At 40.0% G+C, this 72089-nt stretch overlaps 3 protein-coding genes and 1 pseudogene across 7 annotated transcripts; 2 read left to right on the forward strand and 2 right to left on the reverse strand.

Moving 5' to 3' along the window:
- The first annotated feature begins 6115 nt into the window (after window positions 1-6115).
- Window positions 6116-11392, forward strand: tbpl1 (TBP-like 1). Of its 2 annotated transcripts, none has more exons than XM_075459244.1 (7): window positions 6116-6168; window positions 7031-7276; window positions 7403-7485; window positions 8293-8356; window positions 8911-9014; window positions 9497-9591; window positions 9966-11392. In XM_075459244.1, exons 2-7 carry the CDS (start codon window positions 7142-7144, stop codon window positions 10046-10048), a joined length of 564 nt encoding a protein of 187 aa, XP_075315359.1. In that variant the 5' UTR covers window positions 6116-6168; window positions 7031-7141; the 3' UTR covers window positions 10049-11392. The 2 variants fall into 2 exon arrangements, with proteins under 2 accessions (XP_075315359.1, XP_075315358.1); XM_075459243.1 differs by having other exon boundaries at window positions 6141-6231.
- slc2a12 (solute carrier family 2 member 12) lies at window positions 10796-18962 on the reverse strand. The gene is made up of 6 exons (XM_075459242.1): window positions 18854-18962; window positions 17536-17653; window positions 13610-14905; window positions 13031-13153; window positions 12445-12577; window positions 10796-12348 (listed from the first exon to the last, which is right to left on the reverse strand). Exons 2-6 carry the CDS (start codon window positions 17627-17629, stop codon window positions 12255-12257), a joined length of 1740 nt encoding a protein of 579 aa, XP_075315357.1. The 5' UTR covers window positions 17630-17653; window positions 18854-18962; the 3' UTR covers window positions 10796-12254.
- Window positions 18963-27113: 8151 nt separating this feature from the next.
- On the reverse strand, window positions 27114-58508 carry sgk1 (serum/glucocorticoid regulated kinase 1). 4 transcript variants are annotated; one of them, XM_075459592.1, is made up of 13 exons: window positions 58436-58508; window positions 54994-55233; window positions 42402-42617; window positions 39979-40042; window positions 31377-31452; window positions 31098-31173; window positions 30745-30933; window positions 30496-30627; window positions 29461-29697; window positions 29275-29370; window positions 28964-29119; window positions 28783-28872; window positions 27114-28585 (listed from the first exon to the last, which is right to left on the reverse strand). In XM_075459592.1, exons 2-13 carry the CDS (start codon window positions 55219-55221, stop codon window positions 28418-28420), a joined length of 1728 nt encoding a protein of 575 aa, XP_075315707.1. In that variant the 5' UTR covers window positions 55222-55233; window positions 58436-58508; the 3' UTR covers window positions 27114-28417. The 4 variants fall into 4 exon arrangements, with proteins under 4 accessions (XP_075315707.1, XP_075315706.1, XP_075315709.1 ...); XM_075459591.1 differs by lacking the exon at window positions 58436-58508 and adding an exon at window positions 55580-55592; XM_075459594.1 differs by lacking the exons at window positions 39979-40042; window positions 42402-42617; window positions 54994-55233; window positions 58436-58508 and adding an exon at window positions 33249-33471.
- Window positions 58509-66526: 8018 nt separating this feature from the next.
- Window positions 66527-66649, forward strand: LOC142375732 (U2 spliceosomal RNA; annotated as a pseudogene).
- Window positions 66650-72089: the final 5440 nt, after the last annotated feature.

Raw genomic sequence — 72089 nt, forward strand, 5'->3', positions numbered from 1 at the left:
GCAAATCGGTTAGTAAGTGCGTGCATGTCTGCGAACACGCCAACAATACGGCACACTGTACAAACAATACTCCCCAGCCTCTGCTGCTAAAACACAACATCCCCTTATCATGTATCCCTCCTTCTCCTGACATCAGTCTACACCTTTACCCCAACTCGCACCCCAAATGCCACCCCAAAACATCCTTCTGTGTCAACACCTCCCACCCCCATTCCGCCCAAATTACCAGCTCAGCGAGAGGAGAGTCCTCACACACATTCGTGCATGTGCAAATACACAAAGAAACAAGAAAAGTTTCAAAATTAGGACTGGATTTTTTGCATCTGCTTCTTTTTTTAGCCTATATGATACTCAATATACATCTAGACAGTGACAGTGATGGATTTCATTCCTGATTGGTTGCACACACACACATAATCTCAGAAGGCAACCAGGTGTGTAATTGAAGTGAGCTCCGATGACCCCCCCACCCACCCCTAAACTCCTGCAGTTACCAGCACGTGTGTTTGTGTGGTTTTCAGCTGTGAGTGTTAGGTGCCGTTCCGACCGCACTCCTCCGTGTTCTTACAGCAGTTTGTTTTCAGAGAGCTCTGTTTTCTAAAGCAAGAGGAAGAATCCACTCCACAAGACTTACAGCAAATCCTTCCCTATACAAACATTGTCTGTGTGTCTGTCCCAAGTGCTGACAAAACGGATCACAGGCCCCAGCTCTACAGCAAAAATGTATTGTTTTGCCATTTTTGTCATCGAAGAACTACAAAATAGGTTTCCCAATTCTTATGTCTCTTTCTTTCTTGTAATGCCAAAAGTTTTTATAGAGTTCTACCGCTGAGTTAAAACAAATGTGCATTATGTGCATAATGTCTGTGTGTACATAAACTTTTATTCCTTGAATTGTCTTGAACTTGATTCATGTCTCCACAAAGCAAAGATCAGATGTTGGCGTGTTTTGTAAAAGTATAAGAAATTAAGACTTGAATTTCCCATCAACCCCGAGTACCCAGACCTTTCACTTTGTACTTAGCAAAAACATATTTAGCACCAATGGCAGCTTCCAGTCCTCTTGAAAATGATCCAACAAGCAATGCAAAATTCTTTCCTTTTTCTTGTCAGAAACCTTAAAGCTTAACCAGGTAACACGAGGACTGTTAGTGCAGAGCCATTTTTTTTTTTTATGTCTCTCCAGAGATGTTCTATTGGATTCAGGTACAGCTTCAGACTGGTCGACTCCAGGAATTTCACGGTTTTTCTGATGCGCTGCGGAAATTTCTTGGCGTTGCACTCTGGGTTGATCTTCATCCCAGCAAGAGATCCTGAAAACATCGGACCTTTTCCCCTCAGGATTGCTCTGTAGTTTTCTGCATCCATCTTTCCTCTGACTCGTCTCTCAGCCCTTGTTAAAGAAAAGCATCACTACAAAATGATTCCGCCGTCACCATCTTTGACTGGGGTATGATATTAAAGAAGTGATGCCCATGCAACTGAGAGATGTGACCAAATATGTCAATCTCTGTTTTTTTATCAGATTAGAGACGTTTGCTTCTCAGGGTCCGTGAGGCAAATCCCCAGGGTTTTTTTTATTCAGTCAGGAAAATCCTCTGTCTGGGCACCTTGGTAAAAGCCTGAATGGTTGAGAGTTGCATTAATGGTCATTATGTAAGGTTTCCATATTTTCCTGTGGAACCTTAAATCTCATGCTTTTTGGTTACTTGTCTAACAAGACTCTTCAATTTAGATTACTCACAGTCTTCCTTAGCCTGGCGACGCCATCCTACGTACTTCCGCCCAAAGATTTTGGCTCCGCACATAGTCTGGCCAAATCCCCCTACCTCGGTTCGCTCAGTGTTTTGCCAATCAGCAAACAGTTGCGAGTGGTGACGCAGAACTCACGCGCGGAGTCCATTGTGGTCCATATAATTGTAGTTCAACCGCAGCGGAAATAAACATGGCGACGGAAGAACGCTAGAAGCTATCCATGAAGTTGTCTCAACTCTGGAGATCATTACACAATTAAAACAAGAGCAAGAGGAATGCCTCGTCAATTTTGTTAGTGGCAAGGATGTCGTAGCTCTCCTTCCAACTGTCTTTGGGAAAAGTTTGATTTATCAAATGGTACCGGTATAATGAAAGTGGATGTGGGAAGCGTGATTCGCGAGCTAGAGCCTCACGAGAGTAAGCATGAACCTCGGCGCATTACCTACGTCCTTTCTAAACATTACTGATTGGTTAAGGGAACTCCAATGAATTTAAGTTGCTGAGTAAGGTCCCACCCTCCATGGAAACGGATTCCTCTTGGGTTTTTCCAGACTGTTTGACGGAGTCAACAGTCGGCTTTCGCCCAGGCTAAGTCTCCCTAGCCAAAATAAGCAAACTGGGTAATTTAGGAGTCTGTTGGTAGTTCCAAATTTACTTAACTTTAGAATTAGGAATTAAGAGTAAGTAAGCTACTTTGCTTTTGGCCACTTTCAGTGCTGCAGACAGTTTTCTTTTTCTTTGCAAACTCTTTGCCTCGACACAACCTGTTTCACAGGTCTTTGGACGGTTCAGTTATCAATTCTGCAATTGCAGAATAGCTTTGAAAAACAGTTTGTGTTTTGCTTGATTTAGATTTTAAAAAAAGTGTAGGAACATGATCACTGTACAGCTTGGTTGTGATTGTTGGTAAATAAATAAACAGTGGTGGGATTTCGCTCTTATGTTAATCTACTGTACAAGAGAATTGGATTTCTGACCCAGCTAAAGCATTTTCCCCCCTCTGTCTAAATAGCAGGTGCTTTTTCCGCAGAGGATAGTTGCATCAGATAAAGCTCATGACCGTGTCATCATTTCCGATACTAGTCTAAACAAGACTTCGTAGGGAACTCTAACAATTTTGCAGGTGTTAGGGCAATAAATTCGCATGATGAGTGTTGGAGTGATTATCTGTTTGTCTGAGCTCAGTCACACCTCTGGAGCTGGAATGGAATTTTTCATTGTACAAACTTGTTTTTTCTCTGATTGACAGTTTTTTTCTTTTACCTTGATTGTCCGATTCCACCACGAGTCTCCTATACATTGAGTTGGGAAAACAGACAGCTAGGCCAGCTCTACCGCCACATCTTGTGTGTTTGGAATAATGTCATCCCTATATGAACTCAGTTTAACAGAAAAAAAGAAGATAACAGACTGTGATATTTCGACTTCTAAAATTCAAATAACATGTAGATCAAAGACTGATATATTTGCTCAGTATAAGCCAAAAATGGACAAACAGACTGTTACAAATATCACAATTGTATATCTTTATCTGTATTTATACATATGCCTGTAAGATGGTGTCTACAAATTAGTGTGTGCACATGAGACCAGTGTTGCCCCAGATGCCTGGTGGACTGGTCCCAGTAAGAATGAAGCTCATATAAACAGGCTTGGTCGTTCCCACGTCTCTGTTTACACTGGGAGACCCTGGAGCAGCTTTACCAGAGCACTGGATTCCCTGCATACAGCAAACTCACACACCATTCATCACCATTTCATACAGAAAACACTTACACGTAATTTATAGCATACAGATACACTGTGTGTGTTGAAGTCGGGATTTGCCTATGCACACGATAAATTACAGATATGTACAAACCACTTCCCCTCACTTTTATCATTTAGACCTCTCTCTTGTAGTATTTTCTGTCATTTCCAGCCAGTTGCAGCCTATCTGATCAACATCAGGTGGGATGATCGTCATCCTTTTAGTTTCTGTTAAGAAAAAAAAAAGAACTGATAAACATTTGACTCGCAGCCATCAAATACTGATCTCAGCTTTGCAACACTGCCACAAAGACTCTCAAAAGCTTTAACTTTTGCTCTCTAAGTCCTTTTGAAATGGGTCTGTGATGTAGGCCCAACATAAACAGAACACTGGGGTCCTAACAAACACACCCAGTTTACAGGCAAAAGTGAGCTATCCCTAACAGCAAATCTCTGTTTTTTTCCTTTTCTCTAGAAATGTTGCATGTTCTTGGTAAACATCGATGACATTTAAAGGCAGGAAGAACCCTTCAATAGAGGCCATAAAGAAGTTCATCTGGGAGCTTGGAATAAACTAGATGACTTTTATGTGACATTTTCTATCCATGAGAATTCATGGATAGGAAACCTCAACACCTCAATAATGTTCCAATTTAGAGAAAATATTCAACATTTCCTCATGAGTCATTATATGAGTCATGTTTGATAAGTAGCAACATGAGAGGTAAACCGTACACTTTGTATGGCCACTTAAAAAAAGAAAGAATTTAGTTGTATACAACTAAGTTAGTTTTTTTTATGATTTCTGTTTTGTTTTTGTGAAAGGTTTTGTCTTTTTATTTTTTTGGTTTATTTTATGGGTTTTCAAGTCTTGGTGGCTTTTTTAAGCCCTTTTTTTGTCTGTTTGCTATAGTTTGTTGTGTTCTCTAAGATTGTGTCCAACTGGTTTTTAATTTTTTTGCACTTTTTCCAGTGCTGTTGTGTTTCTGACATTGGAGCTGCTGCACATACAGACACAAACACCGATTTTCCCATGGGTATAAATATATTATTCATTTTTTCACTTTCTCTGTCTCGTTAACACACTCTCACAAAGTAATGGACTATCAATTTACTCAGGGACATATTTGCATCTCGTAAGTCATAAGTGCTTGCATCTGTGGGTTTATATGTTGTATCTTATGACGTAATGAGAATAGGAGCATTGTTCCCCTGGGAATAGTCTGCCCCAGTGATATGCAGCCAAACAAACTGTAAACATACTCCTGAGGCTTGAGTCAGTCATCTCACAACACACACAAACACATGCACACCATTAATGCGAGTGGTCTGACTTTCCTAACTTGCTCTAAATCTAAACCTTTATCGTAAACAACTTGGGACAACTGAACAAGGCTCTTGAGCGGGATGGATGTGGATTACAAGGCTATATTTCACCAAGAGAAGCCCAGGAGGATTTAATGAGAGGAGGAGAGAGACAGTTTGGTAACCAGGGAGGGAGAACAATAACAACAAGGATGAATCATAAAGAAGTTATTTTGCTGTTTTGTTTGGGAGAAGGCCAGGCGGGAGAAGTGTTTGTAGTGGTCTGAGATGAAGAGTGAGTTGCAGCACACAATGCACAAATGTTCATAAGCAAGCAATAAGTCATGGACATCGTCACATACAAACTAGAACATAAATCACGCACACACACACACACACACACACACACACAAACCTGTGCTTGCTTTAAGCCACCTTATTTTGTAAAGGTGTCATTCTTTTCAGTTAAATGTTCATGTAGTGCTGTGCAAAAGCATGACAAGCACAGAAAAACCCAAAAACTGTCATAAAGGCATTATAAGTGTCCCTAAAGGTCACGAGTATTATACCACATATTACTAGGACGGCATTCATTGACTGAATTTATTTGTGGGCCCCAAAAGCAGCTGCAAATGATCTATTTGATAACACAAACACTGATAACACTTAAAACGTTACTCCTTCTGTTTTTTTGTAGTCTATCCAAACTTCCCCGTGGAGCATTTTTATAAGCAGATGTGATGAGTTTCCTTGGAATATTCACTATTCCTCAAAGTTTAAAAGTCATCACTTCATAAATAATGTAAAAGTTTACACATTGTTGTCTGGAAATTATGTTAACAAATGCCTGTTAATTCTAATATTGGCAGACATAGAGAAATGAGTCAAGATAGGGATTTCTTTTTTTGTCAGTTCCAAATTTATGATTGAAAATCTTTACTTTGTAATATCAAACTTTGTCCAGATCAAGATTAACAATGATCTTGTTTGCTCGTACAGGACTGGACTTTTCCGTCCCTTACCTGTGTCAAAATTATGCAAGCCTCCACATTGCTTATTTTTCGTGTCCCATTCATTTCAGCTGTTTTTTTAATAATTTTTTTTTACCAGGTTTGACGCAGCAACTGTTTTTCCATTTTATCTTATTTTCTTTAAAAGATACATGTCGTGTAGTAAGTCACAAAAGCTGTTTGTGTTATGTTACTGGAAACGACTTTCTTTAATGTTTTTTTGTTGTATTTTGAAAATTGTAAGCCGGAAGTTAGTGTTCCTTTGAAGTCATCGCAAGGTCAACTGGGATTATTTTGAAAGGACAAAGCGGAAAGTGGCATATGTTGCTGGGGAGCTGCAAAGGAAGAGGTTTGGCAACAATTATTTCCAATTGACTGACTTATTAATAACTGCACCAGGGTAGCTAAAAAGGTACCTCAAGACTTAAAGCAAACATTGCATATGCCCATATGTCTCCGTTTGTACTCGAAGCTTCTTGAAAATGGTGGAGTTCGTCCTCAGTTTATCATTAGAAAGCTAGGCTGCTAGCTACCAATGCTAACAACTTTTCATTCATTACTACCTGTGTATTCCTCTTTGTTGCTAGCTAACGGCTAGCTTTCCTAACAACAATTAGCTAGCGGGGCAATAGTGAGATGTCGCCAACTATTATTCTTTGTTTATTTCCAGCTACAAAAGCAAGTTAGTACATGCATTTGTGCTGAACTAGTGTGCGTTTTAGTCGTACTTGAAAGCTGGTTTTATTAGCCTGGCGAAATTAGCTAGCATCATTTCCCCAAACGAGTTGATCAGTTGCGACTCAAAACTGGATAAACTGTTATGCAGTAACGTTTTATCTCGTTGATTTATAAAGTATGCGTACACCCGTGTATGAAATGGTGGACCTTGGATTTTGCCTTCGAGGTATCACTCTCATTTCAATTCGCTTTGCAAGGCTAGAGTCAGTTTGTTACCAGATGAAACTTGGGTCACAAGTCCTCCTGTAACACGTTAAGCTTATTCAGGTTAGAGCAGAGGCTTGATGTGACATATGGTATATCTACAGTAACCGTAGGAACCGCCTTAAAACTGTAAAAAGAAATAGGATATTGCATATCTTTGCATTTGTCTCTAATTGGTCTGAAAACTTTTCCATTACAGTTAGATTGTTTAACTTTTAAAAATGCTGATTAAAACCGGGTTTTTTTTCTTTTTTATCAAAATTCTCCAGCTAGTCTTGCCTCCCTGACCATGAAGTGATGATGATGATGATGGTGATGCTGGTGATGAATGTGTAAGAAGAACGCCCCTGTGGTCCCTTTGCTGCACCGCACACTTCCTCATGGATTCCAGCAATGATGAGGCCCTCGACATCATTGTCACCAACGTGGTGGCGACATTCAGGACCAGATGTCACCTTAACCTGCGCACCATTGCCTTAGAGGGAATCAACGTCGTCTACAAGCCTGAAGTAGGGGTAAGGAAACCGAGGTTTGGGGCTGTAAGAGAACCATTCTTGTTGAAACCTGGGTGTTAAATTGAAAGAGGAAGCTAAACGGAGTGTTTTGGAGGTTTGAAAGTTTGTCATTTTCCTTGTTTTCAGAAGGTGCTGATGAAACTACGTAAACCCAAGATAACAGCCTCAATCTGGTCCTCAGGGAAAATAATCTGCACTGGAGCAACAAGGTAGACAGACATTGCACAGAATGATTCTACATCGATGCACTAATCAGTATCTGACTAGATTTTATAGGAAAAAAAAGCTTCTCAAAATAATAGTTTACTATTTGAAGCGGGCCATTAATTTTTTGTGGCTACCGACATGTTTGTTCAGCTCCTTTATTGTTGACATGGTACCTATCAACCTCTAGTAATGCGGTGTCTCACCTATCACGGATATCTTTGGGATAATGCCCAGCGAGATGTCCACAGCTCAGAGGACGCTTGTACCTTTTGGATGTTACGGTCGCCATCTTGTGGTGTTCAAAAGATAAATTGATATAGTCAGTGTTGTGTCTGATTTATTTATTTATTTTTCTCATATCATTTATTTGTAACGTCGAGTTTTTCGCATCCATCACAGTCGTCATAGTCTCCAAATAGGTGTCTGTATCTAATTTGATGTTAGCTTGTTAACATAATACACTAACTTGTATGTAGAGGCTTTGTGTGCATCGCTGTTGCTACGGTTACCTGCTTTTGACGCAGGCTGTACTGCCACATTCATGTAGAGCTGTGAGAGTTTCATTGTAACTACGTAGTAGTTATTGTCAGAAAGAAATGGATGACCTGCAGTCAATCACAAGTGAGTAATTACACTTTTTTTTTTAGAAAGAAAAAGGACATTAACAGTAAAGGCAAATCCAGCACCAATATTAAAACAGTGTTCAGACTGATGGCAGGAGTTTTAAATGGTTTCAAGCTTGCTGTCTGTGTTCCTAAAGTATAACAGTGTGATTTGCAGTCACTCATTCCTCTTCTTCTCTTTTTCAGTGAGGATGACGCAAAGATTGGTGCTCGCAGGTTAGCACGTTGTCTGCAAAAACTGGGTTTCAAGGTGAGAATAACCACATACAGTAGCTGCTTTCCAACACCTTTCGTTCAGGTACCATTTTGTTCTTTTAGAGCTGAAGTGCAGTCATAAACGGCGAGATGCAGCAACTTATGGTGTCGAGTTGCCAAGTTGATTTTAAAGTCTAGGATGGAAATGCAAACTTAAACCCGACCTGAACTAACAGTAAAGCTGTCTATGTGGGCAAATCATCTTGCTTAGAGAGGTCAGTGTGTAATTGCTTTGTAATGTAAGAGTTGGCTGTGTAATAGTCTAATCTGAACACATGTCGCACAAATATTGTTTTATCCAGTTTGAGTTCAAGTTTCTAACAAAAGTATTTTCCTCATAGTCCATAAACTTGTTCATATATCACAGAGAATTCACACATTATAACCCAAAATGTTTTTTAAAAAGTAGACTAAAAAGCAAAACTAACTAAATTCATGACAACGGTTGTTGGTATAGGCACAAATTAAGCTTTCGTGTGATATGTGGTACCTGCTCTCGCTTGTCAAAATGTCCTTGTGGATGCATTGATGTGTATGTCGTCTTTTCAGGTGAGGTTCTCAGCTTTCAGAGTCGTCAATGTGCTGGCAGTGTGCTCCATGCCATTTGCAATCCACCTTGTAGACTTCACGAAGAACAACCGGCCCATTGCCAGGTAATGCAGTGGTGTCGATCACAATGAATGTTTTTGACCCCACCTTTTCTCCTCGGAAAACCGCTGGGCAACATTTAGATGTCATCTGTTGCACTGGCTGTGGTTTCTCTCTGTGCTCTTGCTTGGAAGGTCGATTATCTTCCACGTTTACTTTGGTTCACCAGGTTTAACATGCGCATTGTGACCAAATAGTGAAAAATGTCAAGATTATTTGTCATTTGCGAAGTTGATAGGCCCCCTGACACTGTCACACTTTGTTTTTACTATGCATAGGATGACCTCTAGTGGTTGAATGCATTTGCCAATGCCGTTGAGAAGGCAGGCTGAAGATGTTGGTGTGGTCAGTGGTTCAGCCTCTGAAACTGTTCTGTATGAAGAACTAGAATGTGTAACGTTTGTCACGAGTGTAATTTTATTGTATGTTTACTGCAAACTGTACTGGAAAGCTGGTGTGTTCAACCATCTTTTTGTTTGTATTTCAGTTATGAACCCGAGCTCCATCCTGCTGCTACGTATAGGATCAAAAATCTAAAGGCCACCATACAAGTGTTTTCTACAGGCAGCGTCACAGTTACAGGTATGTCGCTCTCACACAAACACGCTTGCCCTACTTTTATATACAGCTAGAGGGCACACCAGCTTAAAGAGATCAAGGCCATAATTCTCTTTTATAGTCTGTTTCCAGGAGAGCAGTTTGTAAACAGCCGGAATTCCTTAAATAATATTTTCTAGAGTGAAGTTTGTGCCCCGTTTGTATGTGTGGGGAAAAAAAGTTAAGCATAGGACTAAGCTTCATCCAAACTATGGAAGTTCTGATGTTTTTGCTTTTGTGATGCTAATGATCACCCAGATGTGGTTTCATTGTTTAAGCACAGCATTATTTTTTTTCTTTATTATCATATTCTCATTCTCACACAGTCTCTCACTCGCCCCTTTCACATGTTTATTTAGGACCAAATGTGCAGAATGTGGCGACAGCAGTGGAGCAGGCCTACCCACTTCTGTTTGAGTGTCGGAAGCCCCTCTGCAAGTGAAGGAAAAGAAAGCACAAGAGGACATAGGATATCATTTAAAGTGAACTTGAGACCGATGGGGCAGCATCTCATCTTTGGACTGATTTGCTGTTTTTATCACTATGTGGAAACGGCCACAAAAGTCTAAACTAACTGACTAACAGACCGGACTTGGATCTACTACGTTTTAATGGCCCTACCTGGAGTTTGGGAAAATGATCTGCTCTTTCTCATAATTTGCTTTGGGTGTTTATGCATGGACACGCCAAAAACGTTTTTATATATATATATATATATATATATATATAAAGACAGAGAAGCCCCTTCCCTTACTTTGTATACAAGTTGTTCTTTTATCTTTTCTCTGAAAGAATCTCCGTCCATGATCTGTTTTTAAAGGTGAACACTGTTCAAACACATCCACTCCATGTTGCAGTTCAAGCAGACAGCAAGCTACCGAAGCCGTCAGACTGTTACACGTGTCCAGAAATATAAACCCAGTTCTGATGCAGACTCACGGAACCCTTCATTCAGAGCGTGCATCCACCTCCGACTTGTTTATTTTATTTCCGTTTTCGGTGAGCTGTCTTTTCACCGTCTGTGGCATTGGTTCAGAATGCTGTTTTTAAATTTTTATCCTTTCCAAATATTTTTATCCACTTGGTTATATTTGTTCTCGTTGGCTTGAAAAAAAAACAAAAGAAAAGAAAAAAAAAATGCATAAAATACAATTAATGTCCTAATTGATTTTAAATGTGAAATACTTCCAAGAGTTCATGGAATATTTTATTTTTTAAAACCTCATTCACTTCCATTTAATACAATCACTGTTTAGTTACACATTGAAAACAAACTTTTTATTGTTTAGAATTTAAACAAAAACAAAAACATAACAACAAGTTATTGATATACCGTCCAGCCTTGGCTATTTTTGCAGTAAACCGAGTTCCAGAAACTTAAAAGCGAGACTGTACAGCATTCATAAGTACATGCATCCTTTGGAGTCGTACACAGTTGTATGGCAGCAGTAACACTTGTTGAAATTTGCTTGAATACATTCATGTGAGATTTTAGAGCAGCGTAAAATATTCGGCATTGGAGCATAGTGTGAAAATGGAAAAAAAAAAAACGTCTTCAACGGAAAGCAGTGTTTTATCGGGCGCATATCTGCCGCCTACTCTATTAAGCTTTGCATCTGTGCATGTGCGGCAGACCCTGTACGTATGTATATAATGTATGCGTCCGGTATGAAAGGTGTTGACAAAAACTTTGATATGTCGTCTGTGGGATGGAGCACTTTTTGTCAACCTCAGATTTGTGACTCTTGAATTTTTGTATTTTGTAGAAAAATAAAACAATTTAAAAAGCCCAAAGTCGCGCAGTTCTTTCTTTTCCAATCAACGTGCAGCAGCGCAAGGCTGTCCTGGTCGCAGGTGGACCGCAGCCGCTTCCAGTTGTTCATGGAACGTCTGAGAGAGTTTTCATTTCGAATGACTGTGCAATTACATTTCTACACCTTGCAACATGAAAATAAGCGTATGCATAGTTATCAAAGTGCAAATTAAAAAAAAAATAATAATAATAATTATCTACAAAATGATTTTCTCTTTCAAAGGTTCCACTCATTCACTTGTTGGGTACAATTTTTCGCATCAACGTGCACGACTTCACGCTTCATCGTGCTGTAATGTTTTTAGATGTTAAATTATCCAACCGACACTCGCACTTGATCCTAAAAAGAGTACTTTGTTGTTGTTTATTTAACATTCAGCAGCCAGCAACACGCAATGGCTCAAAATGCATGATCCCATAATATGTAAACGAGGAGACGAAGAGCTTCACTTTTATAAGAATATGGCTGGTTTGATCTAGGTTTGTGTTATTCCCCAACTTATGGGAGGGAAAACAACATTTGGGAATTAGTTTGCCAGCCAGTAGACGACTACAGTGTTAAATACATTCTCATTTCAGGTCATTAGTGTCAGATTTTAAGGTTTATGTAACACTATAATTATGTGTTTAAAAGTAAAAAAAAAAAAAAAAAAACTCAAGTTATTCAGTCTTTAAGGGGCTTTGTCGACTCCACCATCTGGTGGTCAAAGGTTCCTTTCTTCTTTGAGGATCTATTTGAATAGCAAAGGGATAAAATATGTATTATGCAATCCCATATCTGTAGGCTGCCAGGAGCAGCGTTGCGGTCTGTTTAAAAAAAAAAAAAAAAAACAACTCAGGCTTTTTCTGGATTTTCTGTGGATGGGCTCTTGCTGATGAGGCTGTCTTGAGGCTGTGCGTGCCTGAAAAGTTTCACCTTAAAGTTCTTCCTGGAAAAAGCAATGAAACGAGAAAGACAAAGAAATGAGTTGCACGCATACTAGATAAGCTGTTGTCAGCAAGGACAGGAGCGAGGTGCCACTTACTTCTTAGCCAGCTCTTTGGATATCTCCTCCAGTGTGCGGCCTTTGGTCTCGGGGACGCAGAGGATGACGAACACCAGCAGAACAAAGCTCATGGCAGAGTACAGGAACATCACATTATGAGCGCCAATCTTTTCTAGAGAAAAAAAAAAAAGGAAACAAGCTCTTTGTCTGCACATAATTTCAGTCAAAAATGATTACTAGATAATGTGTAATGTAGCTAAATCCACATGTTCTACTACAGTTGGGATGAAGGTAAGATCTACTAATGTGAGATAAGAATGATTCAAACAAACCAAATCGGGTCATAAGAAAAATTGTGCATTACATTACAAGTTTGAACACGGTCCAACTGTTTTAGAAATGATTTGTTTCGTTATTTTTTTGGTGCTGTAATTTTCTCAGTAAGTTGTGAACTCGAACAACAAGAGAAAAACACCATGCATCCGAAATGTTAACAACAAATGATCAGATTTAGTGAATAGAGCTGGTTCATGTCAAAGATCTTGGTACCTTCATCTTTTTTTCTTTTCTTTCTTAATTTATCCTCCTTTTTGGGCAAAATTTAAAAAGCCTGCAACATACAAACCTGTGATGGTGAGGAATGTCATGGAGATGAGCAGGTTCGTGGCCCAGTTTACAGCTGACACTACGGACACAGCTTTGCCTCTCACTCCCATGGGGAAGATCTCACTGAGAACCACATATACCACTGGGGAAGGAAGCAAATAAAGACACATACAGGGTCAAAAGGGGAATCCTTAGAGTCAGGCTTCACGTTGCATCATTGAGGGAGCCGGAGCATTCCTATCTATTATTTATTTACTTAAGCCATTTTATTGAATGATAGCAACTCCTGTACTTTGTACTAATTATGCAACGTGATGTAATTGGCAGCCATTAGAACCAAATACATAAATTCTGATGTATTGGAAAGAAATTACCGAAAAACTGCAGCAAAACCCTCGCAGTTCCTTCATATTAAATAGTTGGAATAAAAGTTTGTGAAAATGCTAAGACATTTAGTCAAATGCAAAAACATCTGACTTAAAGATAAATAGCCTAAAGGAGGACAGAAGGGTCAGTACAGGGTAGTCATTCTCTCAATTTGAGTATTTGCTTGTGTAAAGCAAGTGGATGATGACAAAAGTAATGGATGAGCACTTACTTGGCCCAAGGCTAATGGAGAAGGCTGCCACAAACACCAGCAGGCTGATCAATGACGCCCACTTCAGCGAGGAAGACACTTCTAAAGGAGTCCCTCCCCCTCCTGATCTCCCAGTCCCGTCAGCATCTGTTTCAGTTCTTTGTGCCTCCTCAGTGTCCCACTGGCTGGGGGGGAGAGTGGAAAAAGTGCCAGTGCTGTCCAAGTCTATAGAGGTCCGGTTTAAGTCCCACGGCACATCTGTGTGGTTTAGTACAGTCTGACTTTTACAAAGGCTTGTGAGGTGAGTGTGGCTCTTCATTGTCAGTGTTCCGAGTGCAGCCAGCGACATTCCCATTGCAACAGCCCCCACACACAAAAAGGACTTGGGTCCCACGCGGTCGACCAGCAATACAGCAGGGATGGTGCCGACTACTTTGACTACTCCGAAACCTGTAGAGGCCAAGGTAGCTGCACTATCGCTGTTGAAGCCCACACTGCGCAGGAGAGGGGAGGCGTAGGAGAGGATGTTGGGCTGTCCGGTAGCCTGCTGGAGGAAGACTAAGGCCACACCTGTTAGCAGCCGTGAACGCAGGTTAGCCTTGGCACTGAAAAGCTCCCAGAAATTATGCTCTGATTCTTCTTTTAGTCCAGCCTGGATGTCCCTGAGCTCCACTGCGACCTGCTCCTTAACACCCCCCCTCATTCTGACCAGCACTACCCTCGCCTGCTCCACTTTGCCCTGAGTAACAAGGAAGCGTGGACTCGGTGGGAGAAAGACGAGAGCACCTATCTGGAGCAGTGCTGGCGGAATTACAAGTCCAAATGTATACGCCCAGCCGTTAGGCAAGGTGGCAAAGGCGTAACTACAGCCGAATCCCAGCATTACCCCCACAACCAACATCAGCTCGTACAGAGTCACTAGCAGACCTCTCCTCTCCCTCGGTGAGATTTCCGCTATGTACAGACACGCTGCTGTCCCCGACAGAGCTGTTCCCATGCCGACAACTACACGGCCCAGTGTGAGTGCAACAAGTGAGGTCACAGCAATGAGCACCATGGTTCCTCCAATCACCAGGCCAGCGCTCACGAGCAAAGAGCAGCGCCGGCCATAGCGATCAAGAATGGGGCCTCCGGCCAAGCAGACGAGGAGAGCTCCCAGCAGGTGGGAGCTGACCAGCAGTTCCTGTTCCCTGCAGGAGAGGGAGAGAACGCCCCGCAGTTGCAGCAGCACCCCAGAGGTCAAGCCCATTTCATAGCCCAACATCAGGCCACTCAGAGAGGCTGACACAGCTGCAAGCACCACCAGCCAGCTGCAGCCTGGAGAAAGGAAAGGAAATACAGAGAGATGGTTAGAGATAGTTATCTAAGCCAGGTACACCGCATTTAACCTTCGCAGAAGCTTGTTTTTGGGTACATTTCTGCTTTTTCACAAACACAGTTCGTGTTCATCTGACAGAAATCAATAAAAGAGCAGAGTGCAACAAAAACAATGGTTGGTTGATCCAGGTGTGGCACACGCTACATTTACCTGATGTTGGTTTAAAATGACGCTCTCGATAAGCAATGATATCTCTATTTGAAAAAAATGGATCGCATCGCCTCCTCTCTCCTCATGTCTGTCCTCACCTGCTGTATTTGCATCTCCGGTGAGAGGCACATGGCCATGATGGGAGGAGTCGAGTGGAGGATTTGTTTGCATGCAGTTTAGGAAATGGGGTAAAGGGCTGCTGTCTGACACTAACACCGGTCCCGTGTCCACACAATGATTCTGGCAGCACAAGAATGAACTGCTTACAATAATAGCTCATCTCAATGTCATGGCTGACTGTTGCATGAAGACAGTTACCACATTCATTTATTCATGTTTTGATGCCTGTAAAATCTTTTCTTGCTTCTCCTCAACTCTGCTTTCGGTCAAAGGCACATTATACAGAAGAGGTAACAAAGCATATGTCCATCCACTGTCCCCTGCAGAAAGACTTTTCTCCCTTTAGGTTCTCCCAACCCTGGAGTGGCTTTAACAGTGCTGACTGTGTGGAATTAAGAGGCCGGAGGTTAACAAAGAGAATGACGAAGCAATCTTGCATGCCTAATGATCAGGAGTCCAAGGAAACCCGACAGATAGGGAAGCGAATAATAGTTCACCAATGAGCTCATTAGATAATGATGACTTTTCCATGTATTCATTCAATTTTTGCAGGAATAGTCACAAAAGTCAGTTACTAATCCTCATGATGCTTGACTTCCACAAGCATTTCCACCTTAAACTAATTATATATGAGACACACAAATTAATTTTCATAACATAACTGCCACGGCAGATTTGAAAACCTATCTGTTAATGAATTCAATATCAGTGATTATGGTAGTCTGGCTTTTTTTTATTAAGGTTTCATTTTTCAATGGCACAACATTAAAAAAAAAGAAAAAAGGCATTGCAATAACAAATATGTCAAGTTTCTTTTCTTTGTTATCGAAACAGATAAACGTGGGAACAATTTATGAGCAATTGATTTTGTAAAAACCTTTTTATAACTTACACGTTTACCTGAAACGAGCAGGACTCGACTAATCCTAAACTTTCACTCCAAGGGCCTATGATGACATTTTGTCTTAGAATTATTATTGGTGCCAGGAAGACGAGCAGTATCAAAATGACAAGGAGGTCTTTGTTTGTCTTAATTTCATCGTGTCTAATAAAACGGTTGTGACCCGGACGTAATGTGGGTAAAAACAATGCAATGACTTGCAAATCATTGAGACCTTGCGTAAAAAAATGCAAATGGAAGAAAGGGAGCGTGTCAAAACCTTTAGAAAAGTCACTGCATCTCAACAGTGTTATGATTAATTCAGGTTTTCTGCCATTCACATATCTTTGCAGACGCTGGGGTTTGTTGGGGCATGTTTAACACTGTTGCATAACCTCTTCTTTTAAAAACACTGTGTGTTTGGTACTGAGAAGATCACCTGCTGTTGTTCTGTAAGTGAAACATTTCCACATTTTGCTTGAGATTAGATTTCAGATTTTTTTTTTACGTACCCCGAGCAGCAAAAGCAACGTACAGTACGTCACCGCGAGATGAGGTGGCTCCTCTGAGTAACTGTTTCTGATGAGTAAGATACCCATGGCTCTAATGCATCTCATTATGTGACAGATGGTGGCTTTTAAACTAATTTGAAGCATTCACGAGCAATACGATCCTTCTCTACCCAAGCATAGAGGACACAGCATCCACGATGCCCCAAAAGCTTTTAATGTTCTTCCGACATTTGATGTTTTATGGAGTTTTCCGGCTTCATCTCAGTCCCTCTTACACAAGGTCGAAAATCTGAGAAATTATTTGAAATTTCACGATAAAAAGCGTTAAAAGTCATATCGATGAAACTACTTGACCACTAAAGATTTACATTTCCAAAACGGTGCACTGCATGTGCATTTTGGATGTACTTTACTCTAAAAAAAAAATGCAGCCAGTTTGTTTAAGTGCAACAAGATAGATAAAAACCGCTCTGGAACTTTTGAAACATCGGTTTAGTTTGTAACTAAAATCTTATGACTAGTTACTGTTTTCAACCACATCTTTCGCAATGTTGGTAATAAATTGCCACCAAGGTCAAAGTAACAAAACCATTTAGGAAGTCACAAACAACTTTTGGCTTCATCGTTATAAAAGAAAAGAAAATCAGACATTTTTTTGGAAACGTGATGAATTCGTGCATGTAGGGAACTACATTTTTTCTAATACTTCAAGTGTGGGTTTTGAGCAGATTCAAAGCTGAAATACAGAAAAAAGCTCAATTTATCAGTTTTGTGTGTTTTGTAAGGTCACACGAGCCTTGCTGTGTAGCAACCACTTAACATAAAGTTTCTTGCGGTGGCCGGGACAAAAGACGTGATAAAAACCCAAGATTTTATCTGATAAGACATCACTGTAACATCAATGTACCTGGTCCTCTGGGTGGGGTCAGTTTCTGGGTCTCACTAGAGTGGCTGTCCGGGAGGTAAGAGGTCATCTTCTTGGTCTCAGTCTTGAGGTCCATTGTCAACCAGAAATAATGGCCGGCCTAGTTCCAAACAGATACAAATCAACACTTTAACATAAGTAAGCGGTTTCAATTACAAACTAAAACAAGACAGACACACTTGATACCCAGAATTCCCCTTCATCTCAAGGACTATAATTCTTTTATAGTCAGAGAACAGTTGAGAAGAATTGGCTCCTTAAAACAAGCTCAGTACTTCTTTCAATGCTACCATACCAGTCCTGAGCTGTGTCTTGATGAATACATGTGAATGTTTTTTTCATTTTTCATCAACAAAATTCGAGTTATTGTGCCAACGCGGAGCCTCTGCTTTTATGAAACTCATTCAAACTACCCATTACTTCGAGAATTACAAACACTTTCATCTTAACACACGCACTTACACAAGAGCTTTGCTTGAAAAGTACTCCCAATACTGCGACATTGGACCTGCTAACGGATCAAAACAAGTTAACAAGATAACAAATCTGACCAGATATTTGATGCCAGCTCTCAACACGTGACAACTGTCAATACTTGCACAGTTAGGTCCTCATCAATATTGAAAAAAGAGAAACACAAAACGTTTGATGCTCAGTTTAATCTCAGGTATCTGCATATTGGCGTGTCGTGTGGTGAATCAATTAAATATAGGGCCAAAGGTCTAATAGTCCTGAATAACAGCATTATTACTGTAAATCTTATAGCTAAACTAAGGTTATTAACACGACATAGGAGGCCCCTTCTAAACTAAGTATAAAAAAGTTAATATGCATTTGTTATTCATTCAGCAGTCTCAGTTCTTTAAGCATAAACCAAGTTGAAGCCTTGTTGTGGCGCTTCCAAGAATTCTAAGACTAGCTGTTGCATGTGAAGGCTGGCTTTTTTGTTGTTGTTGTTGTTTGTTTGTTTTAGCGTGCACCCGAAATGTCATCAGAGATGCACACCTTCACTCATATGACTGAGGTTAGAGAAAGGGCCAACTCCCATTCTCACGTACGTCTGTTCTCCCATTAGCCTACCCGCAAAGTACCACGACCTGACAATGCTGCAAAGGCATTTTTAGATGCCTAAAGTAATTGGTATTCAATAAGCCAAAACGTCATTACAGTGAGCTCTGAAAACACTGATAAAGTATGGGCTTAACAACACTTAACCTGCAAAATTTGAACGTTTTCACAACATTAAAAAGTTTTAACAAGTAGTTGTGATGACAACTGTTCGTAGTGACATAGTTCTTACCTGACACCCCAGTTGTGTAACTATAGTCGGTTTAAACTCTTGTTTGTCTGGCCATTCGCCTCCTTTTCAACACTTTCTCACCGTGCAGACTCCACTCTTCATGCAAACTCTTCTTTCACTCGTGTTAATGCACGCGTTCAGCTTGTTATGGTAAGGTATTTGCTTAACCCCGCCTTCTCTGGCTTCACTAACCAATAGAAAACGTAGGCTCGGCCTTAGAATTCCCAACGCGAATTCCTATTGGTTCGAGGGTATCAAACCGGTAGTGGTCGGAGAAAATTGACTCTGTATTAAATTGACTCTGTAATAAAATTATGAATGAATTCCTGAGCCTGAAATGATGTACTGAGAAACTCTGCACGTGTCTCTAAAGAATAGAAGTGCTACAGATTGTCTAAAGAATGATCTTATCAACATCTGTGCAGATTATATTTGTTCCAACTGTAACTGTAGTTGAAATATCTGTTTTTTTTCTCATTTTGCTGTGATCGACATTAACTATTTATTCAACAATGAAATACACCTGTATCAATACTTGTCCTCACTCATACTGCATGTGAAAACAAACAGATCTGCCACTTGCTGTTTTGCAAGGTTCCCATGGCCTACTTTTACAAGTGGGATAAGCTGTCACACCTGCCCCTGGTGCTCCATAGATGACTGAATGTAGCCTTTAACATGCATGGAATGCTCTGTTTGTGCCTGGCCTATATACCGGAGATGTATTTAGATCTTCTATCCTACAGAATCCAAAGTGTGACCTGCTTTAAACTACTGTTATTTGACCCTTAGTAAAGTTTACAAGGTCTCTGTGTATGTGTGTGTGTGTGTGTGTGTGTGTGTGTGTATGTGGGTTTGAGGTACTATTATGGGGATCTAGATATGTTTGCACAGCCACATTATGGGGATGTGTCTCCTTGTGGGGACAATATGAAATATAACATTTGAATTTTGTGAGGTGGACCAGCTATAAGAACACGATTAGTGTTTGGTAAGTAGTGGTGATGAATAAGGTTAAAGTAAATCACCACAAAATAAATGTAATTCAATGTTATGTCTTGGAGGTCATAAATGCAAGACTGCGTGTCTTGAGCAGTGTGTGCATGTGTTATGTAATAACTCAATAACCAAGAACACTAGGGGTAGGCCTACTTGCTGGATACAGTGCTTTACTCTGTCAACATATTCACCTGATCAAATCAAGATCCTTATTCCCCAATATTCACATCATTTTTGGTGAAAATAATGAATTTAAGGTTTAGTCCTTTGAACGCAGTTTCACAATTTTTAAATTTCCACTTATTTTAGCAAAGTCATTTGATTTATTTTGGCTCGTTTTTGCTCAAAACAGACTCGTGTTTTTTTAATTTTATTTATGAGCATGTATTTGTTAAAGGAAAGCTCGAAAACAGAATTTTGTGATCACTGATCTCCCAGCAAGAAAATCAAACAGTAGACATAATTATTGAAAGCAAAAATAAAAAAGACACTTGGAATTTTTGGAGAATTTGGAGGAAAAATTCAGAATTCAGATCCTTTGGTGAAGGTGCAGAACTTAAGTAAAGGTCAGAGGGGCCATCTGTAAAATGTACCAATTTTCCAAATTCAAGTTAATTGATGCAACAGACTGACCTATTTTATAATAATATGTGATAAAACCATCAGTCAGATAAAAACAGAATAGAACAAACACTGTTGTGTGGAATAATAAGCTAAAAGTCAATTCCCAAATATCAATAACAGGCCCTTTCCACCTAAGTGGTTCCTGTGCTGGTTCAGACCCGGTGCCTACATTAGAACCAGTTCTTATTTTGACCACCAAAGTACTGGCTTCAGGCCTGAAAAACTGGTGCTAAATTAGCACCTTCGCTTTTCTGTTCAGAGCAAAGAACCACTTAGGAATTATAGTGACCGCCCATACTAACCAAAAAAAAAAATAGCTTGTTTAAAAAATTCAGAGCCTTAAGCATGTTTTCCCTGAAATTTGAGAGAGAACAATAAAAAACTGAACTTCAACATGGATGTGGAGTCACAGTTTTAGCCACAAACTCACACTTAATGCACTGAGGAGACTATTAAAGGGACAAAAGGATGAGTCCATGTGGTGGCTCTCTGGTTTTGGAATGTCAGCTCTTCAAAGGTTCTAAATCTGCGCCAGCTCTAAACTGGCTCTAACACCAGCACCAGTACCCGGTCCAAAAGGCGTTGGCCTATATGAAGGGCATTCAGACCAAACCATTCAAGGAATCTGTGCAATAGTCAGTGTCCGTACACAAAGTTGTCTAAACCAGTCATTGTACAGTTATGCCATAGATAGTAATCTATAATGAATTTGGAAAGTTCCAACTCTTAGGTAGGAACTAAATTACCATACAAAAACAGTTCTTTGAACTACAATTGACCACATTTGGTGTGATATGGATGCAAAAAAAAAAAAAAAAAAAGGGGTTGAATAGTTCTGAGACCTCTGAAAAAGTTCTTGTGGTCCAAAAGCACCTTGAGTGCCATCAGCTAAATGCACTCATTCCGATCAGCGTCCTGGACATCCTTTTAAAAATAGCTGGTTGATTGATTAATTGGATGTTTGGCCACAAAGATGTATGTTTTTTCAATCGAATTTTCTCCACCTTTCATGAATTTTGGCTCTAAAAAAACCAAGATGGTGATGGTCACTTAGCGAACTTGAGGCTTCAAAAGTTTAGTTTAGTTAATGAATGTTTATGTATTTTAAAACATGGTTGGGGCTTTGTTTATCTGTGTCACATTTTTGGTGCGATGCCACCGAGGTCAGAGTGACCAGGACGAAAGTATCGTAAACGACTTTTGGCTTCACCATAAATCATTATTGCATAACAATAATCTTGAATTGTTTAAGAATGTTTCTGTGCCTTCTCTGATGGGAGTGGTGAATATCGCAACGTCTTCACCTTTGAAAGACTGTCACCGCTGAACAAAAAGGCCATATACATTAAGTTTTAGATGTCAGACGGCATTATGTAATACTGGGATGTATTATATCATGACACAACAGCCACTGGGTTTAAACTCTGCTGTCAGCAAGATAATCATAAATCAGAGTTAGAAAAACAGCCAGCGTAAAGAGTTTCTAAATTCATCTCTCTATATTTTTGCTCCAGCTGAACGATCACCGCTTTCATGTTTCAAGAATTCATAAACCAATATTAACATATAGGTTTACTGAGTTACCTGGACAGCTTTGCTGAGCAGGACTTATCACATGGGTCCAAGTTTCACATTTGGAGGGAGAAGGGGAGGAACTTTTGATGTAATCTAGAAATTTCATCTGAACTTTGAACACATTCCAGGCCCCTGAATGATCGAGCACTGATCAATGTAATCAAAGTGTTTTAAATTAGACTAAACGCTTTATTTAGGCTAAGTAGAAGGAGACTCCCATCCATGTTCTATAACAGGTACACCGTCCTTAATAAATCTGTATTTAGACATATGTACTTACTCAAGAATATTGACAAAAACGCTAATTCTCATCTTCTCGCAACCCCATAAAGGTTTAATTGAAATGTTACAGAAAACCATCCTGTAATAGCTATTTTCATGGAGAGTGTTGGATGCTTACATTTAGTAAAAGATCCTTAGGTCCTTAGGTCTCTGTGATGTGTCATCTCTGCTCCTGAACAAAAAGGTGTAGGTGTTTTTCACCCGTGGTGTTCCTACTGGTTAACATCCTCAGGTAAACTGCGGTAACATATCTGAAATGGTACAAATGACAGACGTGAAAAAGACAGCGCTGGTCTCAAAAATAGCCTACTCACAGCCACTCATGTGACCTGTAAGCTTCTACATAGTTGAATTTCAGAAGTGGAAAGACAGACAAACTTCACATGAGGATTTAAAGCCTTTGACATTTTCCGTCATTTACCTAAATCGTTGCATATTCAAATAAAACGATACTTTTACCTCACCTGTCACACTTGCCTGGTGGACACTTGTATAAGATAGTTTTTAGTAGATTGACCTCTGTTGACTCAATGTTTCAAATGACTGAGCTGTGATTAATAAATGACCCTGTCCAGGGTGTACCCTGCCTCTCGCCCATTGACTGGGATAGGCTCCAGCCCCCCCGCCCCCCCCCCTCCCCCCCCGCGACCTGACCGATGGATTCAGCGGGTATAGAAAATGGATGGACATTTTATCTTTTTTTTTAAAGGAGAATGCTGACATCTGGTGGAATCCTTTTTACCATGCATTCACTGGGGGAGCGCCAACCAAGAACGTAATGAATCACTGGAGAAAGTAAACGTTTAAATGGCATGGAATCAACATTAAGGAGGACATTGTGAGTAGACTCAATAACTCTGGAGATCTGTACTCAAATGTATATTTGTTTCCTTTTTATTATCATGATTCAAAGTAACTTGTTTATTCAGTTGCTTAAGGTGAAATTTCAGACTTATATGTTCATTGTGACATACAGAAGCATACAGCTAGATTCTGTTAGACCTGACTGAATGACAGGGAACGGGCTCCGTTAACATATTAGAAAAGTATAAATCCTTATGTTTGTGATGATCTGGTTGAGGACATGTGTCTCCAGTGGATATATCTGAATGTTTTCCAAACCTTGACACATAATTCTGTCATGCTGAAGTTTATAAAGTTAAGACTATGTCAGCAACATAAATCAGAACGCTATCCAATGAGTATTCAAAGCATTTTTTGGAGTCAGTTTTTCAGCAGCGGCTGACATTGTATTGTTTTGTATTCACTTGCCTCATTTTAATCTCAACAATTATCATTGATGACCAAACTACCAAGATGAATAACTTACTGAGTGAAATATCATTATGAGACTCATCCAACCCCTTATCTTTATACTGTTTTCTTTTAGCACACTGTGGTACCTTTTTGATAAAATTTCCAAGCTGAGGTGTTCTATATCTTCTCCAAATACAGTGTCTGGCAGGACTGGTGGCTTTACAACACCATCCAGGACAAATATTGCGCCACCATAACCATTGTTACACATTGCCACTCCCCATCAATCACACAGCTAACCATGTTCAGGACCTATTCATGTCACTTTCAAAGCAATGTGTACCCTTTTAGTATCATTTTCAGCATACCGTGTAGTGATCTTGCACCTCCATCTTGCACGGAGAGAAATTATTTTCAAAAAATGAAAGAAAAAAAGAAGTCTACATTCGGTTTGATGTTTAAACAGTTGTAGAGAGGTATAACAGGACTTTTACCCAGAAGTATCCATCCAGTATGACTGATGCTGCTTTTTCATTGATACAAAATAGTAGTTTGTAATAGTTAGGTTTAGCCACCCAAACTAAATGGTTAAGTTTTGGAGACATTATGGTTAGAGTTATAACGTAACCTTTGAAAACATTAATCACATGTTTGGAGGAGTTCTTCTCCCTTCTTCAACAAGCTTCTCCTCCAGTTCCTGGGTTGCCACAGTGACCATACATATAAAAATATATAAGAACATATTCAACTAATTGGTCTGTTACAAGCTTGAAGATGAAACATTAGTTACTTGTGTGCAAAGACCAATCATTCAGCAAAATAGGATGTTGAGTTGTGGGTGTTTCAGTACCTGAATGTTGAACTCTGTTATTGTGTAAGACTGTAAAAAACTGTAAAAACTGTAGTTTATCCACATGTTAGGCATCTTGGAGCCCCAGGAATTCCACGAGAAAAATTCTCTTTGACACTGGCTATGTAATGAGAACAGCCTTGCCATCTCAAGTTGATAATTCTAATGTCTCAAGATAACAAAGTTTGCCTTTGGATGGTAAAAGGTTAATTTATTATGTGTTCTCAAGAAAGCAGCCTTTTGTTATCTTGAGACCACAGCATAAAGGAATATGTTATCATGAGAAAGCAAGCTTTGGATTTCTCTAGGTTGCAATGTGATTATGATGAGCTTGAACGTTAAGTAATGAGTTAAGTAAATGTCTGCTCTTGCGATCAGACTGTGTCGTCTGGGGGCATTGATAAGAGTCTAACCAACAGTGGCAATCACACTATTTGCGATGACAGGAAAACAAACTTTACTCGGCTGAACCAACACAACATATTTACCCTTTACCTCAAAAAACAAGCCTCGCTATCTCCAGATGACCAGATAGATTTTTACGTTATCATAGCAAAATAATCCTTGTTGTCTCTATATAATGATACAATCAAGCCATTATCACCACAAAGCAAAAATCATTATGTCTTGTTAATGATAGGATTAACTTGTGATCTCAAAATAATGACATGAAAAAAATAAGTATTTCAAGCATGGCCTCTCACAGCTTCCATGTGATTTAACTAAAAACGTTCTGCTGTCATGATCAAAACATAAACAGCATCACATGTGAATAGTGTTTGTAGATTTTGCCTGGAAGCTTTGAGGGAAAATAAGTTTAGTTTGTTTTCTCTTACACTTACCTTGCTTATTGGGTTGAAATGTATGATTGCTACGCTGGGTTTTGTGTTTGTAGCATTTCTCCCATTCAGCTCTCCTGCCACCCATCGGCCCATCTGCTGGGAATATATCAACCTCAGCCTTATGAACATTACTCACCAGACTGATGTTGCGAATCTAGTGGTCACAATGCTCCATGCCAACCTAAGATTTACTTTCACTAACTAAATCCTCGCAATTCCAAATATTCACCTGTTCCAGTGATTATGATTTTTTTTTCTCTCATCTACCTATTTGCCATCTTCCCAGAACCACCAAACATAGGTCAGTCTGGCTGCCTCATAGCCTTTATATGAAAAAAAACATACGTACAGTACATAATACACTGTTAGTGAGTTATGAGCCACACATTCAACTGTTTTGTTCAAAATGAGAAGTGTCCTGAGTTTTTCCATCAAAAAGTTAACAGTAGACTCACACATCAGTTTTTATGAATTGGAATGAAAGCTCTCTTGACTTGGATACATCCACTTTAGCCCACCTCTCTGTCCTTTGATTTAAATGGCTGCAGCTTGGGGAGTTTGCCTTTGCAGGATGCTGCAAAGGATTGAATCAACAACTACATCAGTCTGGAATGTTGCTCTGTGCACTAAGTTACCTCCCAGGCCATTAGTACCATTTAATGCAGTTGCATTGGCATCAACAGGCACAAAGTTTTTGTTTGTTACACAACTTAGCCAGCAGATAGCAGTACATGACCATGACTGCTTAATAGATATGGACCTGTTGCAGAGCAGTGTATAACCAAACTAACTTTAAGCCTCAGATGGATGGTATAGGCTCACAGTCAAGGTGTGGACTGATTGTACCTGATGTATACCAATAAAAACAATGATATTGGGGATATGGCAAAAGCCGATGAAAGATACATTGTGTGTAATATCTGTATAGATCAGCCTATTTTGGGAGGCAGCAGCTGCTGAAGACGTTCTCGGGTTTTACAAATTTTGCTAAAAAGATTTAAGTTGTGAAATTTCTATGATTAACAAAAGTTTCCTCCAATTACAGTTCCACTGGTGGATCTCACGTGAACTTTATGGACTTCATTTGCAGAATATTTATCTATTTATTCCATCTTTTCTTTTAATATAACCTCCAAGATTTAAGATATCAGAGGTGTTGACTAAAAAAGAGCTCTAAAATATTTATAGATCCCAACCAGGACTTTTCTCACAGCCCTCTTTTAACTGAAATTTCTCATTACTTGTTATTAGCAGACATTATTACCCACTGACACAACACTGACCTCCAACAGTGTGACATTTTAGCTTGCCAGAACACAGGCCTTGGGTTACATTATTAAAGGGACATGTTATTATGTATATCATTTATATTACACCTACCTAAATGAAGTATCACTCATGTCAGTGTGGACAAATCTGTTTTTCCAATGTAATTAAAACCCCTCTGCTGAACGTGGTGTAGCCAATAATTTCAGTCAGATAAGAACACACATACACATTTACACTGGGATGTTACAGCCACTGTTGTGTAAGGCTGCTGACGCATGAAGGGGTGATAAAGTCCACTTTCCACAAATGTGGGACATTAGTCAGTAGCTCAAGTCCCTTAAACAACCTCTAGTAAATGTTTACCATAAAATCTTTGTTCCTCACATTCTTTCATTTACTGAGTAACTTACTACAATGCTTTGATCCACTCATTTTCTGCCAGTAGATATTCACTTAATATGAAGATGAGGTGACGTCAAACTGATTTGCTTTTTTCAGGCAAACAGGAAGTCAATAAACAGAAGCTTTTTCATACGCAAAGAAAACAGTTTATAACGTGTAATAAAGTTAAATCTTTATTGCAAACCAAACATGGTCACATAAACAATTTTACAATTTACAGTACATTTAACATGAATTGTTACATATACATATTTAAGCATACCTTTAGTCGTTTTCATGTTCAATATACATTAAAACTAGTACACGTAACTCCAAATATACAAACAAACTTAAATACCGTCAAACTGCATTACAGCAATATTAAAGTGGAATGTTCGGTTTCAATGTTGTCGGCCTGTCTGCAGGCTGCCGTTACATCTGTGTGAGGCGAATGGAAGACTATATGAGGGGGATGAAGTTGGCAAGCAGAACTACAGAAATACTTCTCAACACATCCCTCTCATTCTCACCTAGCAGCAGTGCTCTCTTTCCATCTCTCTATCAGCATTAATGTGCAAATAAGAATATGAAGCATCATTTGAGTCTCTACGTCTCACGTGTTCAAGACTGAACAAGTGTACTAATTCAGTGCTACATCCTTCCACTCAGGTAACTTAAAAAAAAGAAGAAGTTAAATACAAAATAAAACAACCCCTTCCACTTGCAGTCAAGTGGATTCAACTGTAATATTAATGTTGTCACGGACAAACCCAAATGATGCGAGTTCTGATGGAGAGAAAAAATAAAGGCACATTTGAGAGAAATGAAACGCCCCCACCCCCTCTGTAACATTCAGCCTCTACAAACTCCTTTTTCAAAACACACAAAAACTAAATGAGAAGAAACTAAAGCACCAAGATGAATGTCATCTCCAAAAAACTCATTCAGACTCAACAGGCAGCTCCCCGTGGGTGGTGAAGGGGAGATGTTTCGCTACATGGATGAAAATAAAAATCTTTTTCCAGGGCTTGACATGGTATGGTCCAGCCTTTCTCTTTTGACGGAAGGTGGAAGTTTTTCTCTGTGCTTGTCAGTTGTGGCTTCAGGATCGAGGGGAGCTGTTAAGCTGCCTGTGCTATGTGCAAAAAACCTCCACTCTCAAGTATGTGATGTGAAGATGAAGACTTCAAAGGGATTTGAGTTGTGGTTGATAAATCAAGGTGAAATGGAAGATTACAGTCCCAACTAGACACTAATTACGGCAGACATCCTCTTGTAGCAAGTATTCGAAATGCATTCAAGATTAGGAGAGAATATGGCAAGTACACATGTAGATGAAGAGCTCTTGCAGGGTTTTGGTGTGGAAATATCCATCATTCTGATGGGGAACGCTGGGTGGGGTCAAGATGCAAGTCTGTTGACATGGCACAATTCAAGTCCAGTAAGTCTAAACTGGTGTCCATATTGAGTGCCTGTGTTTAAATCCTATAGGTAGGAGTCCATTGATGGGGCATAAGAGAAGCCCACAAATGCCTCGGCTGCCTCTTTGATGCTGGCTGTGAAGAGAGCACTGTCTGGGGAACAGCCAATGGAACTGGGTACAGGCTCATCTGTGAACTCAGGATCAAAGTGCCGCAGGTCATTGGGGCCTGTCTGCAGGAGGGAGGGAAGGAGACAAGCAGGTATTAGTCAGACTTTACAGTACCTTGCCATAAGTGGAAATGTTCTAATTCACAGTGCTTTTGATGTAGTTACGTAAACACACAAAAAAGTTAACGTGTTGATTTTATCTGGTATAATGTAAGAAATTAGCACTTAATAGTAGTAGTATTATCAAAAAGGAAATTTACCACGTTGGGGTTGAAGGGAGGTGTGATCTTCTTGGCATTTAGGTCATCCCAGTTGATCGGAGAGAAGAATATGTGGTTCTTGATTTCAATCTGGCAAAGGAACAAATGATAAGCTATTAAAAGTTGGCCTTTAACATGCATAAGTGCACAGACAGTCCTGAATAAGTGCCTAAACACTTACAAAGTCCTCTGTGCAACCCAGCCTCTTGGTGCGGTCCTTTTGCAGGAGGCCTTCCAGCAGGTGTCTGGCTGCGTTGGAAATGTTGGGTTTCAGCTGCAGAGGCTTGTTCAGAATGTTGTCGTACATCTCTGCTGTGTTGCGGCTGTAGAATGGAGGCTGTTGAGGGGCAAAACCAAATGATTAGCAATTCAGCAACAGCGAGAAACTAAATAAACAAAGCAAATACTGATTATCTGTAATACACCCAGGGTATCATATGATACATACAATAAATTGAGGTCTAAGTTTACGATATAGAATCTCTTACATACCAGGCCATACAGCATCTCATAGAGAACAGCTCCTAAACACCACCAGTCTACTGTCCTGTCGTATGGCTGCTTGTGTAGCACCTCAGGAGCCAAATACTGCAAAGGGAAAACACAAGTTACATTCCACAGACTGCCATAGAATAACTAGAACAAGGAAGTTCTGAATCACTGAATATTCTCTCTTACCTCTGGCGTACCGCAGAAAGTTGACGTGGTCCCGTTAGGTTCGATATTCTCCTTGCAGAGCCCAAAATCTGTGAGAATGATGTGTCCCTGTGAGTCAAGCAGGATGTTCTCTGGCTTCAGGTCTCTGTAGACAATGTTGAGGGAGTGTAGGTATCCCAGGGCACTGGCGATCTCTGCGGCGTAGAACCTGGCTCTGGGCTCCAGGAAGCAGCGCTCCCTCTGCAGGTGGTAGAACAACTGCAAGAAAGAGGAACACACAAGGAAAAACATTACTTACACAAGGTCTTGAGTGACCAAAATAAATTACATTATCAGCTGTCTGTTGTCTTGAAATGACAGAATCAAAAGGATAAAAGCAGAGGCAAGAAATTGGTAGACCAATAATAAATATGTATAGTGAGAATGGTGATATAGTGAGAGCGAGAGGAAAACGGATGGGAGGAAATGAAAAAGCAGGAAGGCGACAATTAAAAAGTTTGACAGGGAGGACAGATGAAACAAGGGCCAGAGGTGAAAAGAGAGACCAGCAGGATGGAGGGGAAGAAAGGAGAAAGGAAAGAAAGAGAGTAAATGTGCCCTGCTTCCTGATGAGGTCCATATTTAATCAGCACTGTCTTTGCTCATGCAACAATCACAGGAAATTAGCTCGATTAGACACACACACACAATCTCAATGGCACTGCTAATTTTGGCCCAGAGTTTCTCCCCCAGTCCCAGCCCACCCTATGATTTCCTGAGTGGTGTTTCCTTCAGTGTCAAAAAAAAAGAAGAAAAAAAAGACAGAGAGCAACTGCTTCTATTCTGCTTCTCATGACAGGATTTCCCTTCTGTCTGTGTCTGCCTCATCTTTGTGTCTGATTCTGGCATGATATAATTCCTCTCAAACTTAATCAGTTTCTACCTTCTCTTATCCCTCCAACTTTATGATTTCCACCTTAATTCATCTTTAGCGCCGTCTTTATATAGCTCAACACCTCCCCTACTTATTGTCATCTTTTTCCTCCCTCTTATCCACTTTCTTTTCAGATAACTCACCTCTCCTCCGTTGATATAGTCCAAGACGAAATAGAGTTTGTCTGCAGTTTGGAAAGAGTAGTGAAGGCCCACCAAGAATGGGTGCTTGACATTCTTTAGAAGCACATTCCTTTCTGACATGATGTGTTTCTCCTAAAGAAAGAAAACACAACAAAACCAAGAGCAGAGGTTAGAGAGGTTGATAAGAACACACCTTGTGACATATTTGAGTTTCTTGCTGCAGGCAGATATGTCACAGTGTTTACATACCTCCTTCTTCTTGAGAATGGCTTTTTTCTGTAATACTTTAACAGCGTAAAACTGGTCATCTGAACGATGGCGTGCAAGCAGCACTTTCCCGAAGCTGCCCTTGCCAATCACTTTGAGGAAGTGAAAATCACCAGGTTTGGCCGAGGGATTGGACGATGGGCCGAGGTTGATCTGTTGGGATGGACTGGGCTGCGAGACGAAACAAATGAACGTTACTTACAAAACTGAAAACTTCCTTGCTAAAATGCATGGCAAACACACAAGCAGAGGATATGTGTGTGCATCTCCGCACATGCTAAAGAGTAAACAAAGGAAGGAGCACAAATTTCACTGTTTAATGTAAGCATATGTACCGGAGGAGAGGGGTTTGTGTTCATGAGCTCGGTATCCTGCGGAGGACTCAAATTCAGGATTGACTGGACTTCAGGACTGAAAAGAAAAAAAGGAGTTTAAGCTTATTTCAGGTTAGAGCAAAGAAAATATTCCTCAGCTGTTCTCCAGCATGAATCAGATCATCTGAAAGTGAAAATATGTTTCCCGAGAGGACAAATGACTGCCATTTCTGCTTGTGTCTCTCAAATGTTTGTCCTCCAAGGAAAGCATAACAATAACGTGAGTCAGATGTTACTCACTGCTTGCAGGCGTAGGAGTTTGTGGCGAGCTTCTGAATGAAGTCGTTCAGTCCCATCCTCCTTTGTTTCATAAAAGCTGCAAAGCACAAACAAAAACAAAAGAATCCTTAAGAATCATTTCTCAGACATTTAAACCAAAATAACTAATGACAAGAAGAATACTAGATAAAAAAAAGAAGAAAAATAAATAAAATCAGGTAATTGTCCATACCGGTGACTAATGCTACCAGGCCTCTGGTTTTCGAGTAAGTCAGGACAGGCTTTTCTGTTTCTGTTTTAATCGTCATGATTCCTTCGCTGTCAGATATTCCTTCTGGCGACAGCCAAAATCCAAATATTAACTACTACGTTTTGGCTCCTGATATATATGAGCTGTAAAAGAGGGAGGGGCTACCCCCAGGCGCCCACACCCCCCGGTGGGCGTGATCCACCGCAAACATTTAGCTTTAGTAAATAAATCCTGGGAAGGTGATCTTCTCGGCCAACCAACGGCCGCTGCGCTCCCAATGCGTCATAGCCGCACCTTATGTGTGCTTGCGTAAAAAAAAAAAAAAAAACTATTCACCGGCGGGTTTTTATTTGCCCCTGTGTGTGTGCAACTCCATGGCCACTTTGCTAAACACTGCATGTGTCAAACAGCCTGGTTTTGTCATACTGTCAATAGACCAAGCTGTTGCAGGCCAATGTTCCCATCAACGAACATATGGAGATCAACTGACGTCAGGACACTTATGTTCCAACAGTGCAGAATAGTGCAGCTCAAGAAAGGTCAATACTTTTCTTGGGATCTGAGATTATTCTTAAAACCTGATTAATATTATCTCACGGTATCCACTGCTCAGCCTCTAACTCCCCTGAGGTCGCATCTAAGTCCAGTACAAATAATTTGATAGCCTCCTCGCTAAGCCTATCAACTTCACTGCCTGGCTGCCCCTTAATTCAAAGTGCCTTGGAGTGACGCATGCCCTCCCTCCATCCATACACAAAAGACGGGAGGGAGAGCCCGAGCGGAGGGAGGCCGCATGCCAAGAAAAGCCACTGGTAGTGGAAAAGTACCGAGTTAGAAACTCTTGAATACATCCAGTTCAAGAGGAAGAGAAAAGATTTGATGCACAATCTGTAGCAGTTAGTCCCAAATAAGCAGTCGGGAGGGCTTCTAAGTGATGATAAGAATGTAATTAAGTGGAAAAACGCAACTCTGTAATACGTTGTGAGCGCTGGCACACTGCGGTGCAGACGGACTGAGTTAGGCACGGTTATGTAAGGCACCTGATTCAACTTTTTTTCTACACCCCACAGTGGCGTGAGAGAATGCAAGACGATATCACCTGTGAGAGACAAATTCATTCAATACCGTGCGCAAAAAAGGAAAGACGCTGTTTTCGCAACCCTTTAACAAAACAACATATTTACAGAAAAACGCACAAAAAATCTTTGGAGAAAATGCCCTCTCCAAACTAGTTTCCAAACAAAACAAACCTTTCAGCTCAGAAGTTGGTCTAGTTTGCACAATCTACTGCTCCATGGCTCAACAAGTCGCAGCAGAGAGTTGCCAACGTTTATAGCACATTCTAGAACTCTGTCAGTGAGGCATGCAGTTCCACAGATAACGGTACAATAAATCCAGGTCACGCGTTTATGGGGTGAACGAAGCGCCCAAAAGTAGGCTAATGTCTGCCTTTGCTTTCATTCTCATTGAGCCAGAAAAAAAAAGGATTTGGGCTGCTCTTTAGAAGAAACAAGTAAAACAATCACAAAAGGCTAGTAACCACAGAAACACTTTATCGACAAACAGTATGTCTGAGAGATTTTTCTCCTGAATTGGTTCCATCCTCAGACGGCTTTTGTTTTAAGGATGTTTGGTTTACTTACAGGTCAAAGCGGTGGTTTTGTCTTTCATAAGGATGCTTTAAATCCCCGGATCACAACGGCTGCGGGCTCCTCGGCAGAGAGGTAATCGAACTACACTGCATTCCTCTTCTTGGAGAACTTCTTCCAACAATCTTTTCATTTTTTTCAGGGCGGAGACGTCCCGCCTCTCCTTCCTTCCACCCCAGTTCTGCTTCACGGACGGTTGCATGACTTTTTCCACGGGCGGGGTTGACGCTGCCTTCAAATACTTCTCATGAGCTCAACCATCAAGTTCGGCCAATGAAAACATGTACTATTCATATTTTGTTTCACCAGAAAATGAGCGAGAATATTTGATATCATAATGGATTATAAGGAAAGTGACGCCTGGCAAGTGTAATAGATTTAAAGGTATGAAAAAACCAAAACGATGATGTCCGCAAAATTGGAAAGAGGAGAACAGTCAGATCCTGATACTGTTTGGACACATTCCAACTTTGATCCCTATTCAACCTTGTTATCAGTCTTTATTTCGCTTTAAACCACACTCATCCTGCAAAGATTCATTGCACAAGAGCATAAAGTGATTTGTTGTTGTAATTGCAAATACTTAATAAACTTCCAAAAATCCCATCTTCAGAGTATGGAGTTTTTCCACTGTTGCCATATGAGGTATTTCACACACTGGGCTAATGTTTGGAAATTCACAGGGTTCATTTGGGGTCAAATTTGTCAAGGAGCGCTACAGTAATTATTAACCCTGTCTCCCTATTAATTGCACTATTTTGAGCACACAACCCCTCGCAGATTTATGGTTAGCAGATTTAGTTAAAAGGGTTGAAAAAGAGAAATAACGGAAAGCAGTGATGAAACAAATGCCAAATAAAATATGAAATATGTCAAGCACACTAAATGACACTGAAGTACAAACAATTTTGCAAACCCCGGATGCAATCTGGGTCTTTTTGTCTAGATAGAATTGTGATGTAGGAAAGTCCAATGCTGTTTTAATATGAAGGTTTCAATGTGATATGCAGTACACTCTATTTCAGTTCTTATAATGATATTGTGTAAAAAAAAAAACAAACGTGTTTCTCATCAGGTCTTAAAATGAGATAAATACCACCTCAGATTAACAACACCACACGACATACTACTTCGCGTCATTATTTACTCTACACAAACTAAACCAAAATGCAAAACCTGTCCTCTCTTACTGCTTCCATATATATGGTTGGTAAGCAGCAGCCAGGTGCTGCTAATCAAATACACCTGATTCACTGATCACCACCAAGCATGAGCACCTCTGTAAATAAAAAGAGTTTGGCAGTTTGCTAGTCTGTAGCGTTCAGGTGTGTGTTAACGCCAAGGAGGCAAAACATCAGCAATGATCTTGGAGACTGTTGCTGCACATGAATCTGGGAAGGGTCATAAGGCTATTTTACAAACTATTCTATAGTCAGTCATTCCACAGTGAGAAAGATTATTCTCAAGGGGAAAACATTCAGTTGCAAATCTTCCCAGGAGTGGACGTCCCATCACGTTCACACCAAATCCCAGGAGCTACATCTCAGACTCCACAGGCCTCAGTTAGCATGTTAAATATTGAAACTAACAAGAGAAAGCCTCTTCTTACTAAAAGGAACATGGAAGCACAGCTTACGTTTGAGAACTTGCATCTGAACAGACCTCAAGACTTCTAGAACAATGTCCTTTAGGCAGACAAGACCAAAGTGAAGCAGTTTGGTCATTATGCACAGCACCACAATTGGTGAGAACCAAACACAGCTTATAATCAAAAGCCCCTCATATGAACTGTCCGGCATGGTGGTGGAGGGATGATGATTTGGGATTGTTTTGCAACCACAGGACCTGGAAACCTTGCAGTCATTGAGTCAACCATGAGCTCCTCTGCAAACCGGAGGTAGGCCATCTGTCTGAGCTAAAACTAAAGCTAGACTGAAATAGGGTCATAGAACAGGACACTAATCCCAAACACAGCAACTAATCTATAGCAGAATGACTGAAAAAGAAAGAATCTGAGCTGCAATGGCCCAGTTAAATTCCACCTCTCAGCCCAACTAAAATGCTTTCGCAGGACCTGTGCTTAAATAAAGGCTGCAAACGTCAACTAACTGAAGCGTGTCGCTTTTAGGTTGCTCTACAAGCTAATGAATTGTGGACGATGCTTAGTTTTTTAAACATACAACCTTTGCATTTTGCTCTAGTTTTTGTCAAATAAATAATCACATGTGTGTTGCTGTGGATTTGAGGTTATGTTTATCTAATTTTAAGGCTATGGATCACATCATTTTCTACTATGTCCTGATAAGTAAAACCTTCGGATTGACAGACGGGGTCCTTTTTCAAATTAATGTATACATCATATCCAATGCAACCATGGTCAAAATCCATGGTGAGTATCAACAGTTGAGTTTTTAAGAGTTTAGCTAAGGGACATTTTAATGGTGATATTGGCTAAAGGGCAATTGCTGCTTTTTCCTCCATTCTGATTCATCCTGCCAGTCCTGAAAATCGACCTGCAAGCTTTTAGTCACACATTCTAAAGTGAAAATAAATGCTTCTACTCTTCTGCTGCAACATGTGCAATTGCTATTAGACAGTAGAAAAGCAGAGCAAAAGACAAGCAACAATTAAGGCTCATCTACAAATTATACTGAGTCTAGAAGACGAACATGCATGTGTGACTCTGCAGTTTTTAAATATAGCCTCCACTTTTTACTGCTGTCTCTGTGTCCCCCACAACTCCGGTCAAATCTATTATTAAACTGTCCACTGCAGCCAGCTGATGCACTCACACACGGCCACACAAACACACTCACGGAGCCAGGGGGCAAAAACAAACCTGCAGGTGAGTTTGAGCACAGATGCACATGTGCACACACAAGCTGGAGAACAAATCAAACCTGCAGAGACACCTGCAGAAAACACACACACTTTCTAAACGGTGAAGGGCAATCTTCCTAAATCATTTCTAGGTGTCCTGCTCTGCCCCTTCCTCAGTGCACAACCAGGAACCAAATGCAGTTTCTTTGAAAATGACATTTCTCCCTGACACAGCTCAGGTGGCAGCAGTGCCATCTTTTAACAGGCATTTCATCCTTGGTTTCTCGTCTCTGACACCAAAGTGGCAGCGTTCGTGGGGTACGAACTGACGTCTCTCATTAGTACCGGGAAGCAGAACGTGCCCAGCAAGTAAAACCTTGCACATCAGAAGCTCCTGCTTTCCCAAAGATAACAATAAAAGCACACTGAAATAAGAGAGAAGCATTGAGAACATGTCTTTTTTTCTTTTTTTTTTTTTTTGCAAAGTCACCAAGGAGAACTTTAAAAGCAGATGATGAGGTCTACATTACCTCTGCCGGAGTGTGCGCTTTGCTCTTGAGGCTGCATCTGATGGTTATATAGCCAAGAACTGAATACAATGAGACGGAGGCAGTGAAAGGAGATCAGAAGAGAGAGAGAGCAATTCTATCAAAAGGTTTTTCCTATCTGGCCCGCCTTTGCCACATTGGACTCACAATCTGCTCAATGCTCAGGCCCTGAACAAGAGGAGGCTCACCAACACAACGCTCAAGCTGTGTATTTGTTGCCTCTATATTTGTGTGAGGCACTAGTACGTTATGTAACCCACAAGTGGCACTGTGATCGATGCCAATGAAGGCACTGACTCACACACACACACACACACACACACACACACACTCTCTGTGGGCCATTTGGTGAAGGGACAGGAAGGGTTTGCCTCAGCACAGGATATTAGAGTTGTTATACAAACACATATAAATCCTACCCGCTCAAAGTGGACCAACACATACACAAAGACCAGCATGTCCCCATATTCGCACCGTCTCCGGCAGACGACATCTATCCATCAAATCCGATCATCTCTGTCACCTTCCCATCACTCTATGTCGTGATCTTCATTCTTTGTTTGGAGGATGACGAGGATGCTTGCGGATATAGTTGATCTGGCGATGAATGTGAATGAGCCTCGGTGGTCAGGAACCAAATGACACTGTTACATAAAAGGCTCACTTATTCAAAGGAGGACAGCCAGGCTTTTATTTTGTCACTTGACATGGTGGTTGTGTGTTTGTGCGCGCGCATGAGTGAGTGGGGGGATGGCTTTCTTGGCTTTCTGGGCTACCAAAAAGTGGCCCACTTATCATTTCAGCTACTTCTGTAGATGGTCACGTGACCGTCGCTGCTGCAGTTAATCGTTCCTGGTTTAAGTTTTTATATCTTTGGGTGAAGTTGTTGTATTGAGATACCTGCTGGGTTGTCTGTGTGTGACTGGTGAGACCTATTTCTTTGCCTCACAATGAGTTGAAATTTACTGACACATTTCCTGTTTCAGTAGAAGGTTATGGGAACAGATGATGTATTCAGATGCTCAGATAAGAAGGAAAACTGAAATCCTTATCACTGAGTGCATTTCCAAGGAATTAATTGAAATTAAGTGCTTAAACTTAGGCAAATATATGTTATTTTAAAGATGTTATAATGGCTACTCGGCTGCTGATGTTTCTTGTACTTGAGCATTCTGGTCTGAGTGTATTGCACTAAAGCTGTCAACACTTTTGCTGTATCCAACATGTTCAGACACCCAACTCAAGATTGTTGAATACCTTTGGCTTTGGGGTGTCTTTATGGATTTATAAAGTATATGTTTGTGTTGTATTTGTGATTATGTGTGTGTAGGTGTGTCCTTTATAGTAAGCTCTGAACGGCAGGTTGACACAGGTGAGTAATGCGTCATAAAGTGTGGGAGAAAACACTGAATAATAGCTCAAAAAGCTGTTGCTATCATTTTGCATCACTGAGGACAAAAGTTTAAGAACACACACACACTCAGGCTGGGTAATTACATGTTATATAACAGTGTCTGACAAAGAAAAGTCAGTGTGCAAATGCTGAATCACTGCACTGCAGCAGGCTGATGAACATACTGATGCTTTTAATTAGGGTCTCTTTTAGCAGATATGCTTTGTTTCATAAGCTGTACTTTTCTGTGGACGGACTCGTGTGCGCCGTAGGATAATAAGGCCGGGACTTTTCTCCCTATAATTATCATAGAGGGATCTCTCTTTTTCTTTTTTTGCTCTCTACCATTTCCTCTGCCAAACACACACACTACTGCGTTACTGTAAATGGATTATATATGTGTCACTTTATGACTTCTAAGTGGTCCTGAAGCTACTAATTGCTGAACTTGGATCGGCACAGTGTAGCAGCGTGACAGCTGAGGCCACAGGAACGGCCTGTCACCGTCTCAGCTAATTGCTCCGATTTCTCTCTGCACACTGAAATCTCCCATTACTAACAGGCAGAAGATTGCCAGGGAGAAGCATTTTCATTAGAATGTGGTTCTTGTCACATTTCTTTCTTGGAGATGTTCCAGCGGGTACTTGCAGAACTCCTTCCAAAGTTCCTGCAGTTGCACACAGGGCACATTTACTCGAGTCGTGTCCCCATACTCACAATCACAAACTCATACTCTGAGTATTTGCAGTTTAATGCTTCTTCATTGGTAATGCATGTTTTATTTTAGCTGCTTAACAAATAAAGATTTTTATTAGAAAAAAATATAAGCTCAGAGGTAATGATTTTCTAATAAAGGTCAGGCAACCTCATTATATATAGCATAGTATAGTGCAGTAAAGCATAGTATGATTAAGTTTAGCTTAATATTGGCGAGATAAAACAATGAAATACCATTTATATATTTATAGTGTTAATAACAACTTCTAATGTATATTTTGCCTCTAATACTCACATATTTTTTCTTGAGTGAAATATTACTCGAATGACTGTCTATCACATATCACTTTTACATGAGTTAAAAAAAAAAAAAATTGTCTAGAGACAAAAAGAGGTTTACAGTTCAACAAAGAATAGTTCCTACATGGAAAAGCAAAGCAGTATATTTAACATGATTAAGTATTTAACTGTTACCTGTTGATCAAGAGTAATAATAACAACTATTTGAATTGGATTAAAGTGTAATTAACGTAATATGGGGAATTCACACAGACACTCATGAGCGCACTCGCACGTGAGCCCATGTCTTGCCAGTGACAGTATCCACAGTGATTAAAAGAAGAAGATATATTGACTCTGTGCAAGAACTTGACACGCATACATGCAGTTTGCGTACTTTAGACTGGGCTCTGGATTGTGGCACAAATACGAAGTGTGATGGAAAATCAAAGTACCATAAATTGCTGTCATCTTGGCAATAAACAAAGATGGACTCTCACCCGTGTGCACATATAGGCCAAGAAGCTCCCATGCAGTGTTTGACAGCTGCAGTGAAGTTGTAAACAGAAAAGGTCACTGTGCCATGTGTGCGATGAGCTGTCCTGAGCATTGTGTCAGTAACTACTGTTTTGCCACATTCTCCTAAACAAATAGTAATTTTTGGTTTTGGACAACAGTAATTATCCTGAGAGTTCAGAGGCTGGATCACAAGTCCAAGTGATGAGGTAGCGTAAAGTCATCAGGTTCGGATGAAAAGGCAACAACAAACACGGGTTAAACAATGAAAAGTAGGAGACAAAGAAAATAAACCAAACTGCTGACATTGAAGAGAAATGACGACATGGAGACAAATAATAGAGGAAAAAGAGTTTAAGCTGCAGAGTCACAGAGTTAGAGCTGATGGAAAGAAGAAGGCGGTAGGAAGTGGAACAATATAAAACACCAGGTTTAGTTGGTTGTTACTTACCGTTGTCACCAGGGCAACAGTAGCTGTCCGGGTCTGACTCGTTGTGGTAGTACAGGTCCATTGCCTGGGAGAGAAATGTGGCAACTCTTAGAAAAGCAACTCACTCAAGTATAGCATGTACAAATGTTCAAATATTTATTAAAACAGGAGTTTTTTTTATTATATAGATTATATAATGTAAAATGGCCAATCAAAATGTTATTTTAACGATACAAATATAACACAAAGATGCATTAACAACGACTATAGACAATTAGAATGGAGATAAAGCATTATTTAAAATATGAGGCAACATTTTCCTGATGTTGTCCACAGCACTGCAATAATAGTTTTGGCTAAAAATGTCTAAAGAATAACTCTGAAAGAATATCAGAAAGCCTGGAGTACGTGACACAACTTCAAAAGATGACAAGAAAGTCTGGCTCCTTGAAAGTAAAATATGAAGAAATGGGGAGTGTCTGAAGAGATTTTAGTGCTCAAGTACAGGAGCCCTTAACAACTGCATCTGATTGAGAGTTTCATTCCCAACTCCCTGATCTATGATCACATTCCTTGCTATGGAACACAAGATAATTCTGATTGTCATGAGATGATTGAATCTTTTTCTAAATGCTGTCTTTTTGTGCTACGATTTGGACTCCAGCACAAGAACTGTAAGAGGGCAAGGACTAGTTGGACTCGTAAAAAATTCAAACGCATGCGCAACATGTCAGTGGCCTCAAGCAACAATCTATCATTAAAGTGTTTCAGTGAGAAGCAGTTAACTTGAATAAGTGAGTGAGGTGAAATGACCTCAGAACTGTTCAGTGTTGTATAAGAGTGCTGAATTTGTTTTTGTGTGAGAGCTGATCTTTGGCTCGCCCCATTTGATTAAAACAGTCAATACACTGCTCAATACAGGGCAGGCAGAGTGGCTCCAAAATATAGATGTTAGCAGGTGTGCACAAATGGCCCCAGATTGCCCCACTTAGTCATTTCACATTCAGCAAAAACACGACGGGCAGCTGTCAAGGGGAGAAAAGAAAATTGCTATGTTCCCGTGACACTACACTGTGGTGTCAGATATTAGTTTTCCATGATGTCGCTGTCAGTCAACAACTTCTCAAAGTGGTTGTCATATACAGTCTTAGCCTAGTTTGCTATTCCTCGCCTTCAGCTCTGAAAACTTATCGCAGTTCTCTGTTGTCTCCCATGGGTGTTTTATGAGAACCAGACAAGCTGAGGCGTGTGTGTGTGTGTGTGTGTGAATGTGCGCATGGGAGTTGTTTCAGTGCGATCAATGGCCTCTTACGGGAGTGACTTTATCTCCATCTAATTCTTATTACTGGCAGTAGCCTCAGCCGTTTATCATTTCCTCTCAGATGCACACGTATGTATACATATACACTTATATGTCCTGCTGTTCATGTTTCCCGATGCTGTCAACATCTCTCTGCAGTCACTTTAGCATTCACAGCCCTCTTTTCTCTCTCCTTGAATTTGCCTCACTCTTGACTGCCTTCCTGCTTTCCCTCGCTGCTTTCTCTCCCCTCTCTGGTCGCTGTTTATTGATTCAGTAGAGGTCTGATGGAGTGGTATCCATAGAGATAGTGAGTCTGGAGTTTCTGTTCATTAATGTTTCATTGCAGATTTCTTATTCCAAAAGAAGATTTCAAGTTTAGCGTGTTGAAACAGTTGTGTGTTTGTGTGTCAGGACCAAGGAGAGGCAGAAAAAAAGCTGTGAATGAAGAGTAGATTTCTTCCTGGTCTGGATGCAAACCATTTTTCTATTATTAATTATTGTTTGATCATTTTATATGTTCTTGTTGTAAAATAAATGAAAAACAGGCATGTTGCTTAGACAGGTTTATGTGTTTCCAGTATCAAAATATGATATCACTTTGTCTTTGGCCATTTTAAGCACTTTCAATAGAAATCACAAATGAAAGCAAACCTGTTGTTGCACTTGTGCTATTAGAAAAAAAGAGAACATTTTTATAATAACACCCAAACGGTTTATTTGTTTTTTGAGAAAATGCAAACTGACCAGATAATGAAATTGTCTCACTTTAGCCATTATGCATTAAAAATATCAATTTAATTTCCAGAATATTGATATGTGCTTTTTGCATTTTTGGGATAACATTTCCAAAACAGCTGAACTGTTCTTTTGCTGTACTGCTGCTCAGGAGTTTAGCATTGCCACTGTAAAACAGGTGTGTGATATACTGAAGCTGTGCCACTGAAGAAGGATGTGAGCAGAACATTAGAAATTGCAGTGTACAGCAAGTAGAAGTAATGTTTGAAACAACTATTGCGAAAAGATCCATTGTTTCTCTGGGAGTTTCCTGAATTTGATATCTAGGACACCTGGAACTCCCCTGCTTTAGAATGCACTGTTTGGATTTTGTTGTAAATTGAATCAAACTGTAGATTAAACTTGCCTGTGTTCGTTGACGGGGTTGCCAGGTATCGTCCAAGGTGTAGCTGATGTAGGGCCCACTGCAGATGGAGCACTCCAGCATCACTGGGCTGGCCAGGTGAGGCGAAGTGTGGAGCCCCCAGCACTGACAAGTTCCTAGGTGGACATCTGACTCTGCCTCCTTCTGCTTGCCCATGTTGTCACTATGATGGCGAGCCAGCATCTTCCACTTTCTGACCTGCGAAATAGAATGACTTATATATCATGTTTGCTCAGTGAAGCTGAAGTATACTTAATGGTGTGAATGAGAAAGGTAATTCATACATGTAGCATCTAAACACACTCACATAAACAACTACAGCTTACATAACACATTTAAGCCCCTTGGCATATGAATAACACCAAGGTCGTCTCACAAGTTAGTTAATGTCAGCCAAGCAATTTTGTAAACATTTCCCCAACTCATATTTGTAACTTTATTGATATTGTTTTCTGTCTATATGAAGAAAACACTTTGCAGACATGAAATGTGCATGCAAAAACTCACTTTATGTGTAAAAGAAAATAGAGGGTCACATTTGCTTCGCAGTGAGTGAGTCACTCTCAGACTTAGCAGACATCTCTTCCCATGTCAGCTGCAGTGACACATTCTCCACAGGACAATCTTACCACAAACCTCCTTTTCTCAATCACCATTTGGCATGCATCCAGCAGCACTGACATATCATGGATGGAAAAACAGAAGGACACACACACACGCAGAGGATTGAAGGTATGGGAGATAAATAATAAGATATAGGACAATAGAAGCTAAGGTCAAGGTGCACATACGTCTTAAGGAAACCGAATCGCTTGTGTCAGTGACCCAGAGTGACTCTTATGTAAGGGACTGGGTGTCCTTGGCACACAGAGCAGACAGGTTTAGAGACTGCAGGCCATGTCAAATGAGTCTTATCAAGGGCCCTATCAGCAGCTGCTGCTCTGCTGGCCCGCAACATGACCAAAGCTTGGCATTGGAAGATTTACAATATGAGTGAGTGAGGTTGTGTGTGTGTGCGTTTGAGTATAAAGTTGCAAGTCAGCCAAAAAAATCTTCCCTGTGGGTAGACGGTTGATCTCATGACTCTAACTGCAGCCCTGTGTAGGAACGACTGAGGAAGTCTTCCAAAATACATGACAGGATCCTGTCATTGCACTGTCTGTATGTCACGCAAAATCAGTATTTTCTGCAATGGCACTAATCTGTAAAGATTAGCGCATGACAGCTCAAAATCTGACAAGGCTTAAGATTTTCATACTGGAAGTCTGAGATGGTGCTGAGATGGTGCCATGTGTTTGTGAATACATGACAAAAACATAGTCGTCCAAATTACATGTGCATAGACCCTTAAAGACTGTACTATTTTATGCAATATTTTCAATTTATGGCCTCATTATGAGCCTTGTTCCAAAGGGGGTTAGTAGCATTCCTTAAGGGGCCCAAAAAACATGTACGCAGGAAAAACACATGTGTATAAATGGATGCCCACACTTGACACCCCTTCCTTTCAACCCTTTTCTTTGTCCTTTGACCTCGTTTTGTGTTACAACCCATTAAGACAACAGTGATTAGGTTCCATAAAGTCTCTCAGACAAGATCTGTCCTTTAACCCTATAATCTCAGGATGTAATATATTCTAAGGAAATTTTCATACTAATGCCAGGATGTACACATCAGTCTACAGCTCCATAAATCAAGGAAAGAAAACATCATTTTATTCACACTTCATCAAAACTCCTTCCTCAGCTTTCCCCTTACTGGCCTGCGCTGACCTTTGCCTATATTCTACACAAGTTATGTAAAACCTTTACTGCAAGGTCTGGCCTTCAGTCCCACTTCATGGTGCATGGTCATAAATCACTGCACTGAGGCAACAATCAACATACTAATTTGTTCCAAAAAAAGTCTTCTTTTTCTTTTCCTGTTCCACATAACTTTTGCCTTAAACCTTCATACAATACACAGCAGATAAAAACAGTGTTTACTGTGGTGTTGTCAGCCAGCCCACTGCCCTCTTTCCTGGTAAACCCCCCACCAGCCTTGTAAAATTCATCCATTTGTGTTTTTCATCAGCTCCCTTTAGCATGTCAGTAATCCACTGACAGGCATGAAGTAGAGAACTTAAGACAAAGAAATGTTTGATTTAAAGACAAAAGATCAATAGAGAATGTGAGAGAGTCTTACATGATCTACCCCTTTCTCTGTTGGATACAAGACTTCCTTATTAATGCGAAGGGCACTGTTCTTCTTCTCATTTTTCTCTCTCCCTCTGTTCCTAGATTACTGATGAAGGTCTTAAAATGAATGAGGGTTGGGAGATTAATAGATCAAAATAGCAAAAAGGCAAAGCACTATGATTTATACAGTCAAAACCAAATACAAATGGCAAATGCACGGTTCATCCCCGGGAGATTAAGCCCGACAAAATACAATATACAAAAACATAACAGACAGAACTGTAATGCAACAGATGAACAGAGAAGCAGTAAAAATAGTAAGTTTGGGATTTTAAGATATCTTGACCCTAAGCTGGTTCGAGGCTTGCACCCATTTTCATACAAGATGGTTTTTATTCATTCTTTGATCTTTAAATGTCGAGTAGTGCTGTAACACAGTCTGAACTCTGAGTTACTCGCAGAAACATTAGAATTCTTGGAGATTCATTGTGCTTTAACACATATTTTTGTGCCTTTTCTCTCTCAATCCTTCTCTTATATCTGTACAAAGAAAGTGGACCAGAGTCTGCTGACCCACTACAGGGGCTAATTTAAGATTGACTTCCTTCTCCTTTGTAGCCTTTCCTCTTGTCTCACTGAGATAATCATAACAGCCCAAACATTTTATTTTAACAGCTTAATAAAACTAGGGAGAATAGTAAAATCCTTGAATCGACTTCTTCTCTTAGATATTTAAAGCTGACAGCAAGATTTTGGACTCCTAATCTGAAAAAAGGTGCTTGATGTCAAATTTTCTTGTGCATAACAAAACGGGACATTTGTTTCCCAGATCTTTGTTGAAGGAGTAAGAAGGACTAGAAGTACACACATTATTATCACTCTATGAGTCTGCACTTAGGAACAGTGGCTCTTTGACCTAAATGCTCATGTCAGCATGCTAAGCTGTGATTCAGCCTGGGAACAGCCCAACATTAAAACAGTTGTCAAGACACTCAAACCACAAATCTTCTCCTCATGGTGGTGTGAAGGAAAAATGAGAAGATTATCCAGCAACAAATTAGTTTCTCAGCACGCTGATGAGCTCATAGATCTCAAGATTTAGCGGCTTTAAACTTTAATTACGCCTTTAAGCTAATGTACACTGGAAGTGGGACAAGCTGTTAAAGTATATCAGAATGAAATCACTGTTTTAACAATGAACAGCCACAGTAGTTTATTTCTGGCCACTAAATCCATATGAAGGCAGATTAGGTCGGTCTCAAGCTCGGTTGTTGAGTGTCTGCCATAGACTCAAAGCACACACAGCAGTCTTATTGGAGATGAGCATAATCATTGTGCCTCTGAGTTTCTGTGGTGCAGCAGTTACAGCTGCAGCTCTGGAACATCAAGATGGAAGATGGGATTAGTTGGGCTCATAGGGTAGATGAGCCTAACACCAATTTCCAGAGTCCCGCACAATGAAACTTGCATGGAAGGGTTTTCTCTTTTTATATTTATTTCTTTGTTGTTGTTGTTGTTGTTGTTTTTTGGTAGGTCAATGTCAGCAGAAAGAAAAACAGAAGGCGGAAGAGATGGAAGGAGGAGTACTGATCCAATGTGAATGACCAAAATGTGAATATGATAGTTGTGGTAGAGTAAGATATCTGGCACCCCTGTAATGTAAGGGGCTTAAGTTTTATTGTCACATGACTTGAATTAACCTACTGCATAAAATAGTTTCTTGTCGCTTTAAAAAAAAAAAAAAAGCTTCTTGGGAATGCTTTGCATCAGTGTGTTTAAAGGTCACAAAATCAAACCTCGTAGGAAGTTAAGTTAACAAGGCAAAATGTGGTGGTGGTGGTGTCATGCTCTGGGGCTATTTTGCTGCCTCTTGTATGAAAGGCTCTGTATGCACCAAAGGAGTGATAAAAATCAGAAGCTGATCATTTGAGAACAAACTGTGCTTGTGTTGGAAAATTAGATTTAAATTCAAGCATCTCAGGTCTTTCAGCAGAGCATCACTTTGAAGCATACATTCAACAGCACAAAAGACTGACAATCTATAAATGGCTTATAAGTTCTATTATAACTTATGAGCCACTTGTTTTTTCTTCACTCGAGTCACTGATTGCAAAGTGAATGTATTTTTTTCTGTTTATCAATATATTATCAGCAGCAATATCTAAAAAATGGTATTATTAATCTAAAAGATTCATTAAAAACAAATAAAGCTGTCCCTCCCTTCAAAATTGCTTAACATGACATGTCACGCAATATTTACATGACACGCAGTCACACAGATGTGTATCTCTCCCCTTGTGCTTCGAATGCCTTTGTTATCTCATTAAAACATCACGCAGATTAGTCAGGAAACCTACTCCCTAGTTTTTCTCCTTCTGTTTCTCTCAAGCTTGTGAAAGCTATATTGTAGTGAAACACTACAAAAGTAATTCAAATGTCTGCTCATATCATTAAAATACCAGCAAACTGCAGTCGAGTCATTTTGTACTTTGGCACAGAAAAGGCCAGACTGTATAACGTTGCAGTAGCAACAACAATAAATGCACAGTGCCTTTTTGGATAGTATATACTTATACACTGTGAGCAAAGATGGGAGATCATAAACAATTGAAAGTTTATTGCTTGCACCACATTCTTTCACTGCCAAATCACTCGGCTATGGAATAAAAGAAAATCAAGGGATTAGGAGTTTCCATTGCTAAGTTTATATGCTAAACAGTGTCAGCTTAGAATTGCCTTTGAGACTCTGGGAGAGTTTCCTTATTTAGATGCAACTTCCGTACTTCTAAATTGGGGAAAGGAAAGACATCATCACATTAACAGATAGAGACAACAATGGATGATAATGCAAACGTGTGAAGACTGTAAAGGATACAAGGCTGGATTTTAATAGTGGATGTCGGAGCTTTCAGCAGCGAACCAGCTGCCTCCCTCAAGTATTGCCAGGTCCTGGAAGTTGGCCATACTGACATAAGTGAGCTTCCGAAAAAAAAAAAGCTAAGCTGGCACCTCACTAGTTTCATTACTAAGCAAAGATTTTGAAAGACTCAGGGAGTTCTAACATTTGGCTCAAATATGAGCTGAATGTGAATATGTGCTGAGGCACAAAAAAGAAAGCTGTGAGTCAATTACATGAACTATTCAAAAGAGTACAAACACACGTTTGAAATGGGAGGTATTTCTCCCATTTATTGATGCAGTATGCGTGATGAGCTAACAACGTGGAAAGGGATTTTGGCTCCCGGTGTTTTTAGTTTAACTCCTTGTATCAAACATAATTGGACCTTGAGGAGTGTTTCTTCTAATTCCATCTTATTCCCAGTGCTTGCTAAAACCTTTCTGACAGTAATTCAATTTGTGGTGAATAAAGCTTAAGCTTGAATTCAGCTGCGGTTTTTGCAAGGCTGCGGAACCTGATTGGTAGTTGAAGAGAGAAAACCAAGACACCAGTTCATTAGGTACACCCACAGTAGTTACATAAACCAGTAGCACTGTTATCAATATTTACGGCTGAGCCTGTAGTCATTATACTTGCGGTTGTTTTATTGGATTTCTATATTATAGAAATAACTTTATGTCTGCTAACTCTGACATTTACATAAATCTGCACTAGTTTAAGATTTTTGTTTTGCTCTTTACGGTTTGGATTTGAACACCCTGGTGTACAGAGTTCGTACTCTTGCCTGGATAACGTCAGTGGAGTGCCAGTAAAAGGTCACCAGTAAAGCTGTGCAATCTTTAATATGACACCAGTCATCAATCATTAGCTCCATCAAGAGGTGCTGGCTCACAGAATGTACAGTAAGGCTATTTCTACAGTGAGACGTCAAGAGCCAAAGTCTGGAGTGCAGAGTTCAATAGAAAAATTCACACCATACAAAAGAAAATGACAGTGTGCTAACTTTTTTTCTGAGAAATCGTTTACAGCCTTGTATGTAGGCTTAGGGTTGAGGCACTTCTTGTTTAGAGATCCTGCTGACACGTTATCTCATTTGACATCTAAAATGTGTTTGTACTTGACAAGATCTTTAAATGGATTTAGTGCACAATCATTGCGTCCCTCACTAACTCATACACAATGCTTTAACATTTGTGGGAAAGAGCTTTTTCCGGCAGGGTTTTGTCACTGCTAATAGAAAACAGAGGAGGTGGATTTGTCATATCATATCATCTCCTTCTGTTCTCTCTTTGTCGAGAACAGAAGCACCGTGGCCAACTTACCCATGACATGCTTATTCTAAACTGGACATGACCCACTGATCATCTGAGCCAGCCATTTTTGTCTGTGAGGACAAAGGTACAGAATGATCAAGCTGACTCTGACAAAAGATTAACAAGATGAGCTTACATCTTCGACTAATGAGGTGAGGCTTTTGCTGCATCTGAGCATTTTTCAGATTCAGGTTAAGTTTTCTTTTCATCCTTTTCTTTGTAATTTTTAGCTGAGATGGAACAAACAGTGAACCACATCACACAGGGATGCATGGGGCCAGATAAAAATCACTGTTCCTCCTGGACACACTTGGCTTCTCTCATATCCCTGTATTTCTTTAGCACTCATCTTCTCTGCTTCTCTTCCTGCCTTCCTTCCTTTCTGTCTCTGCATGACTGACTTTTGGACAGTATACACAAATGGGACCACAGCAGGGCAGGCTTTTTTTTAGGTATTAAGGTTCTGAGTACGCTCACTTATTAACACCGTCTCCCAATCCATACTCAGAGCAGGCCAAATTGAAATGGCCAGAAAATATTGCTCTTGAGCAACTTAGGTAATATCTATCACCTTACATAATAATGTGGTAATGCTCCAGTGTTTTTATTACTTGGTGAAATGGTTCAGTTAGGTTTGAGATCACAAAACTTGCATTGAGATGTGTGCAAATGTGCAATTTCAGTATTTTCTACAACACGATTGGGTATGGTTAAATATACCCAGGTCACCTGCATGAGGACCAATAAAATGAGTTTATAAAAGGGCCCATGGCACGTTTTTCTGTGTTTTCTTGCTTATTTGCAGTATTAGAACAATGTATTACCACCTTAAACTACACCGTATGCATGTTTTAGTATTTTTGTATGTAATAGGAACTCTAGTTATCCAGTAGACTTTTTTCAGCCACTATGGCCGCTATCAAGTCATGTGAGCTTGAGCATGTACATCATCCACCGCAACCATTTCAAAAGCGGAAGTTTTGGCACCTCAGGCAACGAGTGATCCAGCAATACTTTTCAGAGCATGGCATTTCAAAATAGGTGTGAATGCATTGTTGTTCAAACATCATATGTATACTGAGTTAAAACTCAGCTAGCGGGGCTAGTAGTATTCTGTAGCAGTACATTTGTTACTGGAACAACTGAAATGATCCATTTGTTGCCCCTACAACTGCTCAGAAACATGGGGTTGTTTACATATGCAACTATTGTTTGCGTTTACCATGAACAAAGACCTCTCTTTTTTTGGCTTGTTGGTTTATGTTATGAATAGTCAAAGCTTCCTGACCTGCAACAGTAGTTGTGGGCATTCAAGAATCATTATCATCCCCTTGGCAGGTTTCCAGGAATTTGAACAATTAGGACACTTTAGGCAAATCCTCTATATATAACTCTGCAAGTCCTCTGTATGTATAAACAGTTTTGTCTAATTGCGGGACCACAGAGTAGAAACCTTGACTTATGATACTTAGAAACTTAACAGTAGTCGGTACATTCTCATAGATATAATCATGTATCACATGTATTCCTAGTATTGCATATACATGGAAATATTGTTGTGTTGCCTTTATGTGATTTCTTCTTAAACATCAATGAAGCATTTGAGCTCAGATAATGGCTGCTGAATGTGACAAAGTGCTGCTAAGCTTTAAGACTCCAAAGGAATGAAATTACATAAAGGGAGAGACAACATGTTCGAGCAAGCCGCTGTCAGCAAAAGTTCACGCTTTTTGATTTTGACTAAGTCTTCGTCAAGAACAGGTCAGGCTTAATGTAAGAGATTAGTGGAAAGGCTGCACTTGGATTAGTTGTTTTTGTGTGTGTGTATGGGACACTACAGGACGTCCTTACCAGGAGGATTTTATGCTCTTTATATGTTTCTGATTTTTTAGTTCTTTCTCAGGCAATGTTGGGGCAGATGGCCTGACCTCATCTTCTATCTTCTAATAAAGCTGTCCTCTCAGCTCCCCTCCCCTCATCTCTCTCTGTCACTGTAGTTATCCTTTATGTCTCCTATCTCAACTTTACCAATACCTAATTTTACCATTAAGCCATCGTTTGCCCTTTTTTTTCTATCATTAATCCTGCCATTTACTTACAGTAGAACTGTTCCCTTTTATTGTCCCTGCAGTCACTAAACTCCACAGGAACATGTGCGGTTATAGCTTCAGTAAAATGATTTCATAGGATAATAAAATCAGCCCCATAAAGCTGGGTCTATATTTATCTTTAGCTCTGATTAGTTCATCAGAAGTGGCAACAGGGTAAAGGTTATGCAGAGCAGTGAGTCAAGTCTAAGCTAAGCTATGTGCATTTTTAATGGTGCTGACGCTTTGTAATTAAAAAAAAAAGGCGCTGTGATGGCTATTTAATGAGGACAAGGAAGAGGTGGAGGTGGGCAATCTGTCAGGAAGGATTTTATTGGAAAGAGAACATCACATCAGTGCAAGAAGGTTTGTCCGTATAAAAATTAAGATGCAGAGTGCAGAGTTCATGTTTAATTTAAATTTGGCTTCTCATAGGTTCACAAAAAAACTTTAATTTCAGGTCAGATGCAGGTCCTTTGGCAAGAAACAACTGCATATTATTTGCTGCCAAGAGCAGATCAACCGAATGCGAAAGCCTCTTCTCGCAATGCGGGAGGTGAGCAAAACAAAAGCGTAAAACTAAAGGCAAAATAATATCCCTCAACAGCATAAAGGTAAAGAATGAGGAACTAAAAGGGGGATGTATTATGATGACAATACACAAATTATGTCATTGTGATTTGATGTCAGCCGATACAATTAAAACATTACCGAATGCAGATTATTTTTAAACAACCTTTAAAGGTCTATACTTCTTATTTAGAGTGCAATTCAATTGCCAAAATCAGGAGCTGAAATACTAAAAAACAAATCAAACAGTCTGATAGCAACATATAGACATATATAGGAATATATATATATATACATATGTGTTTGTGTGTATTATGACTTTACTATTTCATGTTGTGATAATATTGTTTCCATAAATGCTTTTGACTGCAATTAAAGTAAAAGTCTGATATTGTTAGAGCTCCAGTGACAAATATCTGCAGCTTTTTCTTCTGTGTATGCATGCTTCAGAGTAATCTGACACTGTTGTCATCTGCTGTTTTATTCATCCGCAGCCTCTTTAACACATGACAGCAGCCTTTTCATGTCATTCACCAGTCCAAGACAATCTGACTGATAGAGTCGATTGTAACGGGATGATGCATTTCACAATGAAATGCCTTGCTCATTTGCATTTGAGTCAGGTCGTGGGTGGGCTCCATCTGAGCACAGCAGTGAGATTGACGTCCAAGGAAAATGTTGCTATGACTGTTCCATTTGCTGAACAAGCATGATGCTCTTTAAGTGTTTGGCAAACCAACATTAGAGGTTGAGTTGTGAAGTGTTTGGACAGAGCATGCAAAGATGTCATACAGTGTGTTCTCAATATTTCTTTTCAAGGACTATTGCTAATGCGCAGTAACAATGCTAATCCATATCAAAGCCACCAGCTGCTATCTCATGAGGTTAGATTGTGTGCTGTCAATCATTTGTTGAGCCGCTAATCAAAAACCACACAAGATCACATATGAGCTATGAATAGCTGGTGCAGGTCAACCGTGTGTACTACTGACTTTACCCATGCTCACGGCACAACTCTGGCACTCTGCAGTGAAAATGACTCCCAGCTGAGCCCCTTCCTCTTTAATCTCCTCAGACTGTTCTCACCTCAGTGCAACACCTATTAAATCCGCACACATGCCAGTTATATCCTCTGAGATAGATCAGTGACACTACTGACACATGCATCGGTTTTGAGGGCGACAGGTGGAATTGATTAAGTTATTGAGTAAGGCAGAAGGACTTCCACAGACCAGACTATTGAAATAAAAACATTTTTAAAAGAAAGAGAATGGATATGTGCTCCTGGTTTTATCCTCAGTGCCCCAACATTGTCTCTCACTGCACACACTGATATTCAAATAAAGGCATTGTGGCTTAGCCTCGCTCCAACTGTGATGACTCATTCTCTCCTGATGCCCGGAGGAATGGAAAAACACACAGTGGGGAACAAGTGATGAATGCAATGATTGATAAGCAGCGGGGTTGCTGTTTAGACTTAATAACCAACAACAACCTAAACACCTGCAGCAGCACAATCATAATGTGTGCATATATGCGTATGTGTGTGTGTGTTTGGCCAATGTTGACAATTTTCCTCCCAACCATGCACGGGTGTTCATGTTCAATTTTCCCTACAGTGTTCATGTTCTCCGCTGAATGTAATGAAACACCCTCCAACGGTGGGCAACAACACAGAGCACTTTCTAAAACAGCTAAGTCTTTTGTTGCTTTTGTGTTTATGTTACGTAACACCACTCGTGGTGGAGCTTAGGGGGAAAACAAAGAGAAACACAATAATGTCTAGAAACCTTTTAGTACCAATTGCTTCTCTGACTTCCTCCGATGGCTGCTGGGCAAACCATGGGATGTCAGTGAAATGGCTAAAGTTATGGAGAAAACTGTGAATGCAATGTCACCTGCAGATCAGAGTGGGGATTTGTTGTGTAAGGACAGCAGCAGAGTGGGCGGCCTCTCCTTTTGCATGGTACATTTATTGAAATAGGTCACATTCTCCTTCTTAACACTTCATATACCACTTGAATTTCCCTACAAATTCTATTAAAGATAGAAAAAACTCACTCTTTTTTTTTATGTAGCTTGTGGATGACAGAACTTTTACGATTTTGCACATATTTGCCTCTTAAAAGTTTCATATATCAAGGAAGAAAAAGAATATGCCCTAAATCAAAGAGGATTTTCATGTTTAAAACTTGTATTTGGTATAAAAGGCTCCAATAAAGCTCTTCCAAAAATAGCATAAATACATTGCTTGGTTAAGCTTGAGTCTCACTGCTGTAATGTTTGGGAGCAAAAATATGAAATTTGAGTTGATGCAGTGCAACAGCTAAATTAAGTGTGAACTGAAAGCTTTCACATAGAAGCTTAAGGAGCTGAAGGTTTGAATTTATTAAAAGGTCAGTTATATTAGTGATAGTACATGAGATGATGGTATAGTGGTTAGCACTGTTGCCTTAACAGACAAAAAGATGCAGGTTGACTGGAAATTCTAAATGGTTTTAAATGGTTTCCCGTCTGTCTGTGTTAAGAGTGCAGGTCCCCACATCAAGGTGTCAGACATCAGGTTACATTTCCACACACACTTCCCCTGCCAGACACCTACATACTGCATCTTGCAAACTCAAAGTATTAATTTCAGAGGAGATGATAAAGTTATACTGCCAGCAGATGCAGAATATGTGACTTAGGCATTAAATGCAAGCTTAACTGTCTTCAGAAAACGCAGTAAATGCACAGATGTTGCCAGAACTATCGATAATACACAAGAGTGTCCTGCTGAAGCACCCCTGGAACAAAACGCACAAGCCAAAAACTGTTGCTATTCTCACTAAAGGTTTTCCACTGTGAGCATTAAGATAGTTGGCCAAATGTCTATGTATGTTAATTGTTTAGATAACTCTAGAAAATAAAATGGATATGATTGTTTGAATAGCACTCCCATTACAAACAAAGTAGTTAAGCTTCGAATTGACTGGGACAGCTGAAGGAGAATCCTACCACTTTGAGGCTCGGAGCTCAAATGTGATGGGTCACTATGCTTCCATGGTTGCGTCAGGGTAAGAACAATCATTCCTCCACATTTAGATGTAGAACTTGTGTTTGAGGAGTGTACGTTGCAGGAGTAAACAGGATTTAAATAAAAAGAGAAGAAAAAAACAACAAGAAAACAGTGTTGTTCGATGAAGATTTACATACACTACAAATACACTAATACACTTTTAAATGTTCCAAAGTCATAGCAGATAACGACAACAACAACAATAATAATAATGATAATAACAGTAATTATAATTATAATAATGGTGTAAGACATGTAAGACATGGTGTCTGTAGCTGGAAATATACAGAGGTGGTTCAGTACTGCTGGCTATATTGCCCTCGGCTCTAAGTGTAAAATGGCACGGAGTGGTGTAAGCAGGTGACTGTGTGTCACAGGCTATGTGACATCATCAATGAGTATTGACGTAAACATGGTTAGGGGCACACAGAGACATACACGTACTCCCCTATTTGTTTTTTTCCCTTTACCTTGCAGCCTTTGCTTTTCTCGTGCCCACTGGTTTGTCCACTTGCAGCGCAAGGTGAGCACGGCTCCTGGTGGTAATACTGGCCGCCTTGCAGGCCTGCGTACTGACAGCAGCCGTAAGGAGAGGGGAAGTGTGTGTACCACAACTCGTCAGCCAGTGGACACTTGGGACAAGGATAAAGGAGGCATTTCCCCTGAGCTTTCTCTACGCTAACCTTGGGGTTCCTCATCCATCGACGTACCTGAAAATGACAGAATAGATAGTTACTTGGAGGACAAAAGTTGGTTTCATCTCCCTTTGCTTCTCTCTATTTCTTGTCATGTGTTTTTTTAGTACTTAAAAAAGTACTTAAACAGGTGCTACAAAACACACACACACACACACACAGACACAATAGTGTATGCACGCATTGCCAGCTGCAGCGTTTGATCAGAAGAGGAGTTTGTCATGTTCTCCCGGATTACATGTCTGTCAGAGTGGCACACAAATACAATCAAAAAAGGCCCAGATTATGTCTCTGCTCTGCCACCAAAGAGGAGCACATGTTAACTGACATATACGTGTTGCATAAACAAAGATGTACACACCTGCAGCATGATGGCACCCTCAAGTATGATAAAGAAAGAAATAAAAGTCTGTAACTTGCTTGAACTTCTTGAATATTAGCACAGATACCACCCACCCCTGTGCTACCAAGAGGAGTTATCACAAACCAAACCCTTCCAAACTTAGATTACTTATTGATGTTTACATTTTGTAGCCATATGTGGTACAGATTTAAAGGAGACATTAGGTTAAATGATGTGATACCAACAAAACAAGGACAAGTTGATACACGAAAACACAACGCATATTTCATGCACAATACTTCTGCGGTGACTAAGGCTACAGCCACTAACCGTAAAACCCAGTGTGTGTGGGTGAATGTGTGTGTGTGTGCTGTCAGAGGAAAGAAACATTGAAAAAAAAGAACTGGCAAACATGCATGCTACACACACACAAAAAAAAAAGATTTAAAAAAACCAAATACGTGTGGAAACAGAAGAGAGATTGACAGGGACGAGAGAAAAATCAACATTTTCATGAGAGGCCATGAGAAAGCTCATGCTGTTGCGTGCATCAAATATTTAGAAAACACACGCCATGGGGTTGTGGCCTGTGTCATTGAGCAAGCCCAAACAGCTGGGACCCACTCCCACACACACACACACACACACACACACACACACACACACACACACACACACACACACACACACACACACACACACACACACACACACACACACACAGAGATTGAATGTCAAAGTCGAAGGGTAGCCAGACAGCATGTCAAGGCATGTTGAGTCCAAGAGAAGACAGACCTGGAAAAACACCCCAGCAAGTCATCACAAAAACAAACAAGCCACTGTTGAAGAGGCACAGGAGTCCGAAAGCGTCACACACCCTAAAGTAAGAACAGTACCACAAAAACTTCTTGACAGAGAACCGAACGTGTGATGGACGTTAAATCTAATCGGATTGCCTTATCCTTTCATATGCTTCATCAGATTTAAAGCAGAGGTAGATATGCTGTGATTGCATGTCATAGATCAAAGGACCCGTTGTTTGACATCTCAAGCTGACAATGAAATTGATCGTAAGTGTCATCCGAAACCAGCAAGTTCACAGGCGCAGAAAATAAAACAGTCATTCGGTCTTTACATAAGCATTTTTTTTTGTAAAAAAAAAAAAAAATTCACCAAAATGCTTAAGGTTACATCATCTTTGTGATGTGCTTGTTTGTTCTTGCATTTCTGTTCAAATGTTCAGTCCCACATAAGCCGATGGAAATACACTTATTTATACAGTACCATTGATTTTATATTTCCTTTCATCATTTCCCTGTCTGGGCTTATGCTCTTCCCATTATGTGATTACGCTTATTGAGACACAACTAGAGGGACAAATGACAAAAAAAAACCTAAGAGCAGCATGCATTCATTCCTCATTCTGAGCTGTGTGCTGCTGCAGGTCTGGAAGCTTCCAGACTTTTTTTTCTTGCAAGAATAAAGGTGAGGTAAAACCAGAATTAAAAAGAAAATTTCCGAAAGAAATACAAAAAAAAAAAATAGATAAAGAGAGAGAGAGAGACGTCTATGGTAGTAAATGTGTGTTCGCGTGTGGGTGTCACACAATCTGCCACTTGGCGAGTCATCTGTGATCCACACCATACTGCACACCATCACACTCACAAGAATGCACAATTTGGACAACCTATGTTTGCAAAAAAAGACTAACGAGTAACATTTACAGAACCAATAATAGATGTATGTAAATGGATCCGGTAACCTAAATCTAACAAATAATCATCAACATAAAAGAATCGTTGCCAACTTGTTGTTTTCCTGCAACATGTTTGCATCAAATACCTGAATTTTGGCATTTTAAACTACATTGACTGTGAAATAAATGCATGATTTATCATTCAAGTTTGTTTATGAGGCTATTTTGGGCCGATAGAAAAGACAACTTTTTCCGACGTTGTAGTGTCACTGAGTAAATGCATCAGTCTACTTCTCTTCAAGCGTGAAATGATGATAGTCATTTCCTTCCTGTTGTGGCCGGCAGTCATGTTGCTCTGTGCTCTCGTTTGATCTCATGTAAATCAGTTGTTATTTATTCAGATTTGGAGAAGCAGGATTTGAGTTGTTTGTCAAATTCGGCACGGTTACAGCATACCAGTCTATCCAACCTCTGGTCATGCCAACTAATGTTGTTTTAATTCGCAGTTTTGTTCATGAAAATACAGCATGTGAAAAGTTCAAGTGATTTTGATGTTTGGTTTTTTTTTGTGACACTTTTTTACTTTGATTTACATCTGTTTAGAGCAACATTTTACTCTCAGTTAATCTGCTACATGTTTTCCAAATGATCACTCAATCTTTTGGTCGATAATATGTGAGAACGTAGTGCAAAATGACCTCAAGTGAAAAACAAAACAACCAATGTCTCAAATCCATTAACCACTACATTGTTGCAGCTCATTTCTTATTATTTCTGTAATGGATGCATTGTTATCAAAAACCTATTCTCCATGAAAGTACAACCCCTCCTCACCTCCTTCACAGCATTTGAAAGCTTTTTCTTTTTTTTTCCTTTTTACAGAAGTTTAAATTGCCCCACTGGATCGTGTCTGATGTCGGATGTCATGATATTTAGCCTTGTAACAACGAGTAAACACACAAGGGAGGAGATGTATCCTCACACACACTGTAAACACAGACGCGCAGGGAGCCAAATCTTGCCTCTCACGATGACATCATCTCTGGCACAAAGAAAATGGGAACACTCCAACTGTGACACCTCCTCTCTCAGCTTGTGTAGGTGTAGCTGTAGGAAGGCGACATTCACTGACCCTAAACTGAGCCAAACGTGTGCACGAGTGTGTCACCCAAACTCACCTTTCTCTTGACAAACTGGAAGGCAGAGCACTTCTTAAAAGAGAAGGCAGTTTTCTCTCCCCCTCCTCCTCTACCTCCCCCACCGCCACCTCCTCCTCCCCCGTTCACCAGCTTCATGGCCGACACCGGCACCCCGCTTGCCTCCGTAGAACCCAGGATGACAGACGGACTGACGAGGGGCAAACAAGAGAGTTTATTGTTGAAGGCGTGAGGGAAAGAGATGCAGAAACAAGCGCAGGACAGAAATTAGGAGCGATGCTTCTGTGTGCCAAAAAGAGGATGCAGGAGAGTGAGAGCAAGAGGGGGTGGAGGAGGCATATGGACCAAAATGTGAGGGAGAGAGGCAAGATACTGCAATTGGAGTGGGTTTACTGTAACACCAGTGTGTCTGGGTATGTGGATTGGAGGTAACAGATAAAGTGAAAGATGTGCAGAAAAAGACGAAGAGCTTAAGAGCAACCAGCTCCTGTTGCTGTAAGTAGTAAACAGCTTTGTTTACAGGAGGCTGATGGCACTTTTAAAGCTACTTAGTGAACTGTCAGGTGTGTGTGAAGTTTATGTATGCCACTGTGAGCGTGGATTTAAGTTCAGTAATACACGCACAGTATGCCCACATGCTTGCATCCCTCTTTACCTTTATGCTGCTGCGTTGGCTGGTTCCGCTGATCCCACTGCAGCCTTGTTTTTTTTTTTTAGAAGACTCCTCCAAAGCCCGGTCCTAGATCAGATGCATCAAGTCTCACTCCTCAGTTACAGGTGAATCTTCTCGCTGAACTAAACCCTCATTCCCCAAACCAGGAAGGAAAGACGAGAAGGAAGAGTCTGCGATGATACTGTTGCACGGTTCAAAAAGAGCATGTCAGTGTGTGTCCTCAATGGTGCAATTGCTTAATGTGAATTGTGGGTGAATGCTCCGAGGAAGACTCAGGAAGTGTGTGTGGGTGCATGATGAGGTGTGAGTGATGCGTCCAGCTGCAGTCCTGTGGCGCACACCGCTGCTACTTTATCAATGAAAGGCTCTGCAGTGAGCAGGCGCTGCCTTTCCTCCACTTCTCTCCTTCTCATTCTCTCTCTCTGCATCCCGCTCGTTCCTCTTCTCCTCTTTGCCCTCCCCCTTTTCCTCCTCTCACTCATTCCTCTGCAGCAGTCAATGGTTGCTCCTCCCCTTTTCTCTCCCTACCTCACCTCATCCCTCCAATGTTTTCTTTCTCTTTTCTGAAATTGTCCCAGTGAGGACTTAAGAGGACAGTGACACTCGGTGATTAGAGCCGCGATTGGACAGACAGTCTGTGAAGGCTAAATGTATGGCGGACTGTTTTTGCTGACGGTTTTTGGTCAGTTTCACGAACATATATACAACATAGATCGCATGAAATCGGCAAGTAGGTCCTTGCCTCTGTCCCTATAACACACAAGCTGTTCAATGTCCTGATGTGACCCCTGTGAACAATACAGCTGAGTCATGCTCTTCTTATGAACCCATTCCCTTTGTATTATCTTTGTAGTATAAAAGAAGATACAAATGCATGCTTTCAGATATTTTGCCTAGAAAAAAGAAGCTTGTAGCCTATGACATATTTTATCCATTTATCATGTATTTTCAGTCATATTGACAACAGTCTACCGTACATACTTGACCTGCATCTACTGTAGAACTCAAATAACTTCTAATGCAGATAGATTAAGTTGCTTTCTTCCTTTCTTTTTTTTTTTTTACTTTACAGAGCAGCTAATAAAGATGCAGCTACTTAGAGTTGCCTCTCCCAGCTAATTTCCTGTCAGTGGACTTGGGTCTGTAGCCACGGACCTGACAGCGTATTGGCTGTGAACAGAATGGTCGATGCATGAAGCAGCCAGTCATTCTAAGTGTTTATGTCTGTATCTGACAAGAGGTCGTCCAACTGAAACGTGGTGTCGTGCAAAGTATCCTTCCGTACATGCAACAGAAGGGGAATACAACTCAGCAGACATCATCCTCAAATCTTTCGCTTAAGAAGACACAAAGTCCTCTTTGGGACGTGAGATTTTTGACCAACACACATTCTGTCAATGATATGGCAACAATTTACAAAAAAGCTTTTGTCAATTTGTGTTTAGGCAGTCACAGTACTTGGTTAGACTTAGAAAATGATGCCAAGATACATTCTTTATACAACTTAACCTCAAGAATTTCACTTGGTGAATCACTTGGTTATAGTTAGAAAATGAGATGACTTGGATATGGTTTGAAAGAAAAAGTCATGGTTCGAAAGAAACATCAGTTTTACAACACGACCACCCCATCATGGAAGCCTTTTTTACCATTTGCATGCAGGTGCTTTCACAACCACTAAAGGCTGCATATACTTCTAACATAATAATTGGCCATATCTGCCTGCATGAACAAATGCCATAAGCCTATGTTTTAGGGAGATGGACAGTCTCGTATCTAATCGGTTCTTTTTTTGGCTTGAGTTACTGTTGATGTAATTGTTAACCTGTCGACAAAAGTTCTTTAAACATATACATTCAGATCAAGTGTTGTTTTTGCTTCATTGGTCAAAGTCTCCACTTCAGAATAGTTTAGCCAGTCAATCCTGTTCTAATCACACCATTCTATACGTGTTATAAGTACAGTTATTTTATAGTTCATCAAGGAACAACAACTAAATTACAAGTTTGCCTTCCTGTTTGTCCAGAAAACCAATAGAACAATAATTTGTTGCCTAGCTTCTTCTATCTTTCTTTATTTCTTCATCTATTTACTGTTGATTAAACCCATTTCAAAGTTTGCTTGTTTTTCCCGAGATTGTCTTCATTCAATTTAAAAATTCAATTTCCCTGAAAAATATCCTTTTACAATTTTATTTTCTGCTCTAACCTGCTATTCTGATCAAGAAAAACACCCGTAAGACTTTAGATTAGTCTTTCAACTTGAATCTTCAAACTGTAACAACTACTTGCGGATTTATCTTAATTATCCTTAAATAAAGTAAAAGTCCCCATTGATTGTTTTCTCAGCTGCCCAGTTTGAAAAAATATAAAAATATATATTTGTCTACTTGTCCAAAATGTGATCCTAGTGTGTCATAATGATGGCCTAGGAATTGTCACATGATGTGACCCTGTAACCATGTATTTTTTAAAATTTAAGGCTGGCCATGTTGTTTTCATTTGTAACCCAAACCATAAACATGTCTACACATGACCATGTATCATATATCAAAGTTATTGAACAGTATCATGGCAGATGGTACTTGAACTTGGTTCTTTAATACAACCATCCACAGCTGGGAACCTTTTCATGAGCGTTGTGGAAATTGGGTAAACAGTTGTGCAATATACCATTTGTGAACAACACAAGTAAGTGACAATTTACGAAGGCAATGTAACATTTTCTAAGATCATACATGAGGATTTCATGTCATGCAACACATAGACATGTTATGATTTTCTCAGGCAGAAACTGACACATTTGTAGCTCAGAGAGGATAATAATTTTACAATTTTTGAGCCTATATCATAAAACTGCTCTCTTTTGTGCTGTGAACAACAGTAACTATTTCACATTCTGTGGTTAGACTGCATAGGCTCAAGTTTATTATTGTGACGACTGTTACATTTTATTGCGATCAAACATGATCATTTGACACACTAAATTAATCATTTCAGCAAACTGGTTTCCAAACACACAGAGTGCAAAGGGCTGGGCAGAAAAGCAGACGAATGAGCTGTCTGCCACGGCTGTCGATCAGTGCTCTGTGAATGGAGGAGGTCAGGGTGGATGGATGTGTCAGCAAGACATCGTATTTCATCATGTAAACTGTCAGACTGTCATACCATTTGTTTAGTTTCTTTGAAACAGTCATCTATATGTGACATATTTCCCCCTGCCAGCATGCTCCCACGGGTTGCATCAGAGGAAATGGACAAATTAGCTCTGCCGGAAAACTTGTATCAAAAAGAATCTGGCTTTAAGTGCATTTTAATAGTTGCCTCACTGGATCAAGTCAATAGGAGAAAAGAAAGAACAAGGTCACTTGGGTTTTAGTATTAGAGCACCGGTGCCATGCTTCACTGCACCCAGTCAGGGGAATAAAGACAAAACCCTATTTTGCCCAAATATTTCCTCATAGATAGAGCTGTAAGAGCTCCAGGGTGCTTTTATAGAGTCTGAGAGCAAGCAACAGTCTTACATAACCACAACAGATTCTCTCTCACATATATCTATAGCTGCGTGGCACATAAATAATTCTGTGTTCTGCCGAAAGATTTCAGGCAGCTTTTGTGAATTCAAAAGCTGCCTCTAAATAATTAACAACAGGATTTCTTAAATGGAGCAAGTCGCCGAAATGATCAAAGTACATAAACTATGCATTTTTCTCAAAATTATGCCACTGCTATAAAGTTTCATAAGAAAATATGCTCTCCTAAAGAAAAAAAAAAAAAAAAGAAAAAAAATCCTCCTGAATGCTATAATGTAAAAATGGAGTTCATGTTCCTTTTTATGGTTATTATTTATAATCAGACGGTGCACTTGAGACTAAGAACTTTCAACAGAAAGCCAAGTGAGGCTGTTTTTATGCCCTGGTAATGGGAAGAGATGATATACAATTGCAATCTGAGACTGCTAATAAGGTCCACTGGGTATGTGCTGATCATTTAATGAACAAGTCCTGGTTGGAAAATATGTGCTAATTGTGAGAAAAATAAACTGACTAAATTGACCCAAGTTGCTGATTTCTGAGAGTTAGCATTAATTGGAAACAGAGCTAATGTAATATAAGGACATCCATCCATCCTTTTTCTATACCCACTTAATCCAATTTAGGGTTGCGGGGGGTTGGCGGAGCCTATCCTGCGAGAGGCAGGGTACACCCTGAACAGGTTGCCAGTCCATCATATGACACACAATATTTTATTCTTTTCATTCTAAACATGTAAAATTCCTTACAAAGCAAAATAATATGCTTTCTACTCTGTCAACATTATGAAGCCTGCATAGAGGTTGAGAGACAGCAAAAAGAGTCACAAATTGCTATAGATCACCCTTTTGTTTATTCTTCAAACCACGCATAGAGTTTGTTGCGTCTTCAATGTGTTCGGCAATTGATATTATAAACGAGGTTAAAAAAAAAAAAGGAGATGGCCTTCCTCGTCCGTCTTCCCCTCTTTCGGTTTTTATCCTTGCCTGTTTTTGACTGTCTACAATGCATCTCATACAGCTGATTCCCACTCTCCCCCTCATTTCGACTCATCATTTCAGAAAGGCACGATCAGAGCTATCTCACCGAGGGTGAGTATTTTCTGGGCAGGGACAGACTGGCCACTGACATGCGGCAGTGAGCTCATGGGTGGGAAAGATGCCCAGACCATGTGACCCTGACTGCATGCACTTTATGTTGTTCTCTAAAATCAAATATACAACCACTTCTCATACTGTTTTCTTCCACTTTAAAAGAGATGCTCTTGATTCTGAGCTGCTTTCATGAATTAAACATTTTCCTGCTTTGAAGCACCGAGCTCTGATACAGGAAGGAGTGCTTTGCCTTCACACCAGTTCTCTCCCAAACTGAAAATAGCAGACTCACTATGCACATATTCATTTACAAGCACACAATTTCTTAAAATGCGACTCACTGGGGAAGAAATGTATATGCTTAGATTTCATAATAGTTGGTTTTACGTGTATTTGCACTGCATGTTATGTTTGTAGGTGCGAAGAATGTCAGGATGCAGAGATGTTGAAACAAAAAAGGATATTAATCAAAATATATGAGAGAGTATCTGGATGAGAGAGAATAAGTAACTACCATCTACAAGGATATACCGATTTTTTGTCAGGGAAGCATGTAAACAACATTGATTAATTCTGATACACACATCTGACTAAAAGAAGGGTAAGAAAAAGTATTGTAGCAACAATAAATAAATAAATAAGCAGCACTTGGGAAACAAGAGGAGCTTTAAATTCATAAAGTTTCCTTGGCAAATCAAATGTGTTTGGCATCAGATTGCAATTATGCTGCCATAATGCTGGACAGGACAAGGGGAAATTTAAAAGAATAAAATAAAATTAAAAAAAAGGGTGATGAAAACCATTTTGTGTGTAAGTGTGTATGAGTTTCAGTTTGCGTTTTACTTTTTTTTTAATGTTATTTACATCAACGTTCTCCCAGGGCCTAAACTCAAGATTATTCAATCTATCATTGTCTAATTGTGTGAGCTTATTTCTTTATTGATCACGTTTTGTTGTTCAAGTTACATCAACCTACATGGGCCATGTAGAAAAGCGTGCGGCCCCTTTAAATAAAAATAGCTGGGAAAATTCGATTTCTACGTCATAGTCGCCTTGAATCGCTAGACTCGCTGCGAGTGAAGCGATTCTTTGTCGCTCGCCTACGCCTTGTCGCGGCCGGTGTATTCGCCCGGTAATGAGGTCTGCACACACAGCCACGTGCCAACTGTGGGTGCAAGGTGCAGGGGTGTGTTTGGAGGGGTGCATGGAAATAACGGTGCTCGCAAGCATATGGAGGGGTTGAATCTATCGGGATATATACATACCTACACTTGCCAGTGATTGTGGTGGGTTTGTGTAAGTTTGTTTGCCACATTACCATATCGTGTTGCTGTGTGTATGCGCGGAAGAGTGCGCAAAACTCCCAGGGGACCACCAGCACTGCAGTGCTGAGCTAAGGGGAGACAGAGGGAAAGCGCTGGAGAGCAGAGAAGCAATTAGACTGGTTCAGTAGCCGACAATCATCACTGAGCTCAGTCAGCTAAACCATGGGGAGCAACTGCAATTAGACCATCCCTGTCAAGACTTTTTTTTATTTGGCATGACACTTTTAAATGGTATCTGTTATACTACTTACTGGAGGTGTGTGCAGTCTCGTCACATCACTTGAACTTGAGATCAAGGTGCTCTTTAAAAATGTTTTAAACATCACAAATTTAACATAACAGAATTGAAAAAGCTAATATGCTACAATATATAAAAATAACTGATGTGGCATACAGCAGAGATCTACAACTGTGATACCACTTACTGTACCAGTAGATGGGACGTGAGTTCCTCCAGTGTCTACTCTGCCCTAAAGAAAATAAAAGAAGACAAAGAAGAAGAAGCAGTAAGAAACAGGAAAACTCCTGGCTGACAGAGGGCAGTAATAGGTAGAGAAAAGCACAATATTACATCAAGAACTAAAGCTTCTGGGAAGCAGGCATTACCCGCACTACCACCCTCTTCCACAAATAAACTGTGTTCCGCAACAAAGTTATAGAAAAACGGAATATTAGCTAATATCTTTGTGTGAAAACTTGCTAATTGTATAAAGTAAACTGAACGAGTGTAAAGTTAAGGTAGCTATGTCTATTGTGCCCGACCTGTGCAGTATTAGTATGATAAAGTTTGTGAAAGCTTCTTTTTATTGTTGGTTATTAGTCAGCTGTTTTTCTTGATAATTTTTTTTAGTTACTGAAGTCATAAAACAAAAGATTTTAACATGATCACGATAAAGATGATCTTTCTTAAAGGGACATTATGTAATTTCTTCCCCCATCTAGTGGTGCAATTTTATTTTGCAAAGTCGAATGAATTTGCTCTCTAGCGCCTCGCGTTTTCAAATGTGCGCTGCAACTTCTTGAACTACGGCAGGCGGTATGTGTCAAGATTCAAGAAGCTATAGCTTCAGACTCAAGGTCCATACAAACAAAAAGACATCAAGACACATAGTACAAAGGATTACATAACACACATACAACAACACTATAAATACAGATGACAGATAACATGTCAGATAACATAAGTTGACATAGCCTTTGGTGTGCAAATCATATTCCGGGAAACCGGAAGTGACGTTGACGCAGCGGTAGCGTTAGCAGCAGTGTGTAGTTGCTATCTGGATGTTCTTTTAAATAAACTCCCGGTAAACTTACAAACTTTCTAATGCCTCATTTTGTGAGTAAAGAGCCTATGTGTACTACAGCAGAAGTTTGGTAACAATCAATGCATTATTAGTGGGATAATTTACGAGATAAAATCTATTTACCATTAGCGCCGGTAGCGGACGTGACGTCAAAATGACGTCATTTCCGCTTCCAGGCCTGGCGTCCCCTACCCGGGGACCATATATTAAATTGATTTTTGGAACAGGGAGATGGAATAGGGGCTTACTCCGACCACTCCATGCATCGACCTGGTATTGCAGTATCTCCAGGAACGGTGCACTAAAAAAAAAAAAAAAAAAAGGCCTGGCATTGGGGAAAACGCAATTCGAAGTGCTTTATGTCCCTCTCTGCACTTCGTCGTTTTTCATAGACCGGAAGGACATGGCAGCCTCCATAGAGCTTGCCCGCTCTATGTAGATACAGACAAGTTATTCTTCACTCAGGAGGATAATTGAGATTTTTGACAGAGATAATTTTACACCAATGAGGACTAATTTATGAACGAATATGTTGATTTGAGCTAATAAATGACTTAAATTATTACATAGTGTCCCTTTAACCTAATCCCATTGCATTGGTTTGGTGCCCAAAATATTCCTCTGCTACTCCCCACAATAATACCCAGCAAATCCACAATTTCATCTAATTCATATTTAATATTCTAAAACTATAATGCTTAAGAAGGAAGGACCTCCTTCCGGCCGGCAGCAATAACCTTTCATGATGAGAGCTTGTGATGATTGCTTAAAAAAAGAGAATAAAAAGTTGCTGCGACAATATAATTTCCCTTCGGAATGAGTATAATCTTTTTTAATTTAATTTTTCATTTAATTTCATTTGGAGTTCCACAGAATGGGTAAGAAAGTCAGACAGCCTGAAAAGACAGGTGCGGTATTCATAGTTTTGACCTTTTCATGGGAACTGCTGACAATAAGACAAAGTACGGTGTCGTCTCTGCTTTTAGCTCCAAATTATCTCTGACTGTGCTTGAATTATAGCTTAACAAGTCAAAGGCCAAATATTCTTCTCATTCTTCAACCTGAAAATGAAAATGCAAAAACTCAAACAGGATTCATGCCTTAACTTCAGGTCCCAGCAGATGCATATGTGAGTGACCTGCACCAGTGTGTGCTTGAGCAACATGTTGAGCATTGAACCGAACTTTAACACAGAGCTTTTAAAACAAGCAAAGTAGTTATGAGCAAACTCAATTTAAAACCTGATTTAGTTGTTGCTACGTTTCATGTGTGTGTTCCGTGCATTACATTTGAGCAATCAATCTGATCTAGAAGCATGAAATTCACCTCACTGAACAACTTTCAGGAACATGCCAAACCATCTTAAATTCTTTCATTTTTGTGTTTTACGTCCGATTGCAGTACCAGTTACAGTATACTACCAACTAACCACAATACCAGAAGAACCACCTTTTGAAAATAAAGGAGAAAATTGCACACTAACCAACATGACATGCAAAAAAGTTTTTCTTTCCAAATGCCGACACTGCAAACAAAGCTGAACATCTTCTCAGAATAAATCTTCCACAGGATTTGTTTTGAATGACCTAAATCTGTCTTTGCCTGTTGATGAAAAGCCAAAATGCATGTACAAAGCAGTATTTCTTGCATATGCTTACACTCATACTTTTTTTGTTCAATGATTCAATAATCACAGCCCTTTTGTTTTTCTCAAAACTTTAACTGTAAGATATGGCACTTGCCTCAACTCACAGTAGATGAGGTCGAGGAAGGATACGTCAATTTTCTGCTACTCTGTACATACCATACCTCCTATTTGATCCATAAATTAATGTATTTGTTTGGTTGCAGAGAGCCCAGTAATGCAACATGAAACACACCCTCTTAATTTTGTTTGTCACTTCAAAACTCATATTTTCAGGAGCTCTGGTGAGCTGTTTAGTAAGCTGTTGTAAATCATATGCAGATGATGATGCTTGATGGTTAATGTAGTTGAGAGGATAAAATAGCAATGACATCTTTTGGTTTAATAGAATCCAAAACAACAACAGCAGTATGTCCTTGAAAAACACCAGAGGGCTGATTCAACTGTGTTCAGCTATGCTGGCTATTGTGTTTGCTGAATGTCAAGAATTTTTGTCATTTTTGTCCAACCCTCGTACAAGCCTGTTTTGAACTCTAGGCGGCGAGTTTGTTTTTTTAGCAAAAGAAAAAAACAAAAACATGGAAGCGGTCCAAAGTGTTTCAAAAAGTTAATTAAAGTACCTGCTCCTAAACATGTCATCTTTACATGACATCTTAACATCTTAACCTGATACATGTGCGCATAGTTCCATTTGAAGACAGCATGCATACTTTGCAAAGTTTGAGGTGACACCAACCTCTCTGACCCTCTTGTCCACATGCACAATAATCTTGCTCCCAACACAGACGAAACCAAATTAATATAGACTTTAGGGACAGATATCCCCTCTGCTCATGCCTCTCGTCGTCAAAGAGACTGAGGTGGAGGACTATCACAGCTGGCTGACAGTCACAAGTTTCTTGGGTTTCTCACAGCAGAAACAAACACCTGCCACAGTGGAAAAAGGCCAAACTCGGCACCTCACCCAGGTCTACAGAGGACCCATTAGCCCTTTTCACACAGCCTGTTCAATGTGGCGTTGTTATCAATTTGTTGCACCACTGCATTTTGTTTAAAGAGCAGAGGTGAAATGGTGGGGCAAAGTTGCAGAGCCAAATTAATGGGTGTGTACTCTTGTTTTTGCTGAATTAATGTTCGGTGAATGTTCAGGTGAGGGAAAGGTAAGGCACACGCTTGTGTTTGTGTGTTTATGAAGGAGAGATGGCACAGCAAAATAGCAGCTGAAAGACAAGTGCTCCATGTTTATTCTGACAGTGACATGTGATGTGAAAGTTTCAAAAGAAATAAAAACTCCTGAAAAAGTCCTGGAATCAGACATTACTTTATTAACATAGCACCGGATTTGTATGCTTTATACTGTAATTTGATCAATGTTTGCAAGTGACTGGCTACAGATTGAAACTGGAACTGGGACTAGTTACATAAGAGATAAAGAAAATCACATGGCACCGGTATCTGGGGAGATGTCTCACATGGGAGGTGTCAAGATGGAGTCACCTGATGCTCATGTACCTGATGTTCACGTACCTGATGTTCACCATGTGATGAGTAAATGTGATGTGTGTGTCTGTTCTGCTGCATTTACTGAAATATGCGTTGTGATCACAGCAGGGATATTAACGTATTCAGAGAGACTGAATCACATCCTCTGTCTTCAATTTTGCATTTGACAAAAATGAACCGAATGAGTGTGAATTTCTGTCCAGGAAACGCCCATCGCACAACACATACCTGAGATCTGCTTGTCGAGGCACAAATCCCTCACTTGATCTTCATCCAAAAGTTTTCAAAGCCAAGGATTGTAAAGAATTTGGCTCCAGCTCTGAAAATACCAACCTGTCGGCTTTTTGACTTTCACTCACCTGCAGGCTGAATGTGCAGGATGTGCAGAAGCCCTGAGAGCTCATCTATCATTTAATTGTTTGGGGTCAATGCTACTTTGCAACACATCAACGGTGCAGATTATAGCAAGTACATCAGCAATAACGAGTATATTCGTTTTCTTTTCTTCAAACACAAAAAAAAAGATTAAGGATCTGGGAACAAGGATCTCACGAAACTGTGTGGAACATAACATTTGACTCATTTGTCTGTGTACATATTGAGAAGCCACACACGGTTTCAAACACATGGTTTCAGTTTAACACTCTTACAGCTCGATTGCAGCACAGAGCAGGCCCTCTGGATCCATATTTGACCCTGTGTTCTTTCACTTCACAGTGCGACTTGTTTGCCCTGCCTGTTAACCTTGTCAGCTCACTGTTGCAGATGGAATCTCGGAAGAAGAATCTCTATGAATTATGAGGAAAGCGATACTGGCTTTTGATGGCTGGAGCTAGAGAACAGGTGATTCACCTGTTGTTCAGGTTGGGCAGTTACTGAAAAGAAACATTCCGTTCCAATCAGACTTAATGATGTATAGACCAAGAATGTAGAACAGCACCTTGTCACACGCCTTTCAAACAGAGCATGATTTCTGATCACATAATTGCATGTTTACAAGAATTATTATTTATTATTATATCAGAGGAACTATGAAGTTGAGAATGATATTTCTACTTTTCAGCTCAGAGAAAGATTATTGTACAAACCATACAATGTCTTCTTTGCCTGTGTTTTTTTTTGTCAATAATTGTTTGAAATATTCAGCTATCTCTCCATCTGTCTGCCTGTTCATCAGACGCCTTGTGACCTTTTCAGCAATGCAGTTTTCAGTTCGATGACTGACAGGGATAAGCCAGGAGACTAGGGGACATATTACCTGCACACTCACTCACACATGCATGCAAACACACACATGCCCACCAGCGCCTGAGTCATGTATCTCCAAGGACACACATCAAAGGGCAATTTATCATATCCTTTCATCTTGATACTCATTCTGCTTGAAAATCCAAAAAGCAGGGATAAAGCCACACGCATCCCCTTTTTGGTTGAATGTGGAAACTTCAGTTTTAGTGATTTGCTTGTTTTCATTTCAGCTAACGGGCAAGAAGATTGCTCATGCATGTGTTTTTCTACTGGTTTGTTATGGATCAAAGACCTCCATATGTCATTTTTCATTTTTGTATAATCTTTGACTCATAGTGTTTTTCAGTTCCTTGGGCCCCTGTTTTGCATGGGGCCTGTGGGCACAAAAGTAGGCTAACAAGTCATCACAAGTTATTAAACTTTAATAATCAAATTTTTACAAAGCCGTGTCCATAATTACATTATAACTCAATGCACATCATCTTTTTAAGTTTCCAATATGTAGCCTGTGCTCTCAGTGTAAGTTCTTTTTTTATTTTCGATCATTAACTGGAAGAAATAATGCAAAAACTGTAAGGGCAATCAGTTTGAATTATTTGACATTTAAATGATTTTGCACAGGGGTGTACTGATTTCTGCTGTATATTGTAGAATACCATCAGTTGCGGTCAACTTATTTTTATGTATTTTTAGTTTAAACAAGCGTGTAGTTGGAATCTTTTATCCAGAGGATTATTCACGATCAGCAGATAAATTCAGTCTCGTTAATGCCTGACCACATCAGCTTTACTGTTCCTCTTTTCCTAATAAGCCAGTTGGAGAATCCAGGGGGGCTTCTCTTCAGATTAAAAATGTTCATCCAAACTGGTGCCAAAGCACATAGACACTGCTCTAATTGTTTTTCCAAAGGCATTATTCCATAGCATCAGAAATTAATTCTTCGCTTATTCTTTTCCAAATCAAATGTTAATGTACAGAGGAGTGTATGTTGAACCTCTGATGTCTTCACTTATCTTATCATTGTATTTCTAAATACTTCTAAAATGTAATCAAAATCATTTCAATCACTTGAATGCACATAGATTGTGTTCGTTTGGTTTGGCCTGATGTGTATTCTTCAGATCATTGTATTTATGTCCATCATTTAAGACACACACTGAGCTCATAGCTACCTCAGCGTGGATTAGACAACAAGACAACAACAAAAACAAAAAAAAATATGTCAGAGTTGAAAAACTCTCCTTGTGTCACTTTTCTGTCCATATATGTCCATGTCAAACCTCCTCTTTGCTCAGTGTCCCTGTTCTTTCAGTCCCATTGTACCAGCTTCGGAATTCCACTCTTTCTAGGA

This window comes from Odontesthes bonariensis, chromosome 24 (genome assembly GCF_027942865.1).
Source record: "Odontesthes bonariensis isolate fOdoBon6 chromosome 24, fOdoBon6.hap1, whole genome shotgun sequence".
Taxonomy (NCBI): domain Eukaryota; kingdom Metazoa; phylum Chordata; class Actinopteri; order Atheriniformes; family Atherinopsidae; genus Odontesthes; species Odontesthes bonariensis.

Excerpts from the sequence above, each read along its gene's own strand:
- tbpl1 (XM_075459244.1), top strand. The coding sequence starts at position 7,142 with ATGGATTCCAGCAATGATGAGGCCCTCGACATCATTGTCACCAACGTG. Across the intron at positions 7,486-8,292 it reads ATCTGCACTGGAGCAACAAG|TGAGGATGACGCAAAGATTG; the intron begins GTAGACAGACAT and ends TCTCTTTTTCAG. Across the intron at positions 9,592-9,965 it reads AGGCAGCGTCACAGTTACAG|GACCAAATGTGCAGAATGTG; the intron begins GTATGTCGCTCT and ends ATGTTTATTTAG.
- sgk1 (XM_075459591.1), bottom strand. Across the intron at positions 31,174-31,376 it reads AACTCCTACGCCTGCAAGCA|TCCTGAAGTCCAGTCAATCC; the intron begins GTGAGTAACATC and ends TTTTCTTTTCAG. Across the intron at positions 29,120-29,274 it reads ATGAGATGCTGTATGGCCTG|CCTCCATTCTACAGCCGCAA; the intron begins GTATGTAAGAGA and ends GCCCCTCAACAG.
- slc2a12 (XM_075459242.1), bottom strand. The coding sequence starts at position 17,629 with ATGGACCTCAAGACTGAGACCAAGAAGATGACCTCTTACCTCCCGGAC. Across the intron at positions 14,906-17,535 it reads GACCCCACCCAGAGGACCAG|GCTGCAGCTGGCTGGTGGTG; the intron begins GTACATTGATGT and ends TCCTTTCTCCAG. Across the intron at positions 12,349-12,444 it reads TCCAAAGAGCTGGCTAAGAA|GAAGAACTTTAAGGTGAAAC; the intron begins GTAAGTGGCACC and ends TGCTTTTTCCAG.